The 60,948-nt window shown below is 38.7% G+C and overlaps 2 protein-coding genes across 2 annotated transcripts; one reads left to right on the forward strand and one right to left on the reverse strand.

Moving 5' to 3' along the window:
- Window positions 1–5,463: 5,463 nt before the first annotated feature.
- LOC137285122 (UBX domain-containing protein 8-like) lies at window positions 5,464–52,886 on the reverse strand. The gene is made up of 7 exons (XM_067817342.1): window positions 52,797–52,886; window positions 44,585–44,719; window positions 35,577–35,650; window positions 35,209–35,328; window positions 32,960–33,103; window positions 28,339–28,455; window positions 5,464–10,132 (listed from the first exon to the last, which is right to left on the reverse strand). Exons 1-7 carry the CDS (start codon window positions 52,870–52,872, stop codon window positions 9,971–9,973), a joined length of 828 nt encoding a protein of 275 aa, XP_067673443.1. The 5' UTR covers window positions 52,873–52,886; the 3' UTR covers window positions 5,464–9,970.
- Window positions 52,887–53,014: 128 nt separating this feature from the next.
- Window positions 53,015–60,508, forward strand: LOC137285123 (S-adenosylmethionine synthase-like). The gene is made up of 8 exons (XM_067817343.1): window positions 53,015–53,293; window positions 55,992–56,192; window positions 56,368–56,480; window positions 57,060–57,203; window positions 57,551–57,769; window positions 58,340–58,522; window positions 58,809–58,942; window positions 59,227–60,508. The coding sequence occupies exons 1-8, from the start codon at window positions 53,182–53,184 to the stop codon at window positions 59,327–59,329; spliced, it is 1,209 nt and encodes a 402-aa protein (XP_067673444.1). The 5' UTR covers window positions 53,015–53,181; the 3' UTR covers window positions 59,330–60,508.
- Window positions 60,509–60,948: the final 440 nt, after the last annotated feature.

Genomic DNA, 60,948 nt, shown 5'->3' on the forward strand with positions numbered 1-60,948 from the left:
ATGTGTTTCAAATGTGGCAGAAATATATCTTTCTGTAACTAAAATTAAGCCTTGACCGTTTTTTTTTTCAAATCAGCTTGAACAAGCGCGATTACCCCGAATTGCGAGGTTCGTTGTAAAGCGAACTACGTAATGACGTCAGGAAGGCATTTCTGTCGAGTCATTGCTATCCTCGTGACATGTAGAAGGGCTAGCACGAAACCTGCCCAAAATAGAACTTGACAAAGTCTGCAAACCTGCGTTGCTAAAGAGGTCACGCGTGAAGCCACACACACATGTGCAGTTATTGCGTGCCATACAACTGTACATGTGTCTACATTACCGTGCATTAGCATTTGATAATCACGCTGTATGTGTCTATCAGAGTACGAGTGATGAGTGAACAACCGCCTTTCTCATTCTCACTTTAAATCTCAAACTCCAGTCTCACCTTACATCCACCCCCCTATAACCAACACTTTCAGCTTAAACACCAGATTAACCCCTAAATCAGGTTATCTCACTCCTGGCACAAATAACTTCAGTCACCCGGCCCGGAGCATTAACTTTTGCTTCAACCTTAAACTAAAGTCTGATCCCCACATGAACCTGTACTGTAATCTTAACCTTCAGTGTCAACCTCCACTCAACCTCCACTCATTCTCACCACAATCTGTTGGTAACAATAATTCAGTTTTCGTGTCCTCTACCCTATACAAAACACCACGACACAATACACAACCACATCACCACACCACACCGCAGCACACCTCGCCACGCCACGCCACGTCAACACAACCCACCCCACATACATTATAAGTTGTCCACTGGTCACGAGGGGGCCATGGGCTCATGTACCCTCGAGGTTAGTTTATGTTCCTCGATCCCGCAGGACCCCGAGGACCCAGTGAACAACGTATTTATCTTACCGAACACCTGAATTTTAATTTTAAACTGTTTGAAACAGTTCTGTTGAATGCGGGGAGAATTGCCATTTTGCAGACGACACATGGTAAACCGATTTAGACTTATCTCCCTTGCCATCGATTTTCAATCGCAAAACATCGGTAATTTCCGTGCTTCATGCGTGTTTCAATACTATTCGAGATAAAGAAGTACTACCATGAAGCACCAGAAGAGTTCGGAATTCCGAGCGATGTACACTGAAAATAATACAGCGCCTGTAAGTGGGGTACATTGAAAATAATAGATTAGCGCTTAGCCAATCAGAAAACGACATTAATGTGTGAGGTAAGATAAAAAACGCTGTCTTTTTCTCATCTAAATCTGTGCTGATCCATAACTCAGTTTTGCATGTTCTTCTTGTTTTGTTTTTATTTTGGTTTTGTTTTTTGGGTTTTTTTGTTTATTTTTTTTTGGGGGGGGGTTGTTTCTAGTTTTGGTTTTTTGTTTGTTTGTTCTGTTTTGCTTTGCTTTTTCTTTTTCTTTTTTTTCTTTTCTTTTTTTTTGGGGGGGGTGGGGGGAGGGGGGTGTTAAACGTTTTTCATCTTCCACTAAACGTAGAAGTAACATCATAATATCGACAAGAACGCGGTTAGACACCGTAAACGTGGTTGTGGGTTCGTGAATTTAGAGCATGCCACATTTGTAGATACAATACTGTGCAGTTTAATTTGTTTACTTGTAGTGCAACTGGCGAGAGCATTGACGACCGATTAACATGACCTTATCAGTTTGGAGGCTGAAACCAGACATATCCGCTTTATTTTATCAGATGGGTCAGGTTGTCATGACTTAACACATTGCAGCGGGTGCACAACTGACCATCCCTACTACGTTGTTGACAGTGTCTCTTTACGTGTAAACACCATCCTTCTCACCAGAAGCAGGAAGGGGTCACGGTGACCTCTTAAGATGACTTTCACATTTTCGGAGTAAATCCAATTAATGAAGACTATAATTATAAAGAACAAGATCCAGGTTGACAACTTACACTAATGATATTGTCCAAACTAAGTCTGTGATCTCATTTCAAATCAACACGTGTAAATACAATGTGTAGTCTGCATGCACAACTTCCCGTTTAAATATTTACCACACAGGAGTGAATGAGTTTAGTTTTACGCTGCTTTTATCAGAATTCCAGCAATAGTGGGGGTTGCACGAGAAACTGACTTCACACATGGTACCCACGTGGGGAATCAAACCCGTGGCGAGCGAACGTGTTAACGACTGTGCTACTCTACCACTCCATCTACCATAGGTCCGAGAATGAAAAGACAGAACAAGCTTCCTGAAGTATCGAGCCCCGTCGCCTCCATTTGCGCCCCCAGCAGCGTGACACACGGTGATATGGTGATAAACAAGTGGTTGAAGTGTCAGCTCGTCGCGCCGAAGGCTTGAGTTCTATTCCCACGTGGGTACTTTGTGTGAAGTCCGTTTCTGGCAATAAAAGCAACTCACTCACATCGTGAACTTGTTGATAACTTGGCGGATCCACAGGGAGGGGGATCAGGGGGTTCGACTCCCTCCTCCTCCTTCTCTTCTCTACATTTTTGAAAAATGTATTGTCTGCACGTCGAAGATGTACTTTTTTGCTTTGGCGGGGCTGGAAGGGGGGAGTGGGGTGGGGGTGTTCAGGGGTACGAACCCACTCCTTTCAGAATTCTTGGATCCGCCCATGTCACTCATTCACTCACGGTTAAATTAACAAGATGCCATCAGGCAGAAGGTCAGTGTAGCAAATACTATTTCCACATTCCAGGTTTAATAAAACACCCCATCAACATTACACATATATATGGATATCAATTTTCCGTTATAACAGAGAACTAAATTTTGATAAATTACTTTTGGGGCACCTGTATGGGTGTTGTAATTATATTCCGTTATTCTCAATTAACATAATAATATCTATTGCCTTCTAATTGTTTTCTGTGGGTATTCGCTGTGTTCATTGTGTGCAATGTCGTTTGGGGATGTGACAACGACACTGATGTACACACACTGATATTATTACTGAACTTGTGGCCGCCTCCGTGGTGAAGTATTTAGAGGGTCCGCCAAGAGAGCGGAGGGTCGCAAGCTCGATCCTCGGCCGCGTATACCAAATGGCATTAAATATATGGTACAATGTACTAGTTAGTCCTAGCCTAGAGCACGGTATCAAAGGGTACAAGGGCTGGCATAAGGCGAGACAGCGATAATTTGATGTGTGAAAGCGATAGTACGAGTGAGAGCGATACAATATAACGAGCGATAGTACGAGGCGAGACAGCGCCAGAAAGGGGCAAGGCAGCGATAGTTAGATCTAGAGGCGGAACAGCGATACCGTGGGTAAGGGTATTCCGGATCACGGCTATTCTGGTTCACTGCCGTATACATTAACCCCTAGAAACTGTAAATCTCGATGAACTTCTTCACTCAAGTTCTCATTTTAAAGCCGAGACAGTGCTCTTTAAGGTGATATATTTTGTTTTACTTAATCTGAACCAGAGGTTTCCTTGCGCGCCCTGTAACGAGGGTACCTATCATCGCATAATTTATCGTTGGCACGTCAGGAAAAGGTGAAGGTCCGTCTCAAATAAGAATAGAAGCAAGTTGCTTCATGTTAACAATCCATTGTATGTATATACTTTTCACCTGTAAAAAGCAACAAAAATCTTCTCTACATCTCCCATATTGTTGGTGAAATCAGCAATTTATGGAACCACGTGATTAAGTCAGTTCCGGATCACCAGAAACTAGGGATCGCCTCAAAACTGTCAACCACCGAAAAATGTTAATTACTGTTGAAATAAAGTTCCGCGATGTTGTTTCGATTCCCTTCATTCAAAATATATACCCACTCAAGGGTCTGTCTTAGATGTTCTTTGCTCAAAGTAGATACATAAAACGTTTTGGTCTTCATTCCACCAAAACGTAATTTGCGGCACAGAACAGTCTGTCAGGAAATAACCAACATGACAATGATTTGGAGTTGAAATTGTTTTGTTTCTTTTCAAGTCATGTTTTTCTTGTTTTTTCAATAACTCGGTGCATTTTAACATGGTACGATTAACTACAAGTGCCAAGCAGTCTTTCAGGGTCATTCAGGCAAATTCTTGATGTAGGTGTCAGTGTGTTTGCTGAGCAAACTGGAGAACTTGTTCCAAGGCAATGGAATTTTACCAACAAAGACTGAATAAACATTTCATATAATTAATAATGCATATAATCCTCTACTGAATATGATAACCATTTATATAAGCATGAAAGTATCATGATTATTTGACAGGGATGCATGTCAGCTAGTTTATATTTAATAGAGACATAAATGATTCAGTAAACGAACTTACTGCATTCCAGTGAATCTGTCAAAGTTGTCTTTCCTGTTTGCTGACGACATATGCATTATTGTTTTCACAATCTTTAAAGTATATCACCTTCCAAAATGACTCAAGTATTCATTACTATCAACCTTTATACAACAAAGGTGTTGAGTTAAAGAATGGTTTGGTGAAAATAGATTTTCTAATATGGATTTTCTACTGCTATGCTTTTAAAGCGTATCTTCTAAATATTTGTAGGTTGCATTACAAAGAATTGTAACTGGAGTACATGTGTAAACATGTAAACTGTTCTGCTTGAGAAACAAGAATCATAATCATTTTCTAAGATACTCACTGCTAAAGCTGCTCAGCTTCAGTTAAAAGAGGACAAAAGCATCTGTTATGAAATATACTGCATCAAGTATATTTGTATGGGAGCAATGTTTGCAGATGTTTACATGTATGAACCACTATATATAGTATGTAATGAAGTATTCTTGAATCCGATTATTGTAAATGTATTTGGGCATTAAAATATCAATTGTTTTTGCAGAATATGAGTTTGCTGTTTGGTTGGAAAGGTCAGAACGCAAATTACTTTATCTCTGTGACACGACTTACAAATGTCAGTGTCATTCAGCATTTGTTCACGGCTTTACTAGCTGCTGACCTGTAAATATCCAGGTTAGAATGATTTTCTGTTTATCAACTTCTTGACTATTGCAGATATAAATCTACATAGAAGTCTCATTCTGTGCAATAAACAAGAAACCCATGAAGATCCGGGGTAGAATTGATCTTCAGTAACCCATACTTGTCCTAAGAGACGAAAAGTGGGATCTCTTAGTCAGGTTCACACATGTCAACATTTCCCAACCAACTGCTCATGTGGTACATGATTGGTGCTCATGCGGTTGATCACTGGCTTATCTGGTCCAGACTAGATTATATACAGACTGCTGAAATATAGCTGGAGCATTGTTGAGTGTAGGGTAAAACTGGACTCCCTCACTCTCAACTACTAGTGGTGAACATCGTATCAGCAGGTCACTGAAAATCAGAATTGGTGAAAATGAGTCCTGTCCTAGGTGTACAAAGTATTGTTTTCAGAAGTATTATATACACAAAGAATTGAGTTTTTCCACTTGATTTACTTGAAAATTTTATGTTCACAAAAACCTGTGTTTCAATGCACACAACACAACAAGCAGCACCGAGTTAAATATTTATTTGTATAACCAATTTCCAGTATATATGTGTATTGAAAACTCATCCATGCACAACTGCAAACAAATGATTATGTTAATCAACATGTCGTTTTCCGTACGCCTGTAAAGACTTCTGGGGCAAAATTTGAATAACAATATAAACATATTAACAACAAAAATCCACAACCACAACAGAAAGAGTCTGCTTTATGGCGGGTTTTGGTGATAGGCCACTCTGAATAGTATTTAAGATTGGCATTTTAGAAGTTGGTGAGCAGTAAGCATGTAAGATTCTTTATGGATAACAACTTCTTTATTATATGTGATGTAATGTTTAGAGTGACATCAGTAAAAGAATCCATACTGAAACGTCGCAATATATGAAGCTGTTAACCACAAAGAATCATACCTTCTGACGACCATCATCATCACTACATAGCAGACATAATGCCAACACCAGCCTTATAACTCACTCAGATCAGCTGAGGGTGAAAGTCTGAAAGGTCAGGAGGTTCAAATGCTTATCATACCAATATGCTGACAACAATAAGAGTTTTCATAGAATGATCATAACCCTGTTTGAGAATGTAATTGTCTCAATAGTATTTTAAAAAAATATATTTTGTATTTCCCATGCAGGTTTTGTCAAATCCATGGAATACATTAACAAAAATAATATACTTATCCACATATATAATTAACAGTAGTAAAGATATTTTGCCTTATCTACTGATAAAGTTGTGAAGACCCCAGTATGATCGAATACTATGATGTCATTCTTTGTGTGTTACCAGTGGAACATGACACAGCACAAACTCGGACTTGCTAATTGACAGGATTTTCTCCTTGGTGGATTCCTGATTATTTGGTTGTTGTGTGGTAGCAGTGCTTTGATTCATTAGCACTTGATTGACCCAACTAAATGTTTGTCAGGCAATATTGTAAGGTATCAAATTGTAAGAGGTTGTCAAAACAAACACTCTGTGATGATTATTACAATTAAAACCGCAGATAAATTCTAAAAGATACCTCTGAAATATATGTAATGGTACTTGTTGTCAAAAGGTTATTTTTACTTTTCAAAGAGACAAAAGATATACTCAGATGAAAATAAAGCACATACACAAAACTGCTATCAAACGCTATGACATCAAAACAGTGTAGATTATCAGACATCACCATCTGTGCTACAAAAAGGAAAAGGAAGTAAAAATGCAATCAATTTGTTCACATTTGTTTGATTAAACTGCTATTATAGAATTAATGTTTTGATTTGCTTTTATTAATCATTTTATGTCCACAGTATAGCCACATTAACTTCACTTGAATAAATGTACAAATCTTTTTGACAACAACATATACCACTCAAAACAATGACTGATTAACAACAATCTTACCAAGAAATGGGTGTTCCTTAAATATTTTTAATAATATATGAGACATATATGTCAAAAATGACATTTCATATATAACAAATGTTGCTTGCAATTACATACTAACTTTGCTCCTAACTGTAATAAAGATTTATTCATTCATATATCGTCTATAAACCATGACATAAGCCTTGTCTCACAAACACACTAATTCACATCTTTATTTAGAAAATATAAATAGGAACATCCTGGCAAAGTGATATCAACAAGCAATTATTTCAGTCAGAAAAAATCAATCATTAGTTCAGATTAAACAATAAATGGACAAAAAATAAGAATTCATAAACAAGATTCTTTTTCTTAGTGCTTGAGGAAATCATCAATAATCTTCAATCTCTTCTACTATTCCAGACATTGATACACATGATGTTTCAACAATCTTCCTGTAGTCAGTCAAAACTGAGTTATCTCTGATGACAGTGCTCGGTTCCAAGATCAAAGTATCTCACTCAGACCACACATGACTATCTGCATGACATATGTCACATTTCCTTCGGGTGAGTGAAAACGGTGTACAGATGACTCGATTCTCATATAAAGTGTGTCATGAAAACAATTCTTCCATTTTATAAACTGCCTGATACCATAAACTGTAAAATATCATAAATGAAATTATCTCTTCTTTAAGAACATGTTCTTTGTTGACAAGGTATATGTACTGAGAACAAAATATATTATGACTACAGCCCTTGCACAATCAGCCCTAGAACAACACTGGTGTAACGATATAAAATGGCGTTATTAACGATATACAACAATAATGCAAATATGTCTTTGTCAGGGCCATAATTTCAAATTCAGTTTTTGATTTGTTGTAATAAACTCTCTTATTACCCACATGGTAATTCATACAGGGGTTTTATAACAAACTGTTATGACACATATGTATCATAACACCTTCCAGAGATTTGAAAGGCTAATACATGAACTTTGACATTACTGGTACTACTTTCATCACTCCTTCCATTCATGATTTTCAAGTTTTCACACCTTCTGAGAGTAGTATAAGTAACTTGTACTACTTCTGAGATCATGCAAAACAAAAATACTACTATGGATGGAATTAAACAACATTTATTTTATTTAGTGTGGTTACAATGATTTTCAATCCTATAATAAATCAGGTTTCTGCAATACAAACGAAAATGAAACAATCTAAGTAAGTAAACAAATACGTTTAGTAGGTCTCATGAGTGTAAACAAATATGGCATCGCCCATAAAAGTTATTAGATTGGTCAAAACTGATGGACTATTGGTTGGAAGAGTTGTGAATATAATCAGGAAACTGAATACCTTCAGCGTGTATGTTGTCAGGAATGCACAGTAAGACACATCAAAAGATGAGCGGCACTCTTGTACCTCGATCACTGCCACTGTCATCTGCATACTCTCAAGTCATCCCGCACAAACACACATCTACGTTGTATTGCCCCTTACAGCCTCCCATAGTTCCTCATGTAGGAGTCAAAGGCACTTCCCACAGTCACAATAGGCTTGAAATCATCTTCATTCGAGGTTGTAGACTGTGTTTTCAGGTCCATTGTTCACTAAAGTTCGTGACAAACCAAAATTATTTCACATGGACATAAACTTGATATGCAAGGGGAAGCTCCTTTCATATCCTATAATTCAGGAGGTGGAAAAACTAAAACATATATATAAGACATTGTTCTTGTTCTCATTACAGCAGTATTATGTATGTTTTTTCTCATCTGCCGGGGTAGTAGGGTGACCTTGTGTTTAAAGTGTTAATTTCTCAAAAACAGGGGTTCAATTCTCCACATGGGTGCAATGTGTGAAGCCCATTTCTGGTGTCCCCCTCTGAGGTATTGCTGGAATATTGCTAAAAGCGGTAGAAAACTAATATCATCACTCAAACACTTGTCTATCCTGCAGTAATGTAAACGGGCTTCCCTACACATTTGACTTGCCTCTAATACCCTATTTTCACATAGCAATTTTCGGCTGTTTACGGAAGTAGTCGGAACCAAGAATTTTATCCTGTAAACAAATTACTATTTTCATAATTATAAATCTGTCTAATCTAGGTTTTATTCAAAATTATATGTTTCATTAACGTTATTCCTAACTTTTCGGCATATCAATGTAAAAGAAGAAAAACGAAATGACCCTTTCCCATAGAGCAGTTCGCTATTGTCCGATTTTCATTCAGATGTAGTGCAGTGCCCCTGGTAGACAGTCCGATTCTTCAGTCATAACCATTTTAATGTAACTTTAACGCCGGAATTGATGATATGTGTCAACTAAGTCAGCGACCCTCCCCACCCGATCCCATTACCGCAAGCATTGTCAACTTTTGTGGCAAGCGCGGGTTGCTGAAGACATTCTACCCCAGATCTTCACTGGTCAACAACCTAAGAAAGGGTAGAGTGGGTGGCTGACAGATTTCTGGAGTTCTAATGTCGGTCATAGAACAGGATTGGAACACAACACTATATGAATGAGAGATTACCAGGATACGCCCATGGAAGGAATGGAGATCAACCCAAAATGAGATCAAGGATATTTTCACTTTCACCTGAATTAATGGGGTAAAAAGAGACTTGATATTTGTGTCATGTTTCTTAGGTACAGAGCTATAATGAAAAATAATGATATATTTACTTACAATATACAATTATACATGTTATTGGAGTTTAACACCTGTGTTCAATACACCATAAAAACAAAATACTAACCTCAGACTGTTGCCATATATTTCTGATCAATGAAAACCTCCTACTTACTCTATGATGTAAAATGAAGATTAGACTTCACCTTTCATGTAATGATAATGTTGGGAGTTTCGAACAAACAAGACAGAATATGGTTTCAGTAAGTTTAAACTTTCACTTCTGGGCAATCCCCATTCTATTTTTAGCAACTCAAGTGAAAAAGCAACTGAGGCCAGTCTAAGTAAACTTATCCTCAGTACTTTTTGTTATACTCCACTACTGAGTCTCACAAAATCTTTCTACACCAGCAGCCTGTCATTGTCCTTAGCGAATGTGGAGTAGTATCACCTAACAGAAGTACTCTGTACTATACAACATTGCACTTTAAATACAGGCCACTGTTTCATGTGTCTTTCTCCTCTATGTTCAAGGTCACTTGTCTGTGAAACCCCATCTCCCACAGGGTCTTGTTGAGATGCTCCGATAAATTAATCCGAGGATATGACATTGATATAGTGAAAAACGTCTGGCTGAAGCCTAGAGTTGCCATGAAATCAAACAGTATCTGAAAGGAGAAATCAAAACAAGAGTCATCAGAAGATGACATATCCCCCCGGCCCCTACATATCTGAAAGGACAAATCATCGGACAGTTACTTATTGTGTTTTTAGACCAAGTCTGAATTGTTTCCATGGAATTCATGAAAAATATAAATGCCATATATCTGTAATCAGAAAGAGTCATCATTTCAAGATCTGTCTCGTATATCTGCCAAGATCTTTTGAAATATATGAAATGGTTTTTGAGCGGTGCTCCAGAAATAAAGTCAGCAACATGTTCGAGGAACCGAGAAAATAATACATCCAAAGAAGAAAGGAAATAGCAGAAGGCACCACTCTGGGGTCTGCCACATATATCTACCAAGTTTTACTGACAGATGTTAAGAAGTTTTTCAGTTCTGCTCCGGAAACGAAACACACCTCTCACTTTTGAGAGTAAGTCAAAAAATGTTTCCATGGGAACTGAGAAAATGATAAATCACTAAAACCTGGAAATAGTGAAAGGCACCACTTTAGGTTCAGATTGATATATTTACCAAGTTTTGCAGAAGAATATTGAATGTTTTTTTAGTTCTGCTCCAGAAACGAAAAAAAGCCTGTAAATAGCAATAGGCACCACTTTGGGGTTTGCTACATATATCTACCAAGTTTTGCAGAAAAATATTGAATGCTTTTTGAGTTATGCTCCGGAAACGAAGCCTGCCCCACCACTAGACTAACACCAAAATGTTCCATGGAAAATCAAAAAAAATAAAAATGCCAAAACTCTGTAAATAACAAAAGGCACAATTATAGGTTGAGATCATTATATCTGTCAAGTCTGGTCTAAAAATACTGAACGGTTTCTGAGTTATGCTCCGGAAACAAAATGATTACCGACAGATGGACAGATGAGGCATCGACTATATCCCCCCGCATTACATGCCGGGGGGATGAAAAAGTAAATACTATACAATTCTTTTCCATAATCAGACAGACTTGACTGGTCATCTGTCACAGTGATGTTAAGGCAGAGTGATGGGGAGTGGGGGGATGGAGTTAAACAATGGGTTATATTTTGTTAACCTCCAAATTCTTCATCATTATTTCATAGCTCTTAACACTGCCCAACCCCTTGCCTGCAATACATACTTCCCTAAATTTATGTACAATTCAATCTCTTAAATGGTTTTGATTGAAAATATAGAGCTGTGTCATTTTCTATTGACATATCCCCTCCTTAATCAGTCTTCACATATTATTAATGACCAATCCCTTCTGGACGCTTGAGACCATGGTTGTTAGAATGGTGAGAAAATTGCATGAACAGACAGATATTTTGTGATGAAAGATTAGAGGATTCTCAAAATTACTTTTTCTTTAAAACAGCACAGATCACAAAAAAAATAATGAATATGATTCAAGTATTGATTCTTTATTTGAAGCTGTCTTAGAAATATATAACTTTATTATTATACATGTGACAGACACCTGCAGAGAAAATGTCATGAAAAAGATTCTAAAAAAGGTAATTTAAAATTAATTTTCAATAATGAAAAACTTAATGCCTCATCAGCTTTATTTTAAAGTACTGTGACTATATGTCCCAGTCCACCCAGCAGTGAATTGGGTACTTCATTAGGATGAGAGCGCCACAATAAACTCGGTGCACCTAGTGACAGAAAGAGTTGTATACTCCCCATGGGTGAGTGAGTGAGTGAGTGAGTGAGTTTAGTTTTACGCCGCACTCAGCAATATTCCAGCTATATGGCGCGATCTGTAAATAATCGAGTCTGGACCAGACAATCCAGTGATCAACAACATGAGCATCGATCTGCGCAATTGGGAACCAATGACATGTGTCAACCAAGTCAGCGAGCCTGACCACCCGATCCCGTTTGTCACCTCTTACGACAAGCTGAGTCGCCCTTTATGGCAAGCATGGGTTGCTGAAGGCCTATTCTACCCCGGGACCTTCACGGGTCTACTCCCCATGGAGTTGAGACCGATAGTATGATGTGACGCTCAGATTGATTTCCAATGATCGAGCGAAACAAATGCCAGCTCCTTGAGCAAGCACATTACATGGATATGTGCTATATAAATATCCTATACTGGACAAAAAATATTAAGGATATTTGTAAATTTTTGAAAGTATAAATAATGATGTATTTGTTCACTGACACACTGATAAAAAATATCAGTAAAAAAATACCAATATCCCTAACTTATGTTGTCCAGTATATATTAAATATCATATAATAACAATTTCTGCATTATCATCAATTTTCAGGAGCATCATCTACAAAAAGAATATTCAGTGCCATTCAAGATTCATTGTTGTTCTTAGAAACCCAGCACTTGTTTTAAATTCAAATCTGTAGAGAAAATGTTTCATCTAATGAAAGGACATTTTATCTTCATGTTCAAATATTACATACATCAGTAACAAAGAATGGCTAGTCAGGATCAAAAGCAGAGATGTTGATTTAATCAAGAAGTGACAATGAAAATTGAGAATTTTTTCACAAAGTGAAATGAAGTATTTGTGGCATAATGGTCCTATGTAATTGTCATTCGAGGTCAATTAGAATTAAAAAGTTCATTAATGTTTAGTTATGCATACATTCCACACCACTGATGAAAATCATAAACTTCCAACCCCACTATAAAAACAATCAATCACCAAAGGTTAAATATAGGTGTTTCCTAGATACCTGCAGTAAAGGCTACACACAGAGGCCCCGTGCCTCCCCCAGCCTGTGGGAAAGTCCCCAGACCCAGGACAGAGATTGTCCCAGGTTAATGCTGGAACCTTCAGTATGTCCCTGTACACAGCTGTGAAGCTTCAGGCTGAGCTTGGGAGGATGAAGGGTTGTCATATGGCAAGACATGCAGGTAGCAAGACACGTGCTTGTTAACACAATGGGGCTTAGTCCTAGGAAATGCCTGTTTTGTGGTAATGTCCCCAAACAAGTTATTTATTTTCAAAGAGCAATTTGATTAGTAAACATACTTTGGAGCCACAAGAAACATGATTTTCTACATAAAAAGCTCCTGTTCATTTTGAAATTAAAACATCCCAGTGCCTGACCCCTCAAAAGTTCTCAAAGCTTTCTTTCACCTTTTTTATCAAGAATTTATCTTAACTCCTCAGAAAGATCACTATCGAAAATAAGTCTTTTGACCACAACAGGAACAGGGATTTAGGTACACAACAAGTACACTAATATAGTGAACTCAATTATTTGTTTCAAAAGTCATCATGGAAATTGTTCAAGCCAGTTGATGTGGCTAGGTTGAGTCCCCACTAGACAAACTGATGTTTCCTTTATTCAATTCACTGCCATGTGCAATGACGGTGACCTACAAAGGGAGACTACTTAAGACCATACTGTACCAGCATGACTTGTCAGCATGGCTAGAGCACCCTTCCCACTACTTGACATAATCTGATATATTTACATACCTCAGCTACAGTGTAGTTCTACCTGCATCAGTTCTTATAAGTAAAGGATATCCAAAATTATCAGATTGTCCTTCTTTTATTCTAGTGAATTTACACTGTATTAAGAAAATGCAACCTTACAATTGTGTGTTTGCCATACCAACTGTATTGGCAGCTTATTATGTGCATTAAACTCTGATGACAAGTATTTTTGCAAGAAAATACTAAAGCCATGTATAACATGCTTGACAATTTAATTTTAAATATTCATGTAGAGATGATAGGTCCCTAGTTCACTTGCATAAGTTACTTCTTTTTGTCATCATTCTTTTCAAAGATAGCAGGTAAACTCTCACTTACTCTAAAGATATTTTTTTCAACATTTCAATTGCATCAGCTACAAGATTATCACAAGCCTGTGCTCACTTATCTGTATATAAACAGTGCAGTGCCTCGGCACGCCTACTTTTAACATTACTGTAACAGTGACTCAGCAATTCAATATTCCAGCTGATTCTATATTGAACAAACATCACTGGGCACAGTCATTGTGTTACACACTACTCGTCAATGCATTACCTAGGAACATGAACCATCAGTAAAGACTTTGTGACATAGCACACTGAACTGAAATTGTTGTAAAATATCAGGGTGTGATGATGTTATATGGGCTTTTTTTCCTTTTCATTGTTGTATCTAGTGTTTATCTTGTTGGCAGTGGAGGTTGCGGTAATGTTGTGACAAAACATACTGATCCATCACCAAGATTAACAACCTTACACCAACCCTTGAACACTTCAGTGAAATCCTCCATCCCCAGAACTAATCAACCAACATATCCCTACCTCAATCCATCACGCATCATCGATCCATCCATCCATCCATCCACTCACTTTTCCAGCCATTTAGACAGGCAAACTATGATATTGTAAAGGTCATAGGCCTACAATACATAAATTCTTCAGTAAACATAAAAACTCTTCCCATGTTTGGAATGAATAAAATGTTAGCAAATTTTATCCTTAGTTCTGTGAAATACAGTAAACAAAAACAATACTGTGATACATTTCACAATTTGATAGTGATTGGTTAATTTGAAATTATATAAAACAATGATATACAAAATATGATCTTCATCCTCAGGCTTTTCTTTCTTGGTCTGTTGTAACAGAAATCATTTCCATTGCATACACTGAGTGACTGTTTACACTGATTTACACCGCCATGTGCTGTCATCAAAGCTTAAGACAGTTGGAGTGAGTGAGTATGAGTTTATGCCACTTTCAGCAATATTTCAGCAATATCACAGCAAGGACACCAAAAATTGGCTTTACACATTGAACCCATGTAGGGAATCAAACCTGGCACTTCGGCGTGAGAAACGAATGCTTTACCAACCAGGCTACCCTACTGACCCTTAAAAGCTTGAGCATTGTTATCACTCCATACATGAATGCTGTAAGTCAAGAAGAAAAACTCAGGTGTGAAAACAAACAACACATGTTAGAAATATAATCAAAACTAATTCTGACATTGTGGGAGGTCTGCTAACTTCTTGCATACCCCTGCCCATCAGGTTTAAAATATACATGGATACAGTTTCTTAGCAAGACTGAGGGACATGAAACAAGATGAGTACTCTAGCCGGTGATCACAACACTTAGGGAAAGTAACTTACTGATAGTGATGTCATACTTACCTCACAGCTATACATATGTGGCATTTTCATTTCCATTGTGTAAGCCAGACAGGTTGAAAAGCTTTATATTTAGATAGTATTGAGGGCTTATGCAATTTTTCAGCAACAATCACATGTAAGCTCGGGCTTTTCTTCATAATGGTAACTATGAACCTGACTGAGGTGGGGTCTGTGAATGAAAATAACACAATGCATCTACCCTGTGGTTTATAGTTTCAATTATAATGCTTCTTTGATATTTTTGCTTACTTTTTCACATGATTTCTTTCACTATGGATATCTTTGCTTTGGTGGACAAGACAACGGTCCAGTCTAAAACAGGTGACGATCTTTTTCAAATACCTGCTAGGTGTGCTTATATCCTGATGGTCCAACTATGAACTGACAGTGCACATGGTAAGTCTTATGTGAGTGGTACATGTTACAATGACACTTACAGACACTGGGAGACACTTAGAGTCACTGAGTTAGTATAGCCTTCATCTGTAACCTGCACAATGATGGACTAACAATATTTCTTTTCTCTTCAACAATATTCCATTTATGTTCTGAAATACTTGTTCTATCATTTGATGTTACATCTGGATCTACATGTTTGAATTTCATGCATTGAAACCTGAAGCATAACATCATTATGCATTCAGATCTCTGACATATATAATAATTATCACCAGTTAGGCTATATACTTGCAATTCAGTACTGTGAGTTCCTGATGCAATGCACGAAATGTACATCTCGTATGCAACAAATGCATGTTGTTGGCTCAGACATACTGCAGTTTTTTACAGCAACAACAATATTTAAAAGGTATATATCTGTCAGAGATGAGAGACAGTGTTCCACAAATTCCAAAATATGTGGTCCGAGATGAATTATGTCAGTCATCACCAACATATCATTATGCAATGTTAGAATGCAATTGGAAAAAGGACAGGAAATCTCTAAATGCCATTTTGATATCAGTAGGGTTTTAGCATGTATGAAATGATTGTATGGATGAAATTTATACGTTTCTGAAATGATCACAATCAAATTATGATAAATAAAGGATACAGAAATAAATCTATTTTTTGCTAAAAATTCAAACTTTTCAAACAAACACGGTAAAGAAAAAGGAAACAAATCATTTGACAAGTAGTTGCCTTCCACTTCTTCAGATTTACTGAGGCAGTGGGGTAGCCTAGTGGTTAAAGCGTTCACTCATCATGTTGAAGACCCAGGTTCAATTCCCAACATGGGTAAAATGTGTGGAGCAAATCTTTTTGGTGTCCCCCTGCTGTGATATTGCTGGAATATTGCTGTGATATTGCTACAAGCAGTGTAAAACTATGCTCACTTACTTCAGATCTACAGAAAAATGTTTTGATACAGAACAAAGTTAAGCTGAGGACAACAGTTTATCTACCTCCTGGTTTAAAGAACATTGCATCATCTAATTACATACTGTCAACATAAACATGAAAAGAAATTTGGAAGAGCAATGGCTAATATCAACTCAACATTGTCATTAATGTTTTCATTCATGTATATATGTAATAAATGTTTCAAGCACCCCTAACAAGTTTTACTGATAAAGTTTTGAAGGTGAAGGCCAAGTGTGTCACCATGACCGAGCATGTTAGATGTGTGGCAGTACATTCCATCTGATTACTCCATACATGTAAGTGCTACTTGTGTCAACACACGTATGGGACAGTTAACTTCTGTGGGCCAAGGCAGAAGCTTGAAGTATTGTCAGATGTATTTCAGCAAAAAAGAGCCTATATACATCCTGTGGTTTCAAAAATACAAAACATGAAAAAACTCCCAGAATATGAACAAAACAGGTTATGCAAATCTATCACTTTCAGGCACTTTAAATTTAATTACTCATTTTTTAAAACATTCTTCAATACTGGAATTTAAGAGACGAAATTAATGAGCTAAGAATCAGGCATTGTGTATAATAATTTTTGTATGCAAAATGCCCCACCATCACCTAAAATTGAAGATTAATATAACAAATAACTGTACATCTTGAGATAAAGTTTACACTGACCTGCCTACAAAGTGTATTCATGGTGGCTAAAAAGTATATTTCGGTGTACTAAAAGTGTACAATCGAATAAGGAATATAATCTGGCACCTCCTAAATGTGCAATATTTATGTCTGCACGACAATATGTACAATACACATACAAGTGGCTTGTTTAGTTGTTCTGCGTATGCTGGGGATGGAAGTGTATTTCTCAATAAACTTTTGATCAAAGGATAATTTTTGGATTTTCGAATCCCTGGGTTTGTCAATGGTTTGGTCAGCCATGCTGTTACCATTCATAAGCAATTAGAGTATATTGGTAGGACTTGCATGTTGATGACATTGATAAGCAATACTGGAAGAAGAGTACATTAGGATGTTCTCAATGATGATTAATACTAAAAGTTGAACTACAGTGTGGAATGAGACTATTTTTTGACAAATAAAACACAAATGGCGTATAATCTGCTATGTGGGTGTATAATCATACTTAATAAGAAGAAATTGTACAAACTATGCCAAAAGACACCAGGTACGCAGGTCTGGCTACAGGTCACAGAATTTTAAAATGTCAAAAATCTGACAGGCAGATACATTGAGGAAGTAATTAAATTTGTCTAGTTTCAAAAAGAAATAATGTTTATTTGTGAGCAAACATAATGAAAATAACCTACCATCAAGAAACGTAAAGACTTTAATGATCAGTATGGAAAATACTGTCCTGACCTTTCTATATGTAATTTTTGTACAACATGTCCAGCTGTGATCAAGATAAAAAGGTCATTGTCCAGTGAGAAACGTGCCAGCGTAATGTATGATTATCTTCATTCATAAACGAATCATGTGACCACCTCTCCTGATACCTCCACATAGATAAAAAGCAAGAATTTCCAACCACAACTACACGAGTGAAAATTTTCCCTTACCTAGAGGTGAATTACTGTGCCTTTTACCAGCCACACAATCTAGCTCCGCTTTAGGTTGGTCTTACACCAATACCTCAGTCTATCTGCTATAGCAGGTGCTGTGTAAATAGCTCAGTCAATAAGCTCAGGAATTATGGAAAATAGGAAAATAGGTTAAAATGAGTGAGTGAATGAGTGAGCAAGTCGACGGAAGGAATGAGTTAACAGATTCTCCTAAAAATGGCATAAAACCCTACTCGTTCACTCACATTATTTGATTGCATCATATTATCAACTTCCAGTTTGTGAGGGGATAAAACGTCCAGGAAGCAGCTCCACTCAGCGCTTGTTACAGGTAGTCATACACTGCCATTTTGTGTTTATTCAAGAATTCATAGACACACTTAACGTCTGTCAATGAAAACAGCTGAGTAATCGTAGTTTAACCTTTTCCACCGAGCTGATGAAATAGGTGTACGAGCTTGCACTAACTGAGCCATAAAAACATGAATAGTTCTTTGCCTTCAAGGTTACACAGTACTCATACATCACAGGGTACCAAACAACATGCAAGCCATTACTCTCTCAACTGTCATAAATATCTGAATATATATTGATAATTGTCAGTTGTAAAATAGAGAATATTTAAACACCTTGAGCAATTTTCAGAAAATTAAGCCTGACAACATGGCAACATAAGCAAATAAAAGCAACAAAAATGTATCCATCAGCACAGAAATGTTCTGCTGAAAGACAAGTCCATTGTCCAACTCTCCCTATGTCAGAATAAGTATTTATGAATCATTATCACATATTGATAGAAATAGGTGATCACATAAAGGTGAGAGTATCATACCCTAGCAGTGAAACCCATCACAAACACATAAGAGAGCAGGGCAACTGTTCACCTGATAGAAAACAAAACCATACCTAAGCTCCACATCATTTTTCAAGCAGTTGGGTATTTACTCCCATGCCTGTTTATGTATGAGTAATTGCATGTTTAGAGGACTACCTATAATTGCCAAATAGCTGGCTGCCATCTATAAACACTCAACATGGAAGCCATGTGATCATTGCAGTAAAGTCAGACAGTGGCTATGGCTATTAAAGTACAAGTGTATATGTCAATATAGGTATCGCTTCACATTTCCTAATGCTGTTATCGAGTATGGGTGCCATGACAAATTATCATACTCAAGCCAATTTAGTAAGTTGAGTAAAGTACGAAGGTATTATAGACCTATTGGGTTCTAAGTGATTCCTATGCATTTTTTGTATGCACTGATTTGTAATTGGGTAAATGTGATTTTTATTGCATAAAATACGCACCTTATCTGGAGCACTGACATCTGATACAAGTTTAAATAAGGAATTGCATCAGACATGATTGTAACTGATGCAATAAGTATACTGAACAGCAAAACAAATGCAAGTTTCAAGAAAAAGGAATCTCATAAAATTAAGCATTCATGTTTATGTCCTCTGTTTAAGACTTGACACTGCATGTCTTTAGCTGTTCAGTATGTGTATTAGTTACTCCCTACCCATCCCCATCTATAATCAAGCTGTGGATCATCTTGTATACGTAACACTCACTCCAAAGTTCACTTCACTAGCTGTAATTCCAACACAACAATATTCATGTGTTTGTCTCTCTGTAACTATTCAAAACAGAGAGAATAGAACTGCAACAACACCTGTCGCCTCTAATTTTATACAAAAAGAATTAACCATTGCAGTTGGTAATTGGGTAACACCTGTAAATAATGTCACATCATGACAGACAGCATTACACACATATACTGAACAACATAAGTTTGGGATATTGGTGTGTTTATGACTGATATTTTGTCAGTGTGACAATGAATATATGCATCATTATTCATAATTTCAGAAATTACAAATATACCGGACTATTTTTGTCCAGTATATATACAAAGTTCTCTACTGTTTACCAGAAGAACACTGTGCATTCAACCAAGAAGTACTGAGATAGGACAGGGTCGGTGTGTACATCTTGAACTAAACTTACTAATGGATATAACTTTATGAATAATAACTTCTGTCCATCTTCTAGAATGCTGTTCAAACAAACTTACTTATTCAAAAAAAGAAAATATATCATCATGCATCATATATGCATCATATATGCATCATCTTAACATTGGTATAGAAGGTGTTCATACATATTGACTTATGTATGTCATGCATGCAAATTAGTCCCTTCTTCAAAATGACAACCAGTAGTCTGTCTCACAGTCCCTGAACCACATTATTTTCCTACAAACTATCCCTTCCTGCAATGCTACATCCCTCAATGAACAAGTCTACATTTCCTAAGGTTCTGAATTTCCCATCTCACTGGGACACTTTTCAATTGAAAAGGGTTTATTTGTTATTAACAGAATTGTATAGACTCAGAGACAAACCATTAGTTTAGGTGACCTGTAACATATAAACGCTTCTGTGTTTAGTTAACATCGCTGTCATCCCAGTTGCTGGGACACAACATGGTTAAATAATACATGTACTTCAACACTCCTTATCAAATACAACCGCTAATCTGTGGGAAGTAAATCAGGTCAGTGTCACACCACTGTGTAGTTTGTACTCCAACATTTCCACTGAGTCTCAGCTGTAGGCAGATGTGGTGACCTGCACAGAGGACTACCTCAAGGCTGATGATTAACATGAAAGGATGTACCATTGCATGTTTTATCTCAGAGAATGGTTAAGTAGAGTGAGTGAGTGAGTGAGTGAGTGAGTGAGTGAGTGAGTGAGTGAGTGAGTGAAGAAGGGAGCAGGGAGATGTGGTGGCCTGTACAGAGGACTACCTCAAAGCTGATGATTAACATGAAAGGATGTACCATTGCATGTTTTACGTCAGAGAATAGTTAAGTAGAGTAAGTGAGTGAGTGAGTGAGTGAGGGAGAGAGTGAGTAAAGAAGGGAGCAGGGAGATGTGGTGACCTGTGGAGAGGACTACCTCAAGGCTGATGATTAACACGAAAGGGTGTACAATTGCATGGTTAAGAAGAGTGGTAGTGTGGTAGAGTGAGGGAGGGAGGGAGTGAGTGAGTGAAGAAGGGAGCAGGGAGATGTGGTGACCTGTGCAGAGGACTACCTCAAGGCTGATGATTAACACGAAAGGGTGTACAATTGCATGGTTAAGAAGAGTGGTAGTGTGGTAGAGTGAGTGAGGGAGGGAGTGAGTGAGTGAGTGAGTGAAGGAGGGAGCAGTGAGATGTGACCTCTGCAGGGGACTACCTCTCGACTGATGACTAGCAACATACATGAAGGGTTGCACCATTGCACATGTTTTGCGTCAGAGTATGGTTAAGTAGAGTGAGTGAGTGAGCCAGTGAGTAACACAGATTCACATTTATGGACACTATTATAGTTTTTCACTGCTTTTAGCAATATTGAAGCATTATATCATAACATGGAACGCCTAGGGGACTACATATGATATATCCAGTGGCACAGATTAAAAAATGTTTGTTATGTTAGTCAGTTTGTAACAAGAGTGTTGGCATAGAACTGTATGTCATGTCATTTTGTCTCAGCTAAGGTAAAGTGCAGGTCAAAGATCTCAGAAGCCTAGATCTCATAACTTTCCTCATAGCATTCATACTCCTAATGTTACAGTACAGGAGGTATGAATGCTACAAGAAAAGCGAGGGGGCAGTGGAATCGAACCCCAATCACCAGTTTCGGAAATGCCAAGGGGCAGAAACTCTGCACAGCAAATTGCTACACCAGTTTCAACTGAGTCATCCATACACTGACTGCAGCAGTACTTCAATTCCAAGTAGTTGGTCATAGGTATTTGACCTTTCTCTAGTTTGTTGACCACTAAGCTATGATTAGTACTGATTATCAAACTGCACATCTGACTCATTAAGATCTTGAGATTCTGAGCAGGATCCCAGTAGTCTATAGGTCTCTATTGTTACGAGTGTGTATTTTCTGTATATTATGTTATTAATTAATTATGGTGGGTCACATTTCATATAATAGATGGTCAGCATCTTTAGGATTCTTGCAGCAGGTTTTCCGGGAATTATCTGCCCTTGACTTTCTATATGTTTGCTTCCGGGAGGTTAATCTAGATCTCTCGACGATGGTGGCGATGGTCGTATTTGCTCGAACTTGACGGAAATGACTGAATATATATATAAAGGCTAGTTGCCGTGTTGGCGGGGGACACATTCACATTCACTGGAGTATCATCATCAATCGCTGCCAACACTTCATCTTCATAGTCGCCGTCAGACCTCTCGCTGTGTTACATTCTGCATATCTGTTTCTCTCTCACTTTGGTGAGTTTGCTATACTTTGTATTATATTTTGTGACCCATTGCCTTACATTTTGTCTCACTTGTATTGTATTTGAAATCAGTATTGTGAAATTCACTTGTGACTTTGTATAACTTATTCACTTTGCCTTAATACAAAATTTGAATGTTTCAGACTTATCTTTGTTCTGTTTGCTGGTTCACAGGGGGTTTCTTACATCGTTTGTCACATCAGATTTTTAACCGTAACACTATGTTTGATGCATATCAATGTCCCAATTACCAAGATGGGTTCAAAAGCACCAAGCATTGTGTAAAAAAATAATAAAAAACAAATATTGCAATACTGTATTGTGTGATTGCATTGTGAGTGAGCAAGCGAGTTTGCTTTAATGTTGTTTTGGCATCGTACGTTTTTATTGCAAAACTGGGAGCATGAACATGATGTAAATGTGTTTTGTTTAGGGTCACTTGATAGGTGAGGTGCATATTTTAGCACTGATTTTGAATGTTTGTACTAGGCACCTTACATGTGGGGTCACTTGATAGGCTGAGGTTTACAGTACAATGATGATTATGTCTGTGACTGAACTGTCTGGTCTACACTTGACTACTGACAGAATGTAGTCACAAAGAATACAGCAACAACTGAATGTTCGTGTAAAATAAATATGAGATGACCATGTGTGTTTTGTTGCTTAATCCTCTCAATGCTACTGTCAAACACATTCTACAGGAGTGCAGGATAATGAAATCTCCAAATAAAACTCGCAATAATTATTCAATGAGTCGGATTTACATGTCATATGAATTACGTATGGAATGTACTAATTCTCCGCTTTATAAATATATAATCTTCAACACGCTAATATACCTTAAAATGAAATGCCTACGAATTAATAATGTAATTGCCAAATTTCTCTGCATGCAGTCAAAAGTAATGGCCATTGCTGACTTCAAGCACACCACGTCGAGTGGTACCCAGTCTAATGTGGGGTCACTTGATAGGCTGAGGTTTACAGTACAATGATGATTATGTCTGTGACTGAACTGTCTGGTCTACACTTGACTACTGACAGAATGTAGTCACAAAGAATACAGCAACAACTGAATGTTCGTGTAAAATAAATATGAGATGACCATGTGTGTTTTGTTGCTTAATCCTCTCAATGCTACTGTCAAACACATTCTACAGGAGAGCAGGATAATGAAATCTCCAAATAAAACTCGCAATAATTATTCAATGAGTCGGATTTACATGTCATATGAATTACGTATGGAATGTACTAATTCTCCGCTTTATAAATATATAATCTTCAACACGCTAATATACCTTAAAATGAAATGCCTACGAATTAATAATGTAATTGCCAAATTTCTCTGCATGCAGTCAAAAGTAATGGCCATTGCTGACTTCAAGCACACCACGTCGAGTGGTACCCAGTCTAATATTTTCATAATAATGAATTACTTTTTAATAGTTAGATCAGCATTTTTTTTCTCTGACGGAGAGAAACCTCATAAGTTTCCCATTTTCTAACAAGAGTCATCAGAAGATGACATATCCTCCTGGCCCTTACATATTTGAAAGGACAAATCATCGGACAGTTACTTATTATGTTTTTAGACCAAGTCTGAATTGTTTCCACGGAATTCATGAAAATATAAATATATATCTGTAATAAAGAAAAGTCACCATTTCAAGATTTGTCTCATATATCTGCCAAGATCTTTTGAAAGATATGAAATGGTTTTCGAGTTGTGCTCCGGAAACGAAGTCAGCAACGTGTTCATGGAACCGAGAAAATAATCATAAAAACCTGTAAATAGCAAAAGGCACCACTTTGGGGTCTGCAACACATGTCTACCAAGTAACACTGACAGATATTAAGAAGTTTTTGAGTTCTGCTCTGGAAACAGAACACACCTCTCACTTTTGAGAGTAAGTCCAAAATGTTTCCAAGGAAACCGAGAATATAACAAATCACAAAAACCTGTACATAGCAAAAGGCACCACTTCAGCTTCTGACTGATATATCTACCAAGTTTAGCAGAAAAACATTGCACAGTTCTTGAGTTCTGCTCCGGAAACGAAACACACCTCTCACTTTTGAGACTACGCCTGAAACATTTCCATGGAAACCAAGAAAACAATAAATCACAAAAACCTGTAAATACCAAAAGGCACCACTATAGGTTCAGATTGATATACATGTATCTACCAAGTTTTGCCGAAAAATACTGAATGGTTTTTGAGTTCTGCTCCAGAAACGAAGCCCATCCCTCCATTTTGAGACTATGTCCGAAATGTTTCCATGGCAACCAAGAAAATAATAAATCACAAAAAACTGTAAATACCAAAAGGCACCACTTCAGCTTCTGACTGATATATCTACCAAGTTTTGCAGAAAAACATTGCACGGTTTTTGAGTGCTACACCGGAAATGAAGCCCACCCCACCATATGACTAACACCAAAATGTTCCATGGAAAAACAAAAAAATTATAAATGCCAAAAATCTGTAAATAGCAAAAGGCACAACCATAGGCTGAGATTACTATATCTATCAAGTTTGGTCTAAAAATATTGAACGGTTTCTGAGTTCTGCTCCGGAAACAAAATGATTAAGGACAGACGGACGGACGGACCAGGCGTCGACTATATCCCCCCGCATTACATGTCGGAGGGATAAAAATTAGTAACCATCGGCTTATAATATAAATAATCATAAACAAAACCAATCTCAGTGTTACATCACCATTTGGAAAAACAGGAACGATCATGGCAACAATTTTATCCAACAATACATACAACAACTTTAACTGGAATTAATTACATGGTGTGAAGAGGTAAATGTTATTGTCTCTGCACAGAAATTACCATATTTAGCCAGTTTATTTTGATTTGTCATGACTGAAATCTTTTTCCTTTCACAGAAACAAACGAAACCAGAGCTAGTGTGAGAATGTAACGTAAATGGATTTCATAAAAATTAATGACAGTTTAGAAAACAACTGTCATCGTCGGTGTGTGAATCAGTATTTATTTTAGACAATAAAACAGCTAAACAGCACATCTTTTGTTCACAAATTTGAAGCAATTCGAGGCCCATCCCTCCATTTTGAGACTATGTCCAAAACGTTTCCATGGAAACCAAGAACATAATAAACCACAAAAACCTGTACATAGCAAAAGGCACCACTTCAGCCTCTGACTGATATATCTACCAAGTTTTGCAGACAAATATTGAACGGTTTTTGAGTTCTGGAAACGAAGCCCATCCCTCCATTTGGAGAACATGTTCGAAACGTTTCCATGGAAACCAAGAAAATAATAAATCACAGAAAACTGTAAATACCAAAAGGCACCACTTCAGCTTCTGACTGATATATCTACCAAGTTTTGCAGAAAAACATTGCACAGTTTTTGAGTGCTGCACCGGAAACGAAGCCCACCCCACCATATGACTAACAAAACAAACAAAACAACTAACAAAAAAATTATAAATGCCAAAAATCTGTAAATAGCAAAAGGCACAACCATAGGCTGAGATTACTATATCTATCAAGTTTGGTCTAAAAATATTGAACGGTTTCTGAGTTCTGCTCCGGAAACAAAATGATTACGGACAGACGGACAGACGGACAGACGGACGGACCAGGCGTCGACTATATCCCCCCGCATTACATGATTTGTTTACGACGAATGTTTTCAATTTTTTTGGGGGGGGTGAATTAATTGTTAATTTGTCATCGTGCGGATATTTGCCAATACAATATATACAGATAATTATGACATATCAGTAATAAGAATACTGAAATCAATATGCGCTAATTTGACAATTTATTGGGATCCTAATATAAAACGCATTCAGCTGTCAATATACTAATTCAGGTAAATTCTGGAAAATTTACTTTATTTATCTTTTTCTTGTAATAAACCTCTGTACGTTTCAAATTATCGGGATATTTTTTTATAATAACATTTATTTGTCTGTCTACCTTTAATGAGCCAAATACTTTTTCACATAATATCTGGTACATATTTAGTCTGTAGTCATAAAGGATTAATACTAATATTCACAACTTCAGGACACTCCTAGGGTCTTGTAAGTATGGACACATAATAAAACAATTCAAACCACAATCACTTGGCTGAAAAACCAGATGTCACAACCTACTGGCTTACTAATACTGTCTAATCCTGACAATGAAGGTGCATCATAGACAGCAAGCATCACTGTGTAATTCACATCAACACCTTCTGACAATAGATGAAGGTAGACCGTAAAAAGCCTAGGTTGATGCACAGCATGAGGGTTGTGTTGATTTGATGCAACAACTTTGTCAGCAAAATTCAAATCAAAGGAAACTGAAAAAAAAACGACTTGGAAATGTATGTAACCACAGCATGTCGCAGGAGGGGATCCGGAGGTGGATTCACGGTACACCCCTCTCCCCCAAAACATTGTCCCTGACGAGCATTTCCCCCTAACCTTTGGACTTCATGATTTATGCGCACCCCTTCTTCTTAAAAATCCTCAATCTATCCCAGATGTGAGGATGTGATTTGGGTTTCCTACTGCTTTCAGGAATACTACAGCCAAATCATGCTGGAGGGACACTAAGAGCAGGTTTCCAACAATGGTGGTCTTCCAATCGAAACAACTGAACCTAATTCCTTACAGTTTATGCTACAGCTGCTTGTCCATCCCACACAGAAAGTCAGCACACAGTATAGGTACAAGGTAACATAACTAACATGATGTATTTCATTATTTAACGTAATTCCTGCAGGAACAATATGGCTCTCTCCTAAAAATATCAACTGTCACCAGAATTTTTAGATATCATGAGGTGTTGTAGTAGCATTAATTTTAGAAATAGGTCACAAACTTGTCACAGTCATAATATTTGCTCAATCAATGTTTTGAATACAAAGTGGTCCACAAAGTCCCTGGTCTAGACTACCAGCTGTTGTGAATACAAGTCGTCTGAACACAAGACAAGTGCATACAAGCAAACACTAAACCATGGATTTTTTACAGTGAGTTTTACCTTAACTATAAATGGGGGAGTGATCTGAACACTGTACAACTGCATACAAACAAACACTAAACCATGGGGCTACTGACAGTGAGTTTTACCTTACCTATATCTGGAGGGAACGATGTGAACACAAGACAACTGCATACAAACACTAAATACAAGCAAACACTAAACCATGGGACTAATTACAGTGAATCTCACCTTACCTACACCTGGAGGGAGTGATCTGAACACAGGACATCACATACGAACACTAAACCATTGGGCTAATCACAGTGAGTCTCACCTTACCTGTATGTAAAGGGAGTGATCTGAACTCAAGACAACTACATACAAGCAAACACTGAACCACGGGACTAATTACAATGAGTCTCACCTTACCTATACCTGGTGCGAGTGATATGAGCATAGGACAACTGCATACAAACAATCACTTAACCATGGGGCTACTCACACTGAATCTTTCCATACCTATATCTGGAGGGAGTGATCTGAACACAGGACATCACACACAAACACTAAACCATGGGACTATTCAGCAAAGTATCTTACTTTACCTATATCTGGAGGGAGTGATCTGAACATAGGACAACTGCATACAAACAATCACTAAGCCATGGGGCTACTCACACTGAATCTTTCCATACCTATATCTGGAGGGAATGATCTGAACACAGGACATCACACACAAACACTAAACCATGAAACTATTCAGCAGAGTATCCTACTTTACCGATATCTGGAGGGATCGATCTGAACACAGGACATCACACACAAACACTAAACCATGGGACTATTCAGCAGAGTATCTCACCTTCACTGTATGTGTATGGAGGAACCTCCTGGTGCATTTCTTCCCTACAGGTGTTCTCAGTATCACATTCACACAGTGTTCATCACCCTCTTCAGGCTCATCAGGCAGTTTTATCACCTGTGAAGAACAGAAATACTTTTCATGTTTCCTAAAAACATAACATTTATTAAAATCTAAATATTTTAGATATTTAAATACTTACCTTACCATAGGTCTTATGCATATTACCTCAAGCTTCGCTAGAAGAGATCAGACAGTTGTTGATTCGCCATTCCCTAGATGGCTACCTCATGTAATCTACGAATGTAGTCACAGAAGTGACGTGATCTCCCAACTCACGCAAGCGCGAACAATCCAAAAATCACTTTTACTGACAACAGGAAGGTCCGAAGAGTCCAGAGCGGGGAGGAGCATCCAGCGTTGGGAGGGTGTCACTGCCCTATGGTAAGGTACTATTTAAATATCTAAAATATTTAGATTTTAATAAATTTTTAACTTACCTTACCCTAGGTCTTATGCATATGGCTTCGACAGATGGATGGTGGTGTGGACTCCGGAGGACCATCCCTCAGCAACCAGTGCACATGCATTAGGAGAACCTGGGAGACCCATGTCAACAGTCACAGGACAAACCTGGAAGCAGGACAAAGAGTAACCCAAGGGAACTCCAAAGAAAAAACCGACACACCCTGAAGGTTAGGTTAATCTTAAGACCAACGGAAAGATACAGTGTTATTACCTAAAGGGTGGCCGGCCGGGTAAGTTGCTGGGCAACCACCAACGGACTGTAGTCCCTCCATGTCCTCAACTGCCAAGTCCCCCAGGTAGTGGGAAGCGAAGGCAGTAGAGCACTTCCAAAAGCAGCCTTCCATAGTTTGTGGCACTGTGCAATTTCTATGGAGGGCCAAGGTAGATGCCAACGCTCTGATCTCGTGTGGGTTGTTCGCCACCGGATGAGGTAGATGCTTGGCATCAAAAGCTGTCAGGATCGTAGATCGAAGCCATAAGTCGACTGTGTTCCTGTTCACCTCCCCTTGCAGGTAGTCGAAAGTGGGATGAACATTCTTTTACGGGAACGTCTCTTAGAAGCCAACTTCCGGATGTAACATCTGAGGGCTCGCACGAGACACAGCAGCACCTCCTCTAAGTCATGTTGTCCCAAGACTGAAGATGCAGGAGGAATGGAGAACAGCCTGTCTGGCTGTCCAGGGAGCTGATTCTTGGCCACAAAATCCCACAGGAGACCCAAGGAGGCTCGTCCATGCCTTGTCTGCTCAAAGCGAACCTGTGTGACGTCCAGGGCATTAATTTCACTAACTCTAGCCGCAGTAGCCAACGCTGGAAGGAAGACGGTCTTTTTAGACCACTGCGGAGAGAAGGGCTGGTGGTGGAAACGAGTAAGCGTCCAGACCTTCCCACGACAGGGACATCGCATCGATCGTCCACGCCTGCAGGTCCACTGAGTGGAAATCCTGTGCTCCCGGGCGATTAACTTCGCCACTTGAGATGAGTACCCCTTGGCCCTCAAGACTTTCACAGATGGTCCAGGCACAAAGATGAAATTGCGGCGGATCCAGGTGCAGTGTCCAATTGTGAGGATGGTACAACAATTGGTCCCACTCTAGAAGCTGATTATTTGAAAGTGTCTCGACACACAATATTCTCTGTTGGTGATATACGTAGGGGGCGAGATAAGGCGTCTGCCATGAAGATGCAGGCTCCTGGTATGTGAGATACTACTCCTTGACCCTTGATTACCTAGAAGGCTACCATAGAGTTGTCCGTAAGGATCATCAGTAGCTTGTCTCTCGGTGCTGTCAACCAATGATAGACATGCATCACCGCTTTCATCTTCAACTGGGTGATGTGAAGAGATAGATCTCCACTCTTCCAGAATCCTGCTGCAACCTCCTTGACTAGATAGGCACTCCTCCTTGACTAGATAGGCACTCAATCCTTGGAGAGACGTGTCTACCTAAAGATGGTTGTTGAATGACGGCTCTAATCTGTAACTTCCTACGCAAACATTGACCAGCGAGTCTACCACCGGTGTGGTGTCGAGACGTCCAATGTCGTAAACCCTGTCTTGAAATCATAATCCAGAAACCGCTGTCATAGACGTAATAGTAGATGTCTACATCTGATCATATCCTGAGGTGAAGTGAGCAAATCGAGTAGACATTATCACTGACATAGTGACAACGGGCAGAGTACAGCTTATGTATAGCATCGCCTTGAACTTCGACTCCCGAACCTGGGACGGCGATGTGATGAATCAAATCCCGCGGAGTTAGATTCTCAAGTCATCCAAGCTGACTTAACAGCCTGATAATGAAGTCCACTTCTCTCAAGAAAAGCTTGTATGCCGTGAAGAATGCGTCATTATTTGACTTCAGAACGACCACACTGTTTATTATGAATGTGTTGACATTTCAATGAAGTCTATTTAAAGCTGGCTGTCTGTCCGATCAGAAACTGCCATACATTGCTGCACGCCTCCTGACAAGCAGCATTCAGACTACTGTTAAGGGATCTCTATGCCGACTAGAGGCATCCAATGCTGCTGTAGACTGCTAGTCTAGAAGGTAAACGACATCTTCCCATCGTAAAATGACTGTAAGTCACTGCAGACAACTTGCTAACACTAGAATAAAAACAACACATTCTGCGCAGGGCGTTGTCCCTCGATGACCAATCAGATAGTTGATGTAACGTCCCTGGGATCCTTTGCCAGGTGTTGTCTCTCGGGGACCAATCAAAATGTAGACGTGACGTCACCGGTGTAGCAGATAACTGATCATCATGAAATCTTGTAAACGGTGATACCCTGCTAGCCTGGACTGGGATTGCAAGCAACGTCTTCACCTGGTAGTAAAGCGAGAGTCCTCATTCAAAGGGCGATGCGGGGACTGTGAGCTTGACCGAGAGCGCCGACAAAGACTACTGTGGAGGGTACAGGATTGCCAACTCCCAGGGAACCTGGAGCGTGCTCTGCGCCGAGAGCGCTCGGTCTCTAAGCGCCGAGCGCGCCCTTCATCCAACTGTCGTGCAAAACCTCTTCCCTGGACAGCGTAAGCAACACCCTGGGTGTACTGTAAGGTGCAGGCGCTGGCGCTGGCGCTGGCACAGGGTCCGGCGTCAGCATAGGCGCTGGTGTCGGGATAAGCTCTGACGTCGGGATAGGCGCTGACGTAGACATAGGCGCTGGCGTAAGTATAGGTCCTGACATAGGCATAGGCGCTGGCGCAGGCATAGGTGCTGGCGTAAGCACAGGCGATGGTGTCGGCATAGGCGCTGGTGTCGGCATAGGTGCTGGTGTCGGGATAGACGCTGGCATAGCAGCAGCACCGGGCGTCAGCAGGGAGCGCAGGAACCTCTGGACTTCCGGATGAGACAAGGCATCTGGATGAAAACAGATCCACGATGTAATCGAGGCGAGGTGGTTCCGGGGACAAACATACAGGCGTCACGGACGAACGCCCCATCCCAGGCGTCGGCACAGTCGCTGAAGGCGGTTGTAAGTCAGGGTCGTCTGGCAGAGATCCCAACGACGACGCTGGAGACGACATCCTTCTCTTCTGCTGTGCAAAAAGCTTCCTCTTAGCCGCAATAAAGTCTTGAAATCCGCCACCAATAACGCCTCGCAGTACTGGCCGCGTCCATCAAAAGAGCAGGCTAGAGATGCACAATCCGGGCACCAAGGGTGAGGAACTTTCGCCCCTAGCAGATAGTGTGAAACTGGCGAGACATACACAGTTAACTGTAACAAAACAAGACATAACAATGCGTTGAAACCAACGCTAGCAGGTAGAAAAAACACACCCCTACACCAGAAATGCAGCACCAACGCACCCCCACTATAAAGTAGGCACGCCCGTAAGCTCGTGACAGCGAAGGGCAAACAACCAGAAAGGCTACCTGCATACATCGCAACGTGGCACGAAAAAACGTATAAATGCAGTGAAACATGGGCAAAAATACTAATCGACATGGAAAACCACATGGAGGAAGAAAAACCAGCAAGATATAATACCCCTACGGACGCCATGCCTCACTCACACACGACGCGGGCAAACCCACCCCGAAGTGAGAGAAAACAACAACACGAGGTAGCAAAGTAAGTGCAGTTAAATGATTACTTACCTTAACACGCACACCTAAGGGATACAAACCATACCTACCCGTGAGGAAACAACTTTATTGAACCACAAAGTAGGTAAACTAAGCGAACCAAAAAACGTCCGAACAGACGAACGCTAGAAGTAAAAGTGATTTTTGGATTGTTCGCACTTGCGCGAGTGGGGAGATCACGTCACTTCCGTGACTACATTCATAGATTACATGAGGTAGCCATCTAGGGAATGGCGAATCAACGACTGTCTGATCTCTTCTAGCGAAGCTTGAGGTAATATGCATAAGACCTATGGTAAGGTAAGTTCAAAATTTTTATTTTATAAAATTCAAAGAAAACAGCATCACTGTGACAGTTTAACCAAACACAACTGTAACAGTTGTGATAGTTACTGCAATAATTCCACCAATCATTACTGCAATTGTTCTACCAATCATTAATGAGATAGTTCGACCAACCACTACACAGCTAGTCTGTGAGTATACTTACTACTTTAGGTTCCACCGTCTTGGGCTTCACATCCCCATGTGTTGACAAGTGTTCCTCAGGCAGCCTTCTTCTGCGTGCTGCAGTCCTACTGGATCGACTTTCCTCACCCCCATCAGTACTGTCAGCTTCATCATTATCACTGCCCTATAAAAATACAGGGAATAACACCAAAAGGAATAACCTGTCATCTGCATATCTGTGTAAGTTAGCTTCACATACACATACAAAAGATCCTTCGCAGACCAAAAGAAACCAGGAATTGACAGAAAGATTTGGGTAAAGGGGGCAGGTGATTATTGGCAATGATTATTGTCATTGTCAAAGGCTACACAGATAAGATAATTAAGTCACAAGAAAATAAATGTTTGCCTTTCTGACAAGTATTCAGTCAGACCCACTGTTGCAATACTTAAATTTGTCAGTTGGCCATCAGGGCCTGCTGCTGCCTGATGGCTTTAAAATCTACATGCAGGGTCATTTTGAAATTTTGAAAGTCAAAGCAGGAAAACAAAATAGACTGCACTGTACACACAGTTTCACACATGTTTCTACAAATGAATTAACAAAGCCTGTGGCACAGAGAGAATATGTTATGATGGTGATGACATTCAGGTGATGGTGATGAAATACCAGGAAATGAAACTGTAACATAATGGATCATGGATAATTTCCAAACTTTAATAGAAAAAAATATGGGAAAGATGCCAGTTGATAAACAAGAGTCATCAGAAGATGACATATTCCCCCGGTCCCCACATGTTTGAAAGGACAAATAATCTGAGTGTTACTCATTGTTTTTTAAGACTAAGTTTGAATTGTTTCCATGGAATTTATGAAAATTATAAATGCCATATATCTGTAACCAGCAAAGTCACAATGTCATATATCTGCCAAGATCTGTTGAAAGATATGAAATGGTTTTCGAGTTGTGCTCTGGGAACGAAGCCCACCCCTCCATTTTGAGACAAAGTCCAAAATGTTTCCATGGAAACCAAGAAAATAATACATTAGAAAAACCTCTAAAAACCAAAAGGCACCACTTTGGGGTCTGAAACACATATCTACCAAGTTTTACGGACAGATATTAAGAAGTTCTTGAGTTCTGCTCTGGAAATGAACACACCTCTCACTTTTCAGAACTAGGTCCAAAATGTTTCCACGGAAAAAGGGAAAATAATAAATCATAAGATCCTGTACATAGCAAAAGGCACCACTATAGGTTCTGATTGATATATCTACCAAGTTTTGCAGAAAAACATTGAATGGTTTTTGAGTTCTGCTCCGGAAACAAAGCCCATCCTCCATTTTGAGACAAAGTCTGAAACATTTCCATGGAAACCAAGAAAATAATAAATCACAAAAACCTCTACATAGCAAAAGGCACCACTTTGGGGTCTGCCACACATATCTAGAAAGTTTTACGGACAGATATTAAGAAGTTTTTCAGTTCTGCTCTGGAAACAAAACACACCTCTCACTTTTCAGACTAGGTCCAAAACGCTTCCCTGGAAACCGAGAAAATAATACATCACAAGACCCTGTACATAGCAAAAGGCATAGCTTCAGCTTCTGACTGATATATCTACCAAGTTTTGCAGAAAAATATTGAACGGATTTTGAGTTCTGCTCCGGAAACGAAACATACCTCTCAATTTTGAGACTATGTCTTAAACTTTTCCATGGAAACTGAGAAAATAATACACCACAAAAACCTGTACATAGCAAAAGGCATCACTTTAGGTTCTGATTGATATATCTAACATGTTTTGCATAAAAATATTGAACGTTTTTTGAGTTTTGTTCCGGAAACGAAGCCCATCCCTCCATTTTGAGACTATGTCTGAAACTTTTCCATGGAAACCAAGAAAATAAAAAATCACAAAAACCTGTACATAGCAAAAGGCACCACTTCAGCCTCTGATTGATATATCTACCAACTTTTGCAGAAAAATATTGAACGGTTTTTGAGTTCTGCTCCGGAAACGAAGCCCACCCCACTATAAGACTAACACCAAAGGTCACAAGGGCCTGCAAATATTTGAGATTGCTGGCCCAATACAATAAACATTGGCGCTGGGCCTCTGGGCCGGTGATTATTTCGCATGCTGGTCAGATAGGCTGGTGATATTTTGACTGCTGGTCAGTTGGCCTCTGGGCCAGTGATTACTTTGAAATGGAGCACGATGAGCTGTTGGTAAATGTTTCGGGTATATGAACAAAACCAGTTGTCATACTGCTATTACACGTACCACTAACAAGTGACCTTCACCTTTCCAGGCTGGTCCTAGAAACTTTTCAAATTCTTCTTCTTTTTGTATCCTCTTGGCCTCCTCCCTTGGTATCAGAATACGCTCCTTGTAGCTGTTAGCCTGCCAGCATACATTGCATCTTAACAACATATCCATATCAGCCTAGAGACATTTGAGAAAGCTTCTTGATTTTATCAATATAGGACAAACATACACAGAATTTGAAGATCAAATCTTTGAAGGTCATTGACACTCTAAGCTGACATCCATAACTCTTTATGATAAAACACACAGCACATTTTTCCAAATGTCTATCCAAAGCTATGTACATCGAAAGCAAAATGTCAACTCTCATAGTCATGCACTACCTTTTGTGTGTGTTCTTCTTGTAGCTTCTGCCTCATTCTGGCCTTCCTTTCTTCATCAGAGTTATCTCCCCTTCCTGAATTTAAAAAGAAGAATGTTTCTGTGAAAGACCAAGTGAGTTTAACATTGCTTTGAATAGTATTCAAACAGCATTTTAACAACATACCATTAAGCAGTATTTCAGTCATGCTACAATGTCACTGTGGTCCTGATGAGGTGAATGAGTTTAGATTTATGCCACCCTCAGCAATATTTCAGTTATGTGGTGGTGGTCAGACCTTCAAGGGTTAATCCTGATGAAAGTCACTAAGGCTGAAGTCATGGAGATCCAGATACACTTTGAACCATCAAGCAGGGTTCGGTGCCAACTAACAATTCTATTTCAGTTAAAGGATCCACTCCCTCCCCTGAATGTACAGTGAGTTGCAGCATTTTATTCCAGCTTATACCAGGGATATGCTCAAAAATAATATATCGAATAAAATTCATGCAAGTCAATGTGGCAAGTCTAGATTTCTGCAGTTCTGAAAATAGGGAAAGTCTCTGGACTCATATATAATGTTTTATCAAAACAATTAAAGCACTGCTTTTTCTCTGTAAAATATGTGAATCCAAGAGACAAGATATTATAGTCTACCCAACTACTATAAGAAAAATATGTTGGTGTAATGATTTGAGTACAAACAACATCCTCAATGACAACCAAGAACCTAGGTATTAGATGGAAAGGTGGCAATGAAGAAAGAGTCAGTTTCTTGGATTACAAAACAGTTCTGTCATCTGATCCAAAAACCCAACAGGCAGTTTTTGACAATTTTGGCTCTGTTTGAAGCTGATCCAGAGAGCTTCTTGCAATAACTTGGGACTAGGGATAAATTTGGGTTTTCTGCTTACAATCAGAGGCCGAACTACAAACACTGTTCCTGAAAGAGTACTGGCCTCAATCTTCTATGATGACAGAGGTGTCAGCCTTCTATTTTAATCTCTCAAAAGGCCATTAAGAAAAAAGAACATATTATGCTCCACCTTTTGGGGTCAGTCCATCAGTGCGCAAACCTGTCACTGTCATGGCTATATCCATTTACATGTCTTTGAACCACTTTCACAAACATAAAGATAGTTCAAGCCACAAGCCATTTTGACTGAAACGAAACAAAATCCTTCCCAAATCATGGCATCAATGTGGAAGTGGATACTGGATAATATATCATTACATTCAAGTTTTTCTATGCCAGATTCGCATGATGAAGATAAGATGACATCCTTCTATGTGCCAGCCACACCCTCAGCACTGATTGAACTCTTTCAATAGTTTATTGAAGATGAACTATGACCTGACATGCTTCATTAACTCATAGATTGAATTGTGACCTGTTTCATGGACCATTGTATGTACCCACATGCACACTTACTGTTTGAATCATATTTAACATTTTGATACACAGTCGTGTACACTAAAATATACTCATTACAACACTGTAACCAATTCATTTGATTATACATGCACATTTTCAAATAATCATTATAACAAAAGCTATTGACAAATACTACATCTCATCAGGTACTATGCATCAATGGTACTATTATTGAACCACCAGTTGACGTGAGGTCATTTAAAAATATTTCTGTAATTCACATTATGGTGATTTCAATTTAGGGTATGTAGATGGATGGGATGATCTGACTCTAGTGGAGTTGTCTGTGTGATTCCCTTCACAAAACAGATTACAATGACGTCGGCACGGAGATGTTTTGTCAGATGTGTGATACAAATAGTGTGATTCCCTTCACAAAACAGATTACAATGACGTTGTCACGGAGATGTTTTGTCAGGTGTGTGATACAAATAGTGTGATTCCCTTCACAAAACAGATTACAATGACGTCGGCTTGGAGATGTTTTGTCAGATGTGTGATACAAATAGTGTGATTCCCTTCACAAAACAGATTATAATGACGTTGTCACGGAGATGTTTTGTCAGGTGTGTGATACAAATAGTGTGATTCCCTTCACAAAACAGATTACAATGATGTCGGCACGGAGATGTTTTGTCAGGTGTGTGATACAAATAGTGTGATTCCCTTTACAAAACAGATAACGATGATGTCGGCACTGAGATGTCACGTTTCCAACATTGATTGCATTACATCCCCACAAATATTATCTGTCTCCAGACTAGTAAGTGATACCATTTTCCAATCGGGGGCAGTGTTGTAGCCTAGTGGTTAAAGTGTTCACTTGTCACACCGAAGACCCAGGTTTAATCCTCCATATGGGTCCTATGAGTGAAGCCCATTTCTGGCGTCCCCCGATGTGATATTGCTGGGATATTTCTAAAAGCAGAGTAGAACTAAACTCATTCAATCACTCACTCACTCACTCAATCATAACGTGCTGAGTGCATGGCCTTAGCCACCACCCAATACTAAGACCCAGTAAAATTTCTTTTAGCTAAATTAGCTTAGCAAATACACTTTGGTGCATTAATACCAACATATATTGAGAACTGTCCAAGTACAGTCAGTCTGTGAGCCACCTTACATCTTTCATCAGATAGTATTTCACTGATATAAACTACTCAATTAGAATGAATATGAAGATATATCTTCCACATCTGCAACACAACTATTTATCATGTAAATGGCACATAGCATTGTTCTTGATTATACAGAACATCAAATGGACAGGTAATATTTCACACCTGTTATAATAACATGTTGATTGTCTACGTACACATTCTAGATAAAATACATTCCAATGGCCCATGCCTGGTCAACTTGCACACAGGCTAGATTCCAATATACTAGGAAGATTGTCGACATCAAAATTACATCATATACTACATTTATGTAACAGCCATGTCGTAGTTATATCATGGTCATACTACATCTATGCAACACAACAGCCATGTCGTAGTTATATCATGGTCATACTACATCTATCCAACACAACAGCCATGTCGTAGTTATATCATGGTCATACTACATCTATGCAACACAACAGCCATGTCGTAGTTATATCATGGTCATACTACATCTATGACCAACACAACAGCCATGTCGTAGTTATATCATGGTCATACTACATCTATGCAACACAACAACGATGTCGTAGTTATATCATGGTCATACTACATCTATCCAACACAACAGCCATGTCGTAGTTATATCATGGTCATACTACATCTATGCAACACAACAACGATGTCGTAGTTATATCATGGTCATACTACATCTATCCAACACAACAGCGATGTCGTAACTATATCATGGTCGTACTACATCTATGCAACACAACAGCGATGTCGTAGTTATATCATGGTCATACTACATCTATCCAACACAACAGCCATGTCGTAACTATATCATGGTCGTACTACATCTATGCAACACAACAGCCATGTCATAGTTATATCATGGTCATACTACATCTATCCAACACAACAGCCATGTCGTAGTTATATCATGGTCATACTACATCTATCCAACACAACAGCCATGTCGTAACTATATCATGGTCATACTACATTTATGCAACACAACAGCCATGTCGTAGTTATATCATGGTCATACTACATCTATCCAACACAACAGCCATGTCGTAACTATATCATGGTCGTACTACATCTATGCAACACAACAGCCATGTCATAGTTATATCATGGTCATACTACATCTATCCAACACAACAGCCATGTCGTAGTTATATCATGGTCATACTACATCTATCCAACACAACAGCCATGTCGTAACTATATCATGGTCATACTACATTTATGCAACACAACAGCCATGTCGTAGTTATATCATGGTCATACTACATCTATCCAACACAACAGCCATGTCGTAGTTATATCATGGTCATACTACATCTATCCAACACAACAGCCATGTCGTAGTTATATCATGGTCATACTACATCTATGCAACACAACAGCCATCTCGTAGTTATATCATGGTCATACTACAACTATGCAACACAACAGTCATGTCATAGTTATATCATGGTCATACTACATCTATCCAACACAACAGCCATGTCGTAGTTATATCATGGTCATACTACATCTATCCAACACAACAGCCATGTCGTAGTTATATCATGGTCATACTACATCTATGCAACACAACAGCCATCTCGTAGTTATATCATGGTCATACTACAACTATGCAACACAACAGTCATGTCGTAGTTATATCATGGTCATACTACATCTATCCAACACAACAGCCATGTCGTAGTTATATCATGGTCATACTACATCTATCCAACACAACAGCCATGTCGTAGTTATATCATGGTCATTATGTCATAGTTATATCATGGTCATACTGCATGTATGTAACAGCCATGTCGTAGTTATATCATGGTCATTATGTCGTAACTATATCATGGTTATACTACATCTATGTAACAGCCATGTCGTAGTTATATCATGGTCATTATGGCGTAGCTATATCATGGTTATACTACATCTATGTAACAGTCATGTCGTAGTTATATCATGGTCATTATGTCGTAACTATATCATGGTTATACTACATCTATGTAACAGTCATGTCGCAGTTATATCATGGTCATTATGTCGTAGTTATATCATGGTTATACTGCATGTATGTAACAGCCATGTCGTGGTTATATCATGGTCATTATGTCGTAACTATATCATGGTTATACTACATCTATGTAACAGCCATGTCGTAGTTATATCATGGTCATTATGGCGTAACTATATCATGGTTATACTACATCTATGTAACAGTCATGTCGTAGTTATATCATGGTCATTATGTCGTAACTATATCATGGTTATACTACATCTATGTAACAGTCATGTCGTAGTTATATCATGGTCATTATGTCGTAACTATATCATGGTTATACTACATCTATGTAACAGCCATGTCGTAGTTATATCATGGTCATACTGCATGTATGTAACAGCCATGTCCTAGTTATATCATGGTCATTATGTCGTAACTATATCATGGTTATACTACATCTATGTAACAGCCATGTCGTAGTTATATCATGGTCATTATGGCGTAACTATATCATGGTTATACTACATCTATGTAAGAGCCATGTCGTAGTTATATCATGGTCATTATGTCGTAGTTATATCATGGTTATACTACATCTATGTAACAGCCATGTCATAGTTATATCATGGTCATTATGTCGTAACTATATCATGGTCATACCACATCTATGTAACAGTCATGTCGTAGTTATATCATGGTCATTATGTCGTAACTATATCATGGTTATACCACATCTATGTAACAGTCATGTCGTAGTTATATCATGGTCATCATGTCGTAACTATATCATGGTCATACTGCATGTATGTAACAGCCATGTCGTAGTTATATCATGGTCATCATGTCGTAACTATATCATGGTCATACTGCATGTATGTAACAGCCATGTCGTAGTTATATCATGGTTATAATACATCTATGTAACAGCCATGCAAACCACACAAGCTTACAGAAATAAAAAGCATCAAGGAATACATTGTTATAGCCCCAGACAACACCTGAAAGCCTTATGTATGCACCAACATGTCAGCAGAGTATACTCAAGTCACGCTCCAATAACATGCATCTCACTCAACAAAAGCATTAACCTGTGACACTGAGTTACTGAAATTCACACAAACCTTTCAGCTGTGAAACTCCCTTTCAAGTATCACTTTAATTGTCTATTTAAAACACCTACCCCCAAAATGCAGAGGTACCAAAACAGATCGTGAGGTCTCCATTGGACCATTTCTCATACCTATACAGAGATGACAACCTCTACAATTTTATAGCCACTATGAATTTTAGCCTCAAACTATGCAACAATGATTGCAATAAACATTCTATGAAATTTGAAAATAATTCATCAAAATGTGGATGCACCGACAAAAACATATATTGTCACTGATTAAGTAAATTTGCACCAAAAACAAATGACAATACGAAATGTAATGCTGATAATCTGGAAATCTGCTGTAAGAGGTATGTGGAATTAAAGCTCCACTCTTGATTAGTGTCATATTATCTTTCTCAGACTCCACTATGATAGATAAGTATTTAGTTGACTACCAATTTTACAGCCAAATTACCAATTTTGCTCTTTGAAACTACTACTTGCACCACTTTGGAGTTGGCATTTCTGCCTTTACTGTAACTGAAACAAATTATCCCTATCTACTGAGAAACTCCCTGTTTCCTCCATAGTCCATGTTTTACAATGTATTTATTCATCAAGCTGGAATCCAAATCAACTAAGTCTAGCCTCTTCATGGTTTAACATGACACAAATCCATAAACATTATGAAAAGTATCACTACAACTTTGATATTTAATCCTCATGCAGTCATATTATATGTTGTTCACTGGTCACGAAGGAGACATGGTTTGATGTACCCTCTATATTTGTTTATGTTCGAGAACCCATAAGCATCATTTCCATCAGGTAACAGAAAATGTTCCTTGTTTGCTCAGCCAATCAGAAAACAACATCTGCGTGTGAGGTAAGATAAATATTCATATCATAATCATGTTTTTAGTGTGATTATTTTGACCCTTCAGGCACACTATACATTGATTTTATATTTTAGATATGCTATGATCAATGGTGAGCATTATGTTCAATATGTGTACTCTCCTTTAAGCAAATATCAAGTTTCAGGAAACTGTTCTTAAGTTCAATATATTGGAAATCAGTTGATTTGGTTGCTGGTTACTAAATATTCGGACTCCTCAAATGACAACTGCATAAAGATGGCAAGTTATTGATATGTGGAATGAAGGCATGTCATTGAAGGCTACTGCAAGGGATGTTGGTTGTCATCAAAAGTACATCAGGTAACTAAGGAATGGCAGCGTTCAGAACAACCACACATGACAACTCCTAGGAATTTTATTAAAGCCCTTTTTAGAATCACAATTTTTATGCACAACTGAATATCTTAAAGAAACATTTGGCAGGGGTTCACTGATGGTATAGAGATGTCTTTCCTCCTGAAGAGTCCATCTACTGATGGCTTCCCTTGGGGAGTCCATCTACTGATGACTTCACCTGGAGAATCTATCTACTGAAGAGTTCACCTGGAGAGTCCATCTACTGATGACTTCCCCCAGAGAATTCATCTACTGATGACTTCCCCTGGAGGGTCTTCTACTGATGACATCGCCTGGAAAGTTCATCTACTGAAGAGTTCCCCTGGGGAGGCCATCTACAGATGACTTCCCCATGGGAGTTCATCTACTGATATATTCCCCTGCAGAGACCAAATACTGATGACTTCCCCTAGACAGTCAAACTACTGATGTGTTTCCCAGGGTGAGTCCATCTACTGCTTTTGTCAAGTTTTAATGGCCCTGACATAATGGTAAGACTCCAATTGAAACATAAGGAAACAACAGCATATTTTGAAATAGTTGTCTCTTAACACAAATTGGTAATGCTGAGCAAATAATATGATAATACATTTCAAATATTAAAAGCATAAATATGAATTCACAGGAAGGATTATTTCAGATAAATATATATGCATAGCACGGTATGCGATATTTAATGCTTTTGAATCACATCCATACAAAATGAAACAGGAAATGCTTATTTTTATGAAACATTGGTAACAACACTGTAGTTCATTATTCTGGGGTATATTCACAAGCTGTTAGCCTCAGGAATTGAATAATAATGAAATATCTGGTTGTGGACATCACATCAAAGCATATGTGTTTGACCACAATAACTGGAGCCATGTGAACAAACTGTTTGCTGTAACAAGCCAGGAAAATAAGTAGGGATTTGTGACCTTTGGAAAATGGACAGACTTGTGAAAGTTGTATTCACCGAGTAAACCAACAAATCATCTTTGAAGTAGACTTGCACAAATCTCTATGGTAATAGTTAATAGTTCAAATGAAAATATCTAAAACAAACAGACATAAATAACTGACTGGGGTCCTTAGAGACTTGTGAGACTTGCTTTTAACCTCTACGATAGCCCAAGGTGTCTTTGGTATAAAGGGGTGCATGGATTAATAATAATAATGGATTTATAGAGTGCCTATTTCAAATGATATTGTTCAATGGCATTATAGATTTGAGGGCAGTTTTGAAAGCGTCAGTAGAGTCTATATCTTTTAGGGTGAGTGGCAGAATGTTCCAGAGAGACGGGGCTGCAGTAGAGAACGCTCTTGATCCCATGGCTGTTTTGACGTGAGGCTGTGTAAGCAGCAAGGAAGTTGGAACATGGAAATGAGATATTTAGAAAACTTATTTTCATAGATGCAGCTGTGTGTGAGAAGACGAAGTTTGTATTGAATTCTGCTTGATACAGGACGCCAATGAAGACCTCGGAGGATAGATGTCGCACTTTGATAGCTTGGTGCACAGGCAACAACACTGGTGGCTGAATTCTGAATCCGTTGGAGTTATGAAAGGAGATGTTGAGGAATGTTATAATAGAGGGAGTTGCAGTAATCAAATTTAGAGCGAACCAGGCTGGTCGTAAGGAGCTGGGTAGTGTTGAAGTCTATTAGGTTTCGGATCTTGCTAATATCGAAGATGTGGTAGAAACATCTTTTGCTGAGTGATTTGATTTGATTTTCTAATGACATTGTTGATTGAAAAATAACACCAAGATTTCTGGCAGAGTTAGACTGTTTGATAACACCTTCACCAATTTTAAGAGATAAGTTGTCACACACTTTGCAAAGTTGATGCATGAATCCAATGGTCAAGAACTCAGTCTTGGTGTCATTCAGTTTCAGAGAGTTCAAGGTCATCCAGTCTCCTATTTCAACGACACATTGTTGTATCTTCAGTGCACAATCTTCAGCAAGGTTAGGCTCCTCTGACAGATATAACTGATTGTCATCAGCACAGAGATGAAATTTCAGTGAGTGTTTTCGGACAATGTGAAATGAGTTAAATGAGATTACAGATATTGAAGGTTCAGGTGAGCTCATATTGATGCAAAATTCAAATCACACACACTCACCTGCTGCTGATTCTTCTGATGACTGTTGATATCGAAAATACTTCCTTCCCCTTGGTAGAAGCCACTGTATGACAAAGGTCAAAGTTGCCAAGACCAGAAAGCCTTGTACAAGCCATCTGCATACCAACCCTGCATCTGTGTGAAAATAGCACAGACTTTAGTTTAGAATAAATTACTTGACTTCCAGCAAATACAACCTATACTGACAACTGCCTATTCAGGGCTGTCAAGTTGTCAGAAGAACATAAATATTTTTTAAGTCAGTGAGGTTAGTTGTACACTGCACTCAGCAATATCCTGGCTATATGGCGGCTGTCTGTAAATAACAGAATCTGGCCCAGACGATCCAGTGGTCAACAACATGAGCATTGATCTGCGCAATTGGGAACCAATGATATGAGTCAACAAAATCAGCGAGCCTGACCACCCAAACCCGTTTGTCACCTCTCAGGATAAGCATAGTTGCTTTTCTGACAATCATGGATTGCTGAAAACCTGTTCTACACCGGATCTCTACAGGTCATATTTTGTAAGAATAGACATTTTTGGTCAGTGTGTATTAAAGTAAGAATGCTGATGTAGCTGTTGTAAATGTTTCAATGCACTACTGATATGCAATACCTGGTGTCATAGTACGGTCTAAGTAAACTTATCCTCAGAACTTTTCGTTACACTCCACTACTGAGTCTAACAAAACCTTACGGGAGGTCACGTCAGGTAACCTTTGAGATTGACCAATCAGAACACAGCTTACCAAATCGCAAAATTGTACATTCGCACATCCCTTTTGAACTTTTTATCTCAAAAAGGTTCGTACCCGAACGATTCCGAACGATTGCTATTTAGCGTACGATCACTTCCGGGTGATGCACACGATGTACGTACTGCCATGACAACGGTGAGTAAACAGTCGCTGAAAATAGTGTTTTTGACAATATTCAAGAATGTTATCTTGTGGAAATATTAGCTAATGGTAACCATGTCAACAGAAACCCCAAAGCGTATATACTGCAGGTCAAATAACTGTGTTATATGCTGATTTGAGTTTGTGGAGAGATCTGTGTCGGTGACCTGAATATTTTGAAAGTCCCTCCGATCCCTAAATAGTAACCGTTGTCTGATTGGTTAAATCTATTTAACCATCTCACATTTGATTGGACTGTCATTGGTTGCTTAAAGGTTACCTGACGCGACCCTCTACTACGTTTTGTTAAACTCAGTGGTGTAGTGTAACGAAATACACTGAGACGAAGTTTACTTATACTGTGTCATAGTATATCTTGTCCCCAAAAATTAATTTTATCTGCATAGTATTCTGTATTGACATCATAAATTTAGTGCTATCTACTTCAGTAATGGCTTATTCGGATTTCATGAAATCCCTGAGCTAATATTTCAGTAATTTCAAGAAATCCTGGGAAATTATAAGGAATACATGAAATTCCCGGGGGTCACAGTGATTTCATAAAATCACTGACTCTTTCAGGAATTACATGAAATTCTTAGTTTCACATATTCCCTGCAACATATAAACATTTATCAAATAGAGTTCATTCTACCCATATGTATTGTGTAATAAGGTACAGTTTTGCCCTAAACTATTATAGTTATTAAAGGTCACATGCAACATAAAACACAACTTTGCAGATTCTGATGCTCTTCGGTATGCACTTGCCGAAACAAATCATCAAAAATGCCAATTCAACCTATAAAGTTGAAAAAAAATGCAATGAAAAAAAGCCCATGAGTTTTACCAATTTTATTAATATTCGCCAAGCACTGGGGAAAAAGTGATTTCAAGTGCTATGCTGCACTGCACTCATAACGCATGTGCAGTGAGTAGGTTCACAGAGCTTGAAACAGTATGCCTGCCCGGAGTATGAGGTCGTGATCTTGGATGTGTACACAAAAATAGTGAGTGAGTTAATATGTAATGTCACATTGGCAATACTGTACGCAAACAAGTAAATAATCTACTTGTTACACAAAAAAACCCATGTTGATTGTGATAAGCAGACTCTGTCACAGAGAAAACACAATGTCTGGTTTATTTACACCTGTATGTCTGCCTGCCTGTCTGCCAATGACAATATGCAATGCACAACTTCAATCACTGACCAAATGCAATTTGAAGTTAACACCTATCAGACGTGTAAGCAATAAACAAAGAACCAGCAAAGCGTATTGGCAAATGAAGCAGTGGCCAATCACAAGGCATCATTATACATGAGTGCACACCCACCAGCTCTGACTGAGTTCGGTATCGCAGCAGCGCTTTGTTTCAAGGGACGTAAACCAAAGTACAAAACATTGCACTTTTGATTTGTGATTATCCGCTAATAATTTTGTTTATTTGTTTTTTCACAATCACCAATTTTATATATCATGAACAAGTGATACCTGTGTTTTAATTATGTTTGATTTTTTTATTGCATATGACCTTTAACTATTAAACCAATTCTAACTAAATTAAACCAAACTCATGGACTGAAAAAAATTATCACCTGTTGTTGTGGCTAAAAATAAAGACATCAAGACACGTATGATAGAAATATTGATTATTATACAACATTTAACCATTTACCAAACAAGAAACAGAATCACCAATGTCCAAAAGATAATAATCTGGTAATGGAATCAAGCACAAGAGAACTGGGGTAAAAAATGTAATCCAATCACAGATCATTCGGAAGATGTGTTCCAAGTCACAATATGGAATTTCCAAGCCTTCAGTAGCATGTGATGACCCCTTCAATCAATACATGCCAAAACATGTCTTCTCATGGATGATGTTAGTCACTGACGTCAGCAGGAATTCTGTGCCACAGATTCATGGGAACTTGTTCAAGCTGCTGTCGATTTGCTGGTGGTTGCCGTTGTTTCAACTGTCTGTCAAGATGATCCCACAGATGCTCTATGAGATCATGTTGGCCAGGGCAATACATTGAAGTTCACGCTCTTGAGGTAGTCTTGTACGACCCTGGCAGTATGCGGACGTACATTGTCCTGTTACAAGATCTAACCACTCAGCTGTTGATACACAAATGGTAACACAGCTGGTTTCAAGACTTTTCTCTGTACCTCAGAGCAGCCACATTTCCATAAAGGATGACAAGTTGTGCTTTCTGCTGACCACCAACATAGCACCATACCATTGCACTTCACCAACCAAAAGGATGCACCTCTTGGACACAGTTTGGTGCCAGTTGCTCACCCCTACGTCCATAAACACAAACTCAACTATCATTTTGGAACATGTTTAATCAACTCTTGTCTGTATACAGAACTCTCTCCCAGTCATGTGGCTGCCACCAATATACAGTTCCAAGCCCACTTTAGCCTGTGTTGACTGGTCAAAGTCATTCACACGAAAGGGACAGTGAGCTCTGATACAAGCCAAAGTAAGTCGTCATAGAATGGTTTGTCTGCTGTGGTGTCCCAAGGCTGTCGTCACTGACATCGCCTTAACAAATCTGTTCCGCAGGTGTCATGTCCGGCCTGCTTTTAGGGAATGGCTCAACATGTGGCTGATGGTAGCTTGGCTGCGACTGAAGACTCTTGCAATGTGACATTGTGATGCCCCATTTCTGCCATACAAATGGCTTTGCTAGTTTCAGCTTGTGAAAGTATCAGCATTTCTGTGATGTTCTTTTTAATACTGCATGGTTGCACTGTTCTACATCTGTATTCATGCAACATTGTGCATCGGTATTTTCACTAAAGTCCCTCTGTGCTGTTTTTGAAATTTCTTATGCCACCACAAAATTCACTATCATGGCCTTTCTGTTCCACCACAGAATGTGTGTTGGCTAATGTTTTCTGGAAACATTTTACTTGCCTGAGACTGAGAAAACGTTAATTAAAAAGTGATGTTTCTTTTGCTTGTTAGTTTATTAAGTGTTAAGCCCCACTGTAAGATACATATTACCAACAAAACAAATGATAAAAAGATCATTCAGGTAAAACATCTTCCCTTCATTATTTCACTTAAATACCTAACTATTATAAACAATGTGGGACAATATGAACCTCACTAATTTACTCCTAGTACTCCAAGAGTACTACTCAGTGCAGGAACAAGCTGACATGACAAGTAACCTTCTATGGATGAATTGTAGTACTTTGGACGGAGGCTCAGTAACATTGGTACGTCTGTGAGTCCAGCTGAGGCATTTTTTTTCAGCCAAAATGTTACACCTAATGTTTCCACCAGTGATGTTAGCCAACTGAAGCAACTACAAGCCATGAAACTGGGTGTAGGAAACTCCACGACAATGACAGCCGACAAAAATCACCATGTTAATTCCCATGGGTGTATTACAAGGGGGCAGACTAGAATGGTGCAGTGATGCTAGTTTGGAGTGATGCGATGCAAAAAGTGCACTTTATCACTTGATAAGGATTGAATGTTTGTTGTCCATTTATTATTATTAATTAACATGCAACAATGTGCCTTCTACAGCCTGCGATTATAAACACCAAAAGTCCAAAGCCTTTGACATGAAAAATTATGTCCTGATCAGTGAGCACAACTGGCTGTTTCACTGTGGCTTAATGTGTATACCATACATACCTTTGTAAAAGCATCTCCGTGGCTTCCTGTACATACTATATGTATACCTCTTAACTATATACTGTCATTCACCTGATGGAGGGGCAAGAATTAGCCCAGAAACATTGTGCGTAAATAATGAAGAAGTTGCACACACATATCAAGTGTCTTGCATCATCATCATCATCATCATCATCATCATCATCATCATCATCGTCGAGAGTTATAGACAGGAAGAAGACAGAACAGCTACAAGATGAGAACCATGACTGCTTAAGACCCTGAACGCAATCCAAGAGAGTAAATGAGTAAGTTCAGTTTCATGCCGCACTCATCAATATTCCAGCCTTATGGCAGCAGTCTGTGAATAATCAAGTCTGGATCAGAGAATTTCAGTGATCAACATCATGAGCATTTTTCTACACAATTGGGATATGATGACATGTGTTAACCAAGACAGCGAGCCTGACCGTCCTATCCGACCACAGACATCTGCTCTGTGGGTACAGTACAAGGAGGATGAAATTTTTGTTTAACGTCTATCACAAGTGACCACCATCCATGGACCATCCCACCACAGACAAGAAAAATTGATAATGAAAGAAAGACTTGTAACTTTATTTATCATCTAAATATCATTAAGCCTCAGATATGTGTTACTTTATCAACTTGTGCTGATATATTTGATATCAGTAGACACTTCGGTGAGATTCTCTATTTATCATCCAAAATTGTGTTCCACAGGAGATATCACTTGCGTGAGATCAGACAATATCTCCTATTATAGCTAAAATGGATAGAATTATCATTAAAACGCCCACATGTTACAAGAAATGAGCGGACCACTGTAACTTGGTAATGCCCGCAAAATGCTTGACAACGGGCCATTATCATGCCCGTTGTTAGGTGACGTCACAAGTAGCTCAGCTGTTGGGTTCATTATTGACGATATATCTGGTTCACGTTCATCACATGTGCCTGTGCCATTATGCACTTTCTTGCCTGTCCCAACCATAACAATTGTACTATAACATACAGCAATGAAAATATCGACTTGAAGTCTAACATTGTTGAGCACTGAAAACAATGGCAGCTGGTAGTATGGGCAAAGGTCAAGGTCAAATGTTGTCACTCTCAATAGTGACATCATCTGTGTTGTTCTATGACGTGTCTATATTTGTAAAAAGTGTGTCCATGACCTCCATCATTTGTTGTGAGCAGTAAATGCTTCTAAACCAATGCCGTTGTTTTTCTTCTTATTTTATTAAAAATTTTATTCACTTTAGCTACAATAGCAGTAACCCTATTTTTAAGGGCATTATCATTGCAGGAGCTCTCGGTCTTTTCATCTGCCCTCCTTCATCAGGCAGATAATGAAAGACCTCGGGCTTCTGCAAATGATAATGCCCTCAAAAATAGCATTACCCTTATTTATAGCTAAAATGGATAGAATTATCATTAAAACGACAGCGCGGTATCAGAAATGAGCGGGCCACTGTAACTTGATAATGCCCACAAAATGCTTGACGACGGGCCATTATCAAGCCCGTTGTTAGGTGACGTCATAAGTAGGTCAGATGTTGAAGTTCAATCACCTACCGCTCAGTTGAACTTCGGTTCATTATTGACCATATATATGGATCACATTCGTCACATGTGCCTGTGCCATTATGCACTTTCCTGCCTGTGCCAACCATAACAATTGTACCATAAATTACAACATACAGCAATAAAAATATCGACTTGAAGTCTAACGTTGTTGATCACTGAAAACAATGGCGGCTGGTAGTATGAGCAAAGGTCAAGGTTGAATGTCGTCACTCTCAATAGTAACGTCATCTGTGTTGTTCTATGTCGTGACTATATTTGTAAAATGTGTGTCAGTGACCTCCGTCGTTTTGTTGTTGGCAGTAAATGCTTCTAAACTGATGCCGCTGTTTGTATTCCTATTTTAATAAAAATTCTATTCATTTTAGCTCCTTCGTCGGGCAGTTAATGAAAGACCTCGGGCTTCTGCAAATGATAATGCCCTGAAAAATAGTGTTACCCTTATATTATAAGAGATATCATTTTGGCAGGGCACAATGCCCTGACAATGCTATAACATCATGAACTTGATGATGTCACAACACTATGACATCATCAGAAATATTACTTCCTAATAACTATTATATGCAGAATATAAGTTGACAAAGCAAGCATTCATGGCATATATTTCATCATATTAAATAAATTGGGGCATTCTGACTACCGCCATGAAGCTATTTGACCAAAAACACAGGGCAATTTGACCAATTTGCTGGGGTATTTGTATAAGGGGCAGTTCGACTTAGTAAGTTTTCTGAAAGAAGCCTGCAATTTTAAATTTATTTAGTTTGATAATGGTGCAAGAATCTGTATAGAAACGTCGCTCTATGCAATCAACAAGTAGTTGTCATCCATAACATTGTATGTCTTATTTTTGACTCACCAACTTCTAGCATGCCGAATCTAGAATTTTAAGTCAGAACATCATATGCATTATCATGCAAGTTAACAACTGTTTGTTACATAGAAAAACAGAAGTATGGTGATGTCATATGTAATTAAATGAAACATATGTCGCATAAGGTATGGAGTCAACAAAATGTGTTAGTAATGAAATCAGTCCATGTAACTTGGCCATCAAGCGATAAATGACCAGTTCACCAGTCCTTAGAAGTAAGATTTAACCTGATTTATTTTGGTTTCACAGACTCAGGCTAAATTGTAAAACAAGCAGATATCAGTGCAGTGTCAACTAGCCCAGTGCCAGCTCCACATGTCTCAAAAACATTAATTTTCCTGTACCTGTTTTGCCCTAACTGCTTTGCTACAATTTTAAATGATTTTCCACATCCAGCTTAAATTTGGTTTGTTTCTATCAATATCTCATATTTTTAGAGGGAGTAGTGCACTTTACCCGTTGCACTTTTTCCAACCTTTCTCGGATGGATATACTCACACCAAAGGTAAGCCAACCCTAACCTTTACTCACTAACCCTAAGGATCTAGAAGGGTGCCCATGGGCTAAGGATCTAGAAGGGGGTGCCCAAGGGCTAAGGATCTAGAAGGGGGGTGCCCATGGGCTAAGGATACAACAGTGCGCTTATTAGCATGCGCTCAGCAGTCCCCGTGTAGGGTGCCCGTTAAACTGCCCTCTAGCCTTTTTAGATACTAGGCGCTGGTCTGGGCATCTTGTGAGATGTCTCAAACTAGCTGCAGGCATTATACTGGCGCCTCAATAAGTTATCTTGTCTATGTCACGGAATCGTAAACATGTCATGACGAAATCGTGAAAATGCAACAAAAACTCACACTTTAAGGTTTCGGCTGTTCATCTGTCATTAAGAATACATATGTCAGATAGTGATTATGTGTCTTTTAAATATCGTAATCCCAAACAGCCTACAAAGGAAATTGGGTCTCTGTAACGCCCAGTTAGGCGAGAACACGCATGACTACGAAGGGAGTGGACAATCACTCCAAGCCGTAGGCGTTGAAATAAGTCTCATAGGCATGTTGTAGTTCAGTAAGGGTTGCCATTATTCTGTCAAAATGCATTTACAGGGTTGTTTTCACAATGCCAAATAGCGGTAGTCAGTATTGCTTAGATAACAATAGGATTACTGTTGGTCTTACATTGCTCCATGTCACTCTCACACTTCTCGTTGTTTACATCTTCACAATGGACTCGTCCGTCACGGCTCATTGGCATCACCTTGCACTGACATTCTAGAGAATGTGGTCTAATTGAGCATTGGCAATAGTGACAATATGTGCTAACTGCCAAAATATATAACACACCACCATATACTTCAGTTTTGTTATTGCTATGTACAAACACTGTCTGTACCCTCATTGTGGGTGAGTCTAATGGCTGCCATTAGGGCGATGTGCCAATCAAAGACGCCAAACGCCGTCACATGGTAATGCGAAGGTCTATAAATTGAAACTCGCACACAGACTCGACCTCTTTTCCACCCAGTTATCAGGGAGAAAAGCACTACAGCCTCATCTGGCAATCATGAATGGTGATCACTACAAAAATATTAACCAACATTATGCAGAAGAATGCAGTCAGGATGACATTGGAACATTCCTCTTTTCATCGGAATCTGTAGGGGAGGGACATCCAGGTACTTGTTCCGATTGTTTTACCTCAGAAACGCACATGGTCTTGAGACGCACTGTTCTAATTCATTTCCTGAAAATGTTCTTCGTACTAAAAACGTCTGCAATTATGACAGCATCCATTAAGAGTAGATAGTATAATCGATCCGAACAACATCTTTTCTTGGCGAAGTGCGTTCAGAATTTTGGCACTGGCCGACTTTACTTGAAAGGTGTTGGCAGACGATTTTGTTTTGACTTTGGCTTCAAGTAATTGACAGCTGTAGTTAGCAGAGGGTAAGCATGATGTAGCGTTAATAATGCAGGGATCCTGTTTGGGAATGATGCATTCTTTAACTGTCAAATGATTTTGACAAAACAATCTATCACACCTACAGAATTCTGCAGCACAAAGTCTGTCCCCATGCTATTATGCAAAAGACTGTCAGTTAAGTGTGTACTTGTTTACTAATGAAAGATGGCTTTGCGTTAAGTTGGGCAATACTGTCATTTAACTTCAACCTAACCCATTTTCAAAAGATACTTTTGTTCAGCAAACATTCTAAAGCCGATTTATATTATGTGTATTCCTTCTGTATTCTTGTCATTATTTTTACAAATAATCTCAACCGTTTTTGTTTCTGTTGTCAGTCATGTGTACTTGTAAATTCAGTGTCAAGCTTCAGGCTGTCTTCAGCTTGCACCATTTTGGTTTGTTACTCAATACTCGGTAAATGGCATGATCAGTGTCCAGTGACAAAGAAAGTTACAGCATCACAGTAACATTCACAAGTGTTTTTCACCTTATTTCATCTTTTTAGAGACCTTCAGAGGTGACCAGCTAAATGTGAACTCAGTTTAAACACAGTGTGGTCCAAGCTCAGTCTTGATCAACATCGTATCTGCAGGTCTGAGTGACATGTATTATGGCATACATTGTCTTCACAAGTATTTGTGCAGAATTCTAAAGGTCCCCCCCTTAATGGCATTACTTCTGTATTCCTTCAAGTGTATGTTGTATGTATAGACACATATCAAGACTTCATTTTGTGTGAATAGAGCATGCAACTCTCTCAATATATAATTGTCATATACTCAACGTTAGGCTAGCGTGACTAATTTAAGATAACTTTTGAACAGGCTTGTCAAGGTGACTGAATTAGATAGGTTGAAGCACTTCACTAACTGGTGCCATAAGTACCCATCACATGTACAAGAGATGGTAAACTGTATTGTGTACCCTTTCAGTCTGACTGTTGCAAGTTTTTGCTGGTATTATACTGGCGTTTGTAAGTTAGTGGCCCTCTTTTCTGGAATTGGATATGTTAACAAAGTTAAAGGTACTCTCCGTTTTGGTTTTTTTTTAATCGAAGAAAGTACGGATATATTTTGGTTTAAGCTAATGATCAAGAAAAGACTTTTTGTGGTGAAGTGCTTTTGCGTTACTACATTGCAAGATTCGAAATGTATATATTTTTTCAGTGTAATGTAAAGATTTTATATCTGCAAGGTTTTTTTTGGTTTTTTTTTCACATTTTCACATTTTCACATTTTCACAGTATTTAAGTAACTACCTGAGACAAAGTGTAGGTCAGCATATTGACACAGACCAGGCATTGTACCAAGCAGTGTCAGTGATGTCTGATGAAACTCTCTCCAGGATAACCTCAGTGGATTACCAAATGTTCATTCCCCAAATATTTGGTCTACGCATGTTCATCATTGTCACTATACCCCTAAATTAGATAATCATTCTTTTATCACTGTAAAATACATTGACCCATTTTCAATATCCTATTTGACGTAATGTTACTTTAAATAACGTGCCGATTTCTTTCCTGTGTTGCAGGTTAGAGATAAGAATTGTGTATGCCATACAACAGGACACATTAATTAACATTAGGAAACGTGGAGATATTTTGACTGGTTTGAACCAAACTGGAGAAGGTTGTACTTGTTCACTGACTGGTATATTTCACTCATGTCATGTCCAGCCGTGAAATGATGGATCTGTTTAGACAAACACTTCTGTCTGATTTTAGCCAAATATGTCAACATTTCATTACCCATATCTAGGGTCAGTCCTGTTCTGAAATGATCACTCAATTTAAGTGACTGGTGACATATTTCAAACTTGTATTAATTAATACAAATAATGATAGGCTATGTTATAAAGCTGAGTTTTTGAAGAAATAACATGAAACAAGAGTAAATCTCAGCTTGACTTTGTAAGAATGTAAATGTTTGATATTCAGCTGTTATTAAAACTATTGGCCCTGTTTAACAGGGTTCAAAGTTTTTTTTAAAAGCCACTTGCCACAGGGCAAATGACTTCCAGAAGGGAACTTGTCCTGCTTAATTTTCCACTTGCTCTGATTTTATGACCCAAAGTTTGATGTTAATGTTAACGTGACTATTTATTGAAGGGTGATAAATTTCAAAGAACAATAACTCTACTTTATTATAAATGCAAAATTTAATAGCTACATCAAGGCATCAGTTGATATGAATTGACATCCAAGGTTATTTGCAGTTTGAAACCGTAAGTGAAAAATATCTAGTAACCCACGCACAAGTAAGATGCTATTATTTGATTGCCCAAAATGAAAACTGACTTGTCCCGGGCATCGGGCAATTGGATTTTTGAACCCTTATTTTATAATCAGTGAAGTAAGACATTGTTTATTTTCTGTGTATACTTAATGACAACATTTTGCTTTGCAGACAAAATATGTGACCAGATCTCTGATGCTATCTTGGACGCACACTTGAAACAGGACCCCAATGCTAAGGTAGCATGCGAGACTGTTGCCAAAACTGGCATGATTCTGGTTGCTGGAGAAATCACATCCAACGCTCATGTTGACTACCAGAAAGTCATCAGAAACACAATTCAGCAAATTGGCTATGATGATTCTTCAAAAGGTAGGCCATTGCTCTTCAGAAACTGAGCAGAAACTGAATGCTGTTTGTATTACAAGGGAATAGTTTCACTACAAAACCTTCACCTGGTATCATTCAGTAAGACATGTTAACAGGTTTTAATGACGATCACTGCTCGAACCTTGAAACAAGCCCAGAATACGTCTCTGTTCTTCAGGATTTGACTACAAGACCTGCAATGTATTGATCGCTTTAGAAGAACAAAGTCCAGATATCGCACAAGGTGTTCATGTTGCCAGAAATGATGAGGACATTGGTGCTGGAGATCAGGTATGTCAACAGTTATCTCCCCTGAATCTACACTTGAAGATATTTGTGTAGTTGCAGCTGGATATAGAAAATATTTTTCCCGCTAAAATGGATTGTATTGGTAAAAATTCAATTTGAAAGCAGATTTTTCTGTTCAGGTTGCTATGGTTATTATTCTGGCTTAGTAGAGTTAAGTTGATACTGGACCAATGAATAAGAAGCCATTCTTTTACAAAATAATACTTGTTTCACTGGCTTTCTTGAAGCTGCTGGCATAGAGATGACACAACTTAGTAGATGATCAACATTTCCATAAAGCTTTTTAAACTGTTTTCAGCCATATGCTTGAAAACGGCATAAGAACCTATACCGAAATGTCTTTATTGTTAAAATATAGAAGTTGTAAACCCTAAAATAATAATGTGCCCTTAGTTTGTCTGGCCAGGGATAAGGGTTTCATACCACACAAGTTCCTGAAGTATCCCAATTTCAGCACTAGTCAGTGTGTAACTGTGTACAAGTTTCAGCTGACTATGGTGTTGCTGGCCTGCCACTGGTTGGACCTGATGGTGACTTGTGGTGCTTGTTTGCTTGTTTCAGGGTTTGATGTTCGGCTATGCCACAGATGAGTCAGAGGAGTGTATGCCCCTCACCTTGGTGCTATCTCATCAGCTCAATGCCCGCATTGCTCAACTGCGCCGATCCGGCGAAATGGCATGGGCTCGTCCAGACTCCAAAGTACAGGTATGTGCCGTGGATCCAACAAATGCCTGGTATCTTTTGATACATCATGGACTGACAATACCACATGTGTCACACAATATATAACCACAAATATTTTTAAAATATGAAATCACTGATATCCAATTTCAAAGTCATGCATATATTTATCATCTTAAAAATGAAAAGAAATTATGTTAACAAAAGAAAAAGTAATATGATCCCAAGTGAGAAGATGGTAGTTAAAAGTAATGGCATTAGTTTCTACTGTGTAACATAATATTCACTCATTTATGGGTGGGTTTCTTCCCTGGTTGATACTGTTGATTCAGGTGACTTGGAGTATAAATGTGTTGTCATAACTGTTTCAGGTGACCATTGAGTACAAGTATGTTAAAGGTGCAGCTGTTCCCATCAGAGTACACACAGTTGTGATCTCCGTCCAGCATGACGAAACCATCACACTGGAGAAACTCCGTAAAGATCTCAGAGAGAAGGTTTGCGACCGGGTCATTCCAAACAAACTTGCTGACAGCCAAACCATCTACCATCTACAGCCATCTGGTAGATTTATCATTGGAGGACCACAGGTAAGAGTTGACTGAGCTCTGTCTATAGACAGTGCAGTTGTGGAAACAACCCTCCAGTGATACCACTTAGTGGTCTCCGAGCAAATTTAAATGTAGTTACACTTTCATCAAATAGTCTTTCCACATAGCAGCTCAATTCAGTGTGTATCCACTGATATATCTTTCAGTTATTGTTGCCAAGTATCCGTTATGTGAGGTATGCAGAAAGAGTATGGTACTATTGCTACTTGTTCATATCAGTATGTTTTCTGGAAGCCTAATGGTTAAAGTGTCTGCCAGACCAGGGTTCAATTCCCTATATGGGTAGCATGTGTGAAGCCCATTTCTGTTGTCCCCCAGCTATGATATTGCTTGAATATTGTTAAATGCACCATCGAACCATAATAATTCGCCTATTACAGTGTTAGTGGGCAGCATTGAAAATCAAGTCATGCTTTTGAGTTGCAATTATTTTTTTGCTGTTAAGACTGTGTAGTAAATATTAAGCTGTATTTAGTAAATTATTTGTATACAGTTGTATGAAGATAAAGTACAGTACAGATGTAACCACATGATAACTGTTGATGCCAGGGCGATGCAGGTCTGACCGGCAGGAAGATTATTGTGGACACATATGGCGGATGGGGAGCTCACGGTGGAGGGGCCTTCTCAGGCAAGGACTTCTCAAAAGTGGACAGATCTGCAGCGTATGCTGCACGATGGGTCGCCAAGTCATTGGTCAAAGCAGGACTCTGCAAACGTGTTCTTATTCAGGTGAGAAAGCCTCCTTTTGGCAGATGTTCCGTATATCTTTGATTTCAGGAGACTGGGAAGGTGGGGAGAGGGTAGAAAGTGGTTAAAGCAACTAGTCAACCTCTCTGTTATAGCTGGAATATTGACTCTAATTCATGCTACTCTTCAGTTTCTTTCACTGTACCTTAACAAGTTTGAGTATACTAGCTCAGACGAAATTTGAAAGTTTAGTATGATTGTTGAAGTGTGTGTTTTCTTGATTTGAAAAGCTTGCAGTTAAGTACCTAATTTCCTGTGTTGTATTCAGGTGTCTTATGCCATCGGTATTGCTGAACCCTTGTCCATCACAGTATTCAGCTATGGCACATCGGTGAAGTCAGAAGCAGAGCTTCTGGAGATCGTCAAAAACAACTTTGACCTCCGACCTGGCAAAATTGTCAAGTAGGTTTTCCTCTCTAAAATGCTTAACTACATGCTTTAGATACTGTGCTGATGTGTTATACCCTTGTATAATTTTGATCCATATTATTGTGTCATTTGCCAGAGAAACTTTAATATTCCTGCGTTACATGCCAGTAGATAGAATGACTGTTAAATCTTTCCCTTCTAAACGTCGAGAAAAGGCTGTTGTCCTGGTCCTGGCCCTGGTGTCCACCTTTGTGTTATTGGTAAAAGAGGCATAAAATTACTCAGTCATTACATTGTGTATCATTTCTTTCTTTCAGGGAGTTGGACCTGCGTAAGCCCGTGTACCAGAAGACCGCTTGCTATGGACATTTTGGTCGGCCAGAATTCACATGGGAGCAACCTAAGAAACTGAAGTTTTAAAGTTGTTGTATTTGCAAATTTTTTTATAAATGAATAATTTTATCATATGACTATTTTACTATTGTAATTTATATGTTCGTGGAAGATCTGGGGATTTTTCGGGAGTTTTTCCCGGTAGGCCACAGTAGCTTGAAGGATACTTCGACGCTGTTCTTGCCCACAAGCACAGGGGACTGCTGGGGTCCTACCAATACAACGTACCTCCTGCTGCTCTGGCAATTACAGTCTCGGATTTCGCCTTCTTGTTATTGCAAATGTGCAATTTACCTTGACTTTTTATATGCACAATCTGTAAGCACATTTGTCTTGTGTTTATAGAAATTTATGGAAAAGAGCACTCTTTATAAACACTCGGGCCTACGATCCAGCTGCATCTTCTCTTACACAAGTTGTTTTTTGTGAATGTGAGGAATATTACAACAATCATAATAACAGAAACATTTCTTGATTTTTGTTGTCCTCTGGGTTCTATCAATTTTTTTACACCCAGTCGGAGATTGACCAGAAATATGTATATTCTGAATTAGTGCAGACATGTGATATGCATCCTTGAGAGGATGCATTTCACATTTGGTGTTGTAATTGTAGGTGTACATGCTTGTTGGAGACTGTCAATGTCATTTCAATACCATCAATAAGGTCAATGACCTTGGTTCTGAGACTTGTGTTCATATTGTCCATATTTATGGCTTTACACCTTTATGTAGTGCATCTGTTGTGTAGTCCTACACATTATCAATAGTATTCCAAGATGTTTACGTTTATGATGTGTGTTAGTCAGATCATTTATTTTCTTTGAAAACAAATCTTTCATTCCTATTTGTCTTGCCAATATCAAACTTGATTTTGTTTGAGTTCTTGGCAGCCCAGTTGGTGTAACCCATGGTGTTTTAATGAGGGGTGCCATGCAAAGGTATTGTGCATTTGTTGGAGATTTGATCTTCAAGAACCTCCTCATTAAGTGTTGAATTGGTGCAAAGTGGGTTGTGTGAGTGTGTTTGTGACGTGTTATATCATCTGTCGTCATCACCATGGGGCAATACCTCACTGATGGTCACTGCTGTGACCTTGTGTGATTGAGACTGTATGTATGTGAACAGCTGCAATATGTTTCAATTCTCACTCTCTTGCTGGAGGGCTTTGTATGAGATGGTAACAATAAACAGGCATCAAAACAAATATTTGAGTTGAGCGGTATTAGAAAGATTGAGGTGGTATCCTCTTTTCCCTGTCAGGCAAGTTGTATATTTAAGGAGTCGGAGGATTATGAGACATGAACGACCGGGTTTTGTTCGTTTAACTAATCACATAGGCCTGGGGGTGGGTGGGGTGACATGGGAGATGACCAAGCCAAGGAAGCCATTTAGTTAGTTATGTTTTTATGTTCAGCATACATAAACCATAACACAGAACGTACATAACTGTACACAATATGTAGCATCATGAAAAGGCATAAATATAAGAAATACATAAATTACTGTAAAGCACAATCATACACAACACAAAGTACATACAGTCCGTTTGACTAAACGGAACGATTAATTGCAAATTTTATCATTGTACAAAATTGCCATATAAATATAGATAGTATACATGGTTATCATTTACTAATACCCAAC

This window comes from Haliotis asinina, chromosome 5 (genome assembly GCF_037392515.1).
Source record: "Haliotis asinina isolate JCU_RB_2024 chromosome 5, JCU_Hal_asi_v2, whole genome shotgun sequence".
NCBI classification, from domain to species: Eukaryota; Metazoa; Mollusca; class Gastropoda; order Lepetellida; family Haliotidae; genus Haliotis; species Haliotis asinina.

Excerpts from the sequence above, each read along its gene's own strand:
- LOC137285122 (XM_067817342.1), bottom strand. The coding sequence starts at position 52,872 with ATGCCAATGAGCCGTGACGGACGAGTCCATTGTGAAGATGTAAACAAC. Across the intron at positions 44,720-52,796 it reads TGAGAGTGACATGGAGCAAT|ATGCAGGGTTGGTATGCAGA; the intron begins GTAAGACCAACA and ends ATTTTCACACAG. Across the intron at positions 28,456-32,959 it reads AGACGGTGGAACCTAAAGTA|GTGATAAAACTGCCTGATGA; the intron begins GTAAGTATACTC and ends TGTTCTTCACAG.
- LOC137285123 (XM_067817343.1), top strand. The coding sequence starts at position 53,182 with ATGAATGGTGATCACTACAAAAATATTAACCAACATTATGCAGAAGAA. Across the intron at positions 58,523-58,808 it reads GCAAACGTGTTCTTATTCAG|GTGTCTTATGCCATCGGTAT; the intron begins GTGAGAAAGCCT and ends TGTTGTATTCAG. Across the intron at positions 58,943-59,226 it reads CGACCTGGCAAAATTGTCAA|GGAGTTGGACCTGCGTAAGC; the intron begins GTAGGTTTTCCT and ends TCTTTCTTTCAG.